A 71,051-nucleotide genomic window follows, 5' to 3' on the forward strand; every position below is an offset into this window, starting at 1 on the left:
AACAGAAATGGACAAAGACTGAAGCAGATGAGAGGTTGCCTCGCAAAACATCTGTCTTGTTTAAAACAATCTGAAGATACGTGCGCTGCCCTGACCTTTCTGCTGGCATCAGCAGCCACTGCCATGGCTCAGTTCGAGTGGTTAAACACTGCAATACATTACTGGCTTTCTGTGGAAATGGGCAAGGCTGTAGCAGTTCCCTAAAGCAGCTGGAGTGACACATGATTAGCCATTTATTCCATTAATGCTGGATTTCTTTTTCTCTGAGAAATTAACTGGGAACAGTTTGTTTTGTATAAATGTGCTCTGTTATTACAAATGTACTTATCATGGGAACATATTTCTATCCACTGATGGCTTTTGAACTATTCACAGTAGTATTTTTCTTCCACTACTCATTATTTATGGTGAATAAAGCCATCACATGTCACCTGGTATTGCTTTGGCTCCATGACTGGGTGGCTGAAGTGTTTACAGATAGGTGGAGGGGATAGCAGGTTATTTTCAAGCTGGCCAGGCAACCACAAGCAGAATAAATGCCAGCACATGTGCACTGCAAAGGAGACACAATAACAGTGCTGCCTTCTAAAGATATTGGGAATACACTGAAAATCTCACAGCACGACAACAAAGATAACATCCTGCCTTCACCTTGGTCAATAAAAACTGCCTTTTTTTTTTTTCTTTTTTGGTTACAGATGATTTTAACATTGGGCTGTGTGGGATTAAAAGGGATCAAAGGCAAACAGAATCACAGAATGGTTTGGGCTGGAAGGGACTTCAAAGCCCATCCAGTCCCACCCTCTGTCATGGGCAGGGACATCTCGCTCTGGATCGGGTGGGTCAAAGCCCACTCCAACCTGGCCTTGAACACCTCCAGGGATGGGGCAGCCACCACTGCTCTGGGCAACCTGGGCCAGGGCCTCCCCACCCTCATTGTGAAGAATTTCTTCCTAATGTCTAATCTAAATCTTCTGGTCTCCAATTAAAGCCATTCCCTCATCCTATCACTCCATGCCCTTGTAAACCGTTCCTCCCCATCCTTCCTGGAGTCATTTTCAGTACTGAAAACTGCTCTAAGGTCTGTCCAGAGCCTTCTCTTCTCCAGAAAACATAAATGGGATTGAAGCTGAATCTCCAGTTTGTGCGACTCAGGTGACTAAACCTGGTTCAGTCCACAGGTGCATCACTAGACTGGTGCTGGCTTACACACCTGGGACTCAGACTTGGGAAGGGATGAGTTCACCTTCTTGCAGGGTTCAGGGAGAGATTCAGCTTCCGAGGACCATCAAATGCTTCTGGATGGAAGAGGATGAACCTCTCTGTAGGCTCTGACAGCAACTTCTGTCCATGCAAAGGGAAAGTGTGAGCTGAAATGGGAATGGGAAGTGAGGTACCAACACCATGGGAGAACGTGCATACCAAATGAGCGGCCTCGGGTTCTGAACTGCACCTCCGCAACAGAGACCCTGGATTGGAAGCTCTCAATCCACCTCTGTAAACCCTGTGGACTTGAACATGCTGTTAAAATATCTTTCATTCAAAGAGGGCTCTTTACTCTTGGCACACCCAGGTGAGAAAGCAATTTTCCACTGTCATGTTGCACAGCACTTTTCACCCACTGGGACCCATCCCTCCCTGTGAGAAAATGGAAGATCCAGCTTCAATCCCGTTTATGCTTTCCTTCGGTGACCCCTTTTAATTCTACACAGGTTAGCGTTAAAATCGTCTGCTGCCTCTGCGAAAAGCCAAGTCCTAACGTTTGGGTAGAGCATGTCTCCCAGAGAAGAAGCCCAGGTGTGAACAGAAGCTTTCAGAAGACAGAGGACATTCACCTTCCCTCAGGACATCGTGACAGTGTTTAATCACTTCCATTGTTAAAACCTTGTGGCATATTTAGTCTGAATTTCTCCAGCTTCAGCTCTCAGCCATTAGTTCTTATTATGCTTTTCTCCATTAAATTAAAGAGCCCTTCAGTACCTGGTATTTTCTCCCCATGAAGGTACTTATGTGCTAATCAAGTCACCTCTCACATTTCCTTTCGACAATCTAAACAGACTGTGCTTTTTAAAATCATTCACTGTAGGTCATTTTCTCCCATCCTCCAATTATTTTTTTGTGGTTCTTTCCTGAACCTTCTCTACTTCCTGTACCCTTTTAAAGAGGTGAATATCAGATAGGCATCTCATAATCCAGCCTTGATGTGAGCGCTTCCATGTGAGGAGAACACATTTTTCCTTACTCTTACTCTAGTGTGCATTAACAAACACCAGACAACCGTGTCCTGGGCTGCATCCAAAGAGTGGGACCAGCAGGGCAGGGAGGGGATTCTGCCCCTCTGCTCTGCTGTGCTGAGACCCCACCTGGAGCCCTGTGGCCAGTTCTGGAGTCCTCAGCACAGGGAGGACATGGAGCTGTTGGAGCGAGTCCAGAGGAGGCCACGGAGATGATCCAAGGGCTGGAGAACCTCCTGAGCACCCGGCTGAGAGAGTTGGGGTTGTTCAGCCCAGGGAAGAGAAGGCTCCAGAGAGACCTCAGAGCAGCTTCCAGTATGGAAAGAGGCTCCAGAAAAGCTGGGGAGGGGCTCTTTATTAGGGAAGGCAGGGATAGGACAAGGGGGAACACTTTCAATCCAAAAGAGGGGAGATTGAGATGAGATCTTAGGAAGAAATGTTTTGCTGTGAGGGTGGGGAGGCCCTGGCCCAGGGTGCCCAGAGCAGTGGTGGCTGCCCCATCCCTGGAGGGGTTCCAGGCCAGGTTGGATGGGGCTTGGAGCCCCTGATCCAGTGGGAGATGTCCCTGCGCATGGCAGGGGGTGGAACTGGGTGCTCTTTAAGGTCCCTTCCGGCCCAAACCATTCCATGATTCTATGATAAGCTCCTCATGCACCAGAAGCTTACATTTGCTCACTTGTCTACAGTGGTCTTTAATCCACTCTTTTGGAGCCATTGCTTTCCAGGAGATCTTTTTTTGCCTTTAGGTGGATAAGCATGCACTTAACTTCACATTAATGCCTGTGAACGGGCCCATGTGAACCAAATCCCTCCATCAGCTGCATTCTCAGGTGCAGACATTGGTTGCACTCAGGCAATAGGCTTCTCTAATCAACATCTAGATCCAGCAAAGGAGGAAATCAGACTTTTTTTGACAGAGTTCTGATTGCTATGAAACCATGTAGACCAATATTTGTTGATCTTCTAGGTGTTCAGTTGGGTGGTGGTACCATTATTTTGTTTAGGAACCATGCCAGGCTCACTTGCTTAGAAATAACTCACGTCAGCCTGCTGCCTCAGTTTGAATATCAACTCATCACTTGCAACAGGAACTAAAAATCAGCATGGGTAAAAGAAATCGCCTCAACCTGCTATTTTAGGATGCTGAAATATAAAGTGAAAGCTACACCGATGTTAAAATGTTCAGATCTAATAGATTATGGAATCATTAAAGTTGGAAAAGACTATTAGCTATCCAGTCCAACCATCAGCCCAACCCCACCGTGCCGACTAAACCATGTCCTTAAGGGCCACGGCCACATGCGTTCTGAACCCCTGCAGGGATGGAGCCTTCCGCACTGCCCTGGGCAGCCTCTGCCAGGGCTTCGCCACTCTTTCAGTAAAGAAATTTTCCCTAATATCCAATCTAAACCTCCCCTGGTGAAACATGAGTTCATTTCCTTTCTTCCTATCATTTGTTACTTGGGAGAAGTTGATTAATATTGCCCTGACATAGTAAGGGACCGAAAAAATACATCTGCCTGCCTTGACGCACATTTGCACCGAGGGATTCAGTGTCCACTCATGCCATCTGAGAACCATTTTGCCTTTCAGATGCACATTTGGTTTTGGTGACTGGGAAGGAAAACAGCCAGCTGGAATCTTCTTTTAAAATCTTGATGTATAAAACAGCTGACGCGACCGAGTGCCTGACAGAGCCAACGTCAGAGAGGCTCATTCAAAGGTAATGGTGGTGGGGCTGATGCTATGAAATGACTTGCAGGTTCTCCTCAAGAACTTCATGCAGTGCTACCAGCTCAGAGTCTCTTCAGGCTTCTCTCTCTCTCTCTTCAAAAAGCAGTGTAAGTATGAAAAGCATTTGTAATTATCATACAATGCAGCACATTAGCTCAGCTACAGCTCCAGTGCTGTCACTTTGTAGTGATAATTGTATATTGTTGGTGTTGTGTTTTTCCTACAATGACAGCACTAAGGGAACGCTAACGCCTGGCAGCCCTGATGCAAAGTTACAGCATTATTTTACTACAAATATGGGAGGAAATACAACACATTTATGGTGTGTACAGTGTACGCTGCTGGATTAGAGCACACACAGTCCTGCCTCCTTATGCTGTGAAGAAGGCTGTGGCAAGAAATGGGGAATATTCCACATATTATAGAGTCATGGAATGGTTTGGGTTGGAAGGGATCTCAAAGCCCATCCAGTTCCAACCCCCTGCCATGGGGCAGGGACACATCCCACTGGATCAGGGGCTCATCCAACCTGACCTGGAACCCCTCCAGGGATGGGGCAGCCACCACTGCTCTGGACAACCTGGGCCAGGGCCTCCCCACCCTCACAGCAAAACATTTCTTCCTAAGATCTCATCTCAATCTCCCCTCTTTCAGCCGAAAACCATTTCCCCTTGTCCTATCAATAACATAAACCTCATAGTAAATAATACAAAATAACAGAGGAACATCAACCTTATGTTTTTACAACAATTTATAGAGACTTATCAGGAGTCTAACTGTATCTGACACAAATTTCCTACAGCACACAGACCCTGAATCTTCAGACTAGCATACAACTTTCTGCCTCCTTCAGCCTATGGTGACACTTTTGGCTGCAAGCAAGGGCGTCAGGACCTGTTTGATGGGCAAGGTGTCACTGTTTTCTCCTGGCACTTGACAGCAGCTGCCATACTATTTTCAGAGGAAACCCCCCTGGGAGCAGAAACAGAGCCCACGAAATAGTTTTCAACTGTGCCCAGCTATGAGGCTTGGAAACAGGAGGTTGGAAAGGCAAGGTGTTGGTGGCCTGATTTAATTCACCGATCATCCTACTTTGTTTGTACTCAATGGAGTAATATCAATATTTTGCTGATTTAAGGCGACACAAAGCCCCAACATGTCTAAAAAGAGCAGAAAGAGCAGAAGAAATGCCAGCGTTGAACATAGTCTTTGATGCCTCTTAAAAAACCCTCACATAAGCATCACTGATGGCTGTTAGCTCTTCACTCAGTTGAATGGACGTTTCCCTTCAGCCTTTCCTGGTGTGCTCCAGCTGCCTGACAACTCCATGGACCATTGGCCACGGCAAAGGAAGGGAGCATGAGAAGCTTTCTAATTCTTTGGCTCTGCCCTTCTGTGCCCTCTGAGCCACGGTCATGTCCCTGCACCTCCTCTGCAAGGTGCACCAATAGGTCCTCTGAATTACTTCTTCACGTGAGTTTTCCTTCCTTAAAAAGCGTGTGAGGATGTCTTTTGAAGGTTGAGGTCAAACCGGGTGGCTTGGCACCCTCACCATCCTGTTGTAAATGTTGCATTTTTCAGTGGAAAATTAATTGATTGATCGAATAATGGCATTTTCCAGCAGCTTTGTCACATGGGGTCACTTCTTTGGTGCTTTTCATGCTAAGCCTTTATCCTGAGACACTGCTGCCAGGAAATTAATTCTTTAACCAGGGAGTTTCAAAGCAGAGGTTCCCTGTGCCATGGCTTCTGATGGGTTTTCCAGCCAGCTGGTGACATTTTCCTCCTGCAGCTCAGCAGAGGAGAGCTGAAAAAGGAAAAAAACTTAGGCAGCTTTCCTGGAATGAGCTCTCTGAACTGCTACAACCTGCTCCAGGGTGCTAGATTCGGGGAGGACTGAAGAAACGGAGGTGCTCCATGCTGGCCTTGCAGCCAGCCATCCTTCAGGCTGACACAGATGAGCACCACAGCTCCTTTGCTGTTTCTCTCAGCTGGAGCCTGGTGACATCTGCATGTATTAAATGTTAAACAACGAAGGCTCAGATGTACCTACTCAGTGGTCTAGAGCCAAATGTGCAGTAGGGAGGAGGGGACATGTCACAATGAACATCATTGCTATTGCCACTAGAAAATGTGTGTGTATACAGACTGTCACATTTGAGGGATGTCCCAGAGACCTTGCCCATCCATGTCACACCTCACTGTCGCAAACTCGGGTCTCTGTTTCAGGCTGCGCCCTCTGACTCATTTTACCAGGTTGTCCATGTGTCATACGTCAATGTGCAGTGCAGGTGCAACCATCACATCCCCAGGGCACGTGGAGGTGGCCAAGTGCCCCTGGGGCATCCTGACCAACAGTCCAGGTGTGTCACAGCAGGCCTTGCAAGGTTTCTGACCCTTATTTGTTTCATATCTCCCACGTTTTCCCCTACACAATGCAGCTGTCGCCAGCACAGCTTCTCATTTCTCCCTACAAAGCCACGGCATCACAGTTTTGGGAGGCCAAGGAGACTCCATCTCAAATTAACATCTGGATCAGCTGTTTGATGCTTCCCACCATGTTTCTTTGTAACATTTCCCTCCAGAAAGATGAGGCAATTGCAGCTGAGCTATTCCAGGTGGATTTCTTTAGCTGTAGACTGATGTTCCAGGGAGGAATTGTCCCATGTTATGTCTAACTGGTTGGTGTCTTTGTGGAAGGGATGGACAATGGAGGTGCACAGCTGTTTGAGGTCCTCACTCCAGGTCTCCCTGTGGGGTTTGGGGAGCCAGAACACTCAAATCCAAGGAGTACATTTCCTCCCACCACAGGAAATGCTCCTGGCTGCTCTATCCTCTTCTCTAAGGGATGTTGGGTGAATGTTCCCTTTGGAGCTTCTCTGTCCTCGGACTTGTGCTCGTTTAGCATAAGGTGTCATTTCAGAGTGGTTCGGTTCAGTCTGAGGAAAGGTGCATGGACTCTCTTTTCCGTATCAGCCAGGTCTCTTTCGGCTTGCCAAAGAGAATGAGGAAGAAGCTTAAGCACATTCGAAAGAGGTCACTGCAACCACACTGAAAATGCTTTTGCCTTGGTTGCATTGATTTAACTGGACCAGTTTAACTCTACATGGTAGCAACAACTTAAATCCTCCTAAGTGAGAATGTTTCTTTCTCCAAATGTTCCAGAGCAGAAATAAATAAAGACAGCCACACATCTTGTTGACCTTCAGGCAGATGGATGTCCTGTAAGTGGTCTGTAATCCAGAAGGCACTGTGCACTGAACCACATAGTGTCACATGTTGTCCTCCTATAATTAAAGTGTTTCCAATGTAAACTCAATTTTTAGAGGTTTGTAACTTTTCTTAAGAGAATGAGCAGCAATGACCTGTTTCTGCATTCTAAGCAGATTTTAAGGTCATTATGTGAATTTTAACGTTCTGTTACAGTATATTGCAATGAAATGAGTCTTTCGGAGTAAAAACATTTCACAGTATAGGCAAAAATGAGGATATTCATCTTAATTTTCACATCTACTTAATTCCAGGAGCTTTTATAAATAAATGTTTGGTTGCGCTGGCAAATAGAGGAAGCAAATCCTTGTCATCATGAAAACTGTCCTTTCCCATCTCTGTGCTCTGCTAGGGAGGAATGAAAATAGCTTCCCATGGAATTTCTCTTTAAAAAGCCAAGTGATGATTTTTCCATGCTGGAGGAGCAGATGGGTGTTATTTTCTCAGCACACTCATAGGCATTGGATGCTGCTCTCCAGATGTTATCCAGAAACCACCTGCTTGAGAAGGTGCACTTTCCGAGGCAATTGCATATTTTCCTGCACTGCTGGATGGAGGTTTGCTGCAGCACCAAGAGTGGCCCAACACCCCCAGGAACTGAAGTTCTGAGGAGCTGTGAGGAGGTGGTGGGTGAGAAGCAGAGTGGTGGTTATAGGGATCAAGCAATGCCCTGCTCCTTACGGGTGCACAGCAGAGCCAGGGCACACAAAGTCTGCGGCTCCCCATGGGTGAAAGGTATGAGCCACTGCACATACCACCCTTCCTACTGGCAGGTGACTGAGTTCTCTAAGGAAAAGAGCTGCCATGGTCATCACAAAATGCATTGAAAAGAGTCTGGTTCACAGTTATTACCTTTTTTCTAGAAGGAGACCATCATACTTTCAAGGCCAGGTTGGGTGGGACTTTGAGCAACGTGATACAGTGGAAAGCAGGCTCCTGTACTCAGAGCTTCTCAGCAGCCAACACCACTGAGTGCTTCTCAGGAGACAACACCGCTGAGTGCTCCTCAGGAGCCAACCCTGCCAAGAGCATTCCAGGAACCAACACCACAGAGTGCTCCTCAGGAGACAACAGCATCCAGTGCAAGTGAGCACCCAACTGTGTCTTCTTCTGCTCTGGACCCACGCAACAGTAGAGTGTAGCCATGGGCCCTCAGCATTCCCCTCTCCCCGCTCCCCCTCTTCCACAGCCCCACACTTAGAATGATAGTGTGTCCTGAGTTGGAAGGAACCCACAAGGATCACCAAGTCCAACCCTGTCCCTGCACGGGACACCCCCAACATTCACACTGTTGGTCTGAGGGTGTTGTCCAATGAACACCTTGATGCCTTCCATGGTGTATGCGTTTCATGACGAAAGGGCAAGGCACCACAGGGAATGCCTTCCAATGCTGCCTCAGCATGTGGGAAGACCAAAGGGAACAATTTCTCAGAGTGCACCATGATTTCATCTCACCCAAGTGCTGCAGCAGCCGACACGCCCCTCCTTTCCCAGTCTGCCACTCCTGAGCACCAGGGCAGGGCTTCCCATGCCCTTTTACCAGCTGCCAGTTCCTGAAGACCTGTGCATTGTCCAGCTGCCGCGAATGCAGGCCCTGCTGACAGGGCACCTCCCGGCATGCTTTGCAACCTGTAATTTCCCAGGAGCCCATCTATTTCCATCTCTCGTTCCATGCTGCTTCCTCCCCCGTCCGGCTGTACCCATCCCCTTTCCCTGCCTTTGGGTCTCCCCTGAGACATCCCAGGATGAGCATCGCACGTTCCCACGAGGCCCTGAACTTCATCCCCCTGGAATGTTTGAGAACACCTAAACACTCCTGCCAGTGCTGGTGTCCTTTTCATCCTGAAAAATGAAGAGGTTTATTGACAGAGGTCAGCTAGAAGCAGGCAGAGAATTGCTGGTTTTCCAATGGGTGAGAAAAAAAGTGTTAGGCTGGGATGAAATCACTGAACAAGTCTTCCTTTTATCTCCAGTTCTACAGCCCTTGTGTTTGTGTGCACAGTGACACCAAGGTCATAGCAAGGTTTTGCAGGACAAGAGTTAGCAAGTAGCTTGTGAGAATTAGGAATTTTTTTCCAAGGAAAGTGAGAGGAAAGCTATTTCTGAGCCCTCCAACTCACTGCCTCCCATGGCCCCATATTCAGAATGATAGAATGTCCTGAGTTGGAAGGAACCCACAAGGATCATCAAGTCCAACTCCTGTCCCCGCGCAGGACACCCCAACATTCACACTCTGGGTCTGAAGGCATTGGCCAAATGCTGCTGGACTATTATCAGGCTTGGTGCTGTGACTGCTGCCCTGGGAGCTGCTCCAGTGCTCCACCACCCTTTGGGGGAAGAATCTTCTCCTAATTTCCAACCTAACCCTCCCCGGAACATCCTCCTGCCACTCCCTTGGGTCCTGTCCTTGGTCACCAGAGGGAAAAGCTCAGTGGCTGCTCCTCCTCCTCCTCCCCTTGTGAAGAAGCTGCAGAGCTGCAGAGCGCGTTAAGTTTTCTCCTTAGTCTCCTCTTCTCCAGGCTGAACAGACCAAGTGACTTCTGCCACTCCTTGTACAACTTCTCCTCTAAACCCTTCACTGACTTCGTGGTCTCCTCTGGAGACTTCTTCCCTTCAGCATCTTTGCTCTGAGCAAAGGGCCAACTGGGTGTTATCACAACCAGATGAGGAATGATCTCACCTCCAGGGAAGGGGTCACCTTGTTCTGTGGGCAAACGGTGAAGCAAAGAACAAAGAAGTTTGTAGCTGAATGCATCAGCCCTGGGTGCACCCGTAGAACCCCGTCTGGGTTTGTAAAAGCTTACACCAAGGCTCTGGGCTCGGACAAGGAGCAGCACAGAGCAGTCTCCTTTCAGACATTTATCAGAGTTCACATGGTTAACTGGAATATTTCTGCTCCTACAGCTTTAATTCAGTGCCGTTCAGAAGCTTCTGATAATAAGGACCTAATTTATAATTAGGCTTTATCAGTAATCAGTTAATTTATAGAACCCTAATTCTCATGAAGGTATTTCAGCGGCTTTGCTTATTATATAGTGGAGCTAATGCCCATAGACAACCAAATCACAATGATAGGATGGAAACAAATTTCAGGGTAATCCTGCTCTGTAACTACTTTAGCTATTTACTTCCAATTTCATGCAATGGGTGTAATTCCACGTATCGTTTCTGCAAGCAGCCAGGGACGAGGGTGCTTCGTTCAAACATGTCAGCAATAGTGTGCCAATCCCAGGAGCTGTTAACTCCTGGCACTTCCAGAGGTCTGATATGTGCTGAGAAGGGAAGGGAAGATGCTGGCAAGGAGGGATGCAGCCTGGGCTGGACAGAGAGAGACATCACCACCCAGGCTGAATTGACAGCCCATGGAGAACCACAAGAAGCTTCTCATTGGCTTCAGGTCTGATGGTTCCAGCACTGCCAGTCTGAGTCAGCTGAAGCTCCCAAAAATTCCCCACTGATGGGATATTTCTGGTGGAGCTGATTCCCTAGCTGGATGGTCACTGCTCTCTTCTGGCTCTTTGGGATGCATTCCCAAGTTGTTCCAGCCCTTCCTGCATCTGTATCAACCTGCAAACCCTTCTTCACCTTCCCAGCAGCTCCCGGCCTGCTCTCAGACCTTTCCACAATGCTGGTTTCTCACTCAGGTAACGCTTTGCTTTCATTGTTCCCTTCAAAGCACCGAGGAAAAACCCAGACAAACCCTCTCTCTTTCCCTCTTCAGCCCCTTTCCAATCGCACTGCTGTCCATTGACGCTTGTTTCTCTTCCAAATGAAGCACAATCCACAAATATTCTGCCTGAATAAGAATAGTAAGAGAATTGATAACTACTGTTAGACCAAGCCCTAATGAGCCCAGGTTGTTGCCTTCCTTGGCTGACTGTCATTTCTCCAGCCCTTAAGCCCTCTGAGAGCTCCCAGCCAACCAGTTTCAATTAAATTTCAATTAACATCTCTGAGCAAAATGTTATATGCCAGGAGGGCTGGATTAAAGTACGAACACGAGCAGCTCCTCCCTGAGGAACTCACTTCTGGGACTCTGTGGCCATATGAAAACCTCACTTGGCTCTAAACCTCGTGGTTGTTCCCAGGCTCGATGGAAGGCTGGCGAGGGCAGTCAGTGGGCACTGAAAGGAGTCACCATCCCACCAGGGACCTCCTGGCCTGCAGAAGTCCTGGGCCAGCACATTGGGTGATGCTGCCCATGTGGCACAGCACGGTTGCTGCAGCACAGCCCAGTCCTGCCCTCAACCCTGGGAGGATGCAGAGCAGGTGGTGAGCTTCAGTCCACAGTTTCCAATCCATCCCTTTAGCTCCTGACTTCCCTTCAGTGTTGTCTCGTGAGGGCCTCACTCCTAATTTCTATTTGTTTTACTGAAACTCCCTTTGTGAAGGGGTATTTTAGTAAGACATCTGGGGTCTCAGCTCCAACAGCTGAGTCACCATGCATTTCACCTCTCTTCCACAGGCACTGCTTTCCCCATTGTCCTCCTGCACCATTGGCACACTGGATTTTTTTATTCTCAGCATGTGTGAAGGCAGTGCAACTCGTGCTGTTTTCCACCTCCTGCCTTATCCCTTTGAGCTCCACCGTTCCTTGCTCAGGTCCCTCCCACTCCCCACTCTACCTCTAGTACAGGTATTGTTCTATCCTTGAACCTATCAGCTTTACCTGATGCCACATTGGCCATTTCTCCTTCCTTGTAATTGTAGGGGAGCTGCAGTCTGTTGTGCTTTAATTAAAGTGTATTAGCAGTGGCATGTTATTGATTCACCATACATTTGCATTAGCCGAGTAGTTTACACTCTTATCTGATGGGCAGAGGATGGATGTGGTGCACTGAGCCTCTCTTGATAGAACACAAACAGACGATGCAGAAGGCCCACCTGGGTAGATCTGCGAAGCACCGGCTGGTTGGCAGTAGCTTCTGTTATTGCCAGCCACAAATCCAGATGATAAGGCATGAAGCTTGAAAAACAGTTTTATTTAGACTGGCAGAACTTTCCAATCACCATCTTTCACATTTCATGCCTCTTCACCTCCTTGCTCACAGCAGAGAAAAACGCTTTGGCTTGTGCCCCCTTGCACAGGCTGGGAAGTGCCTGGCACAGTAAAATGCACAGAGAACTGCAAGCCAGTTCATCCCTTTGGAGCAGCCTCATGGTGTGTGGAAGCTGCATTATCAAGGTTCAGGCATTATGGTCTTGTGACCATGAAGAGACCCTCTATGTCTGCCAGGAAATCTGATTTCGTCCCCATCAAGGTGAAAAGGCAGCTCCAGTGTGTTACTCCACCAGCAGCACAGCTTACCCGGAGCTGTTTTCATACCACACTGTGAAATGGAGCTCACTACTTGCTCTTTCCAACCTAGAGGCTTTGCAGAGACAGGAACACTTCAAGCAGTACCTCTTCTCACTTGGTGAGCACCTCCTCTCTTCTCCATCTCATGCCACACTCAGAAGCCTATTTATATGGCAAAGATAGGAAGGAAATGAGCTCAATGTACCACATTCCACAAAGATGAGATAAGTTGGGGGAGAGAAAGGGTAGAAACAGGTCATTCTGCTGTGATTTCAGTTCTCAGATGGGACAGGGTGTGTTGAACTGAAGATGAGGACCAGGGTACCAGAAGAGTTCATACCTGAGCACTTGGAGCCAGGCAAGTTGCATTTTACAGCTTTTGCTTGTTGTCACAGTCATCTGTAGTATTAAACCATGCAGAAAGTCCTGACCAACATGGGATGCACCTGTGGTGCGGGAAGTGCATGGTGGAAACAGAGCTATTTGCCCATCCCCGAATGTGCCGGCTGCCCCAGAGAGGCAGTGAGGAGCCCTGGCTCTCAGCAGGCTCCACCAGAGTCCGTGGGTTTCCAGGACTCGTTTCCAGGTGTGGCTAATTTTTTTTACCCCGTAAATGTCTGCCCTGGGTTTCCAGCCCACATGCCCTGAACACGTGCAGCAGCAGAGGCAAATCACACCGACCCTGCTCTGGAAAGGTACCGCTGCCCCGTTGAAGGGTTTCCTTGACGGCCTTTAACCCCACGATCTCTGCACAGGCCCTGTCAGCTCCTGGATGCCAGGTTGTCTGACTGGCACTTACACATCACCTGCTTTGGGTCACACCTTTCCCTGAGGTCTCTTCTGCTGGTATCTTGTTGACAGCTTTCGTGTTAATCGAGTGCAGATCTGAGCCAAGCAGCAGTGCATGGTCGTGGTCAGCTCACTGGTCTCACAGCCCAGGGCATCGGCTTCTCTGATTTCCGACTGCTTCACTATTGAGATTGCATATTTTGCAACAGTTACGATCACAAGAGGTGCACTGGCTTCTCTACGACGTCAAACAGACGAGCTCATAGAAAGGTCAAGTCTTAGAATGGTCCTCTCTTCCTGGCTGTTCATGGAATAATACAATGGTTTGGGTTGGAAGAGATCTCAAAGCCCATCCAGTTCCACCCCTGCCATGGGCAGGGATACCTCCCACTGGATCCGGTTGCTCCAAGCCCCATCCAACCTGGCCTTGAACACCTCCAGGGATGGGGCAGCCACCACTGCTCTGGGCAACCTGGGCCAGGGCCTCCCCACCCTCACAGCAAAGCATTTCTTCCTAAGATCTCATCTCAATCTCCCCTCTTTCAGCTCAAAACTGTTCCCCCTCGTCCTATCCCTGCACTCCCTGATCAAAAGCCCCTTCCCAGCTTTCCTGGAGCCCCTTTCAGTCCTGGAAGCTGCTCTAAGGTCTCCCTGCAGCCTTCTCTTCTCCAGGCTGAACAATCCCAACTCTCCCAGCCTGTCCTTATATGGGAGGTGCTCCAGATCATCTCCATGGCCTCCTCTGGACTCTCTTGAACATCTGAGCAACACTGCAAGGATCTTTGCAGTGAAAACACATCTCCCTGCATGCGCAGAGTCTGGAATTTCCCGTGTTCAGGGCAGCAAAGGTGCTTTCCCAGAAAGTACCCTCACCCAGAGCAATGGTTTTTCTTGTTAATGCTCAAACTCATTGTAATTTGTGTCCTACAGAGCAGGTTTACCAAGATCCAAAAGTGTCAGAGATCTATAATTTTCTACAGATACGTGGGGTTTAATTTGTTTAAATAGTCGAAGACAGTCATAAGTAATATTTCCTGTTCAAATTTACCACTAATAATGACCACACAACATTTTTCATGTACTGGCAATGTTCTTTCTTTACTTTTCTTTTTAGAAGTTCCACTCATTTACAGTTTTAGTTTCTCTAAGTTGCAATGCAGCATTCATTCATAAAATAGACCTTACAAAATAGAGCACAGACTAAAGTCTTAAAGTAACAATACTAAAAAATGTGCTACATTTCTTTTTGCCAGATTTTTTTTTTATTTTAACATATAGAAAAGCACCTTGCAGGGGAGATTTACTTTTGTGCCCTGTTATAGTTATTGCATTTCCCTGTACACTTAAGCACTCATGTTTCATCTTAGATGATATGATTCAAATTTAAGAAATTAAATTTGAAGTTCTGCAGCAGAAGAGAGAAAATGCAGTGATTTGCTCTGCACCCAAGTGCTGCTCATAGCTCTCACACGATGCTTGTGAGTCACAGCACCCGTGTCCCTCCCAAGGCCATCCGTGAGGCGTCGTGCTGCACGTATTGATGTGGGAGTACATTTCTGCTCTATGGGTCGAAATGCCAGCATGAGCAATTCCAGTGATGACAACAACTGCTGGGAAATGCAGTCTTTGAGCTTTCCACCAGCCCCAGTTCATCCCCTGGGTTCTGTTTTTTGGGCACTTTGAGGGGCACTGTGACACCCTTGGGGGGCTGTGGCAGACGTAGGTCCTGTGCCCATCACCGCAGCTCCATGCCAGCGTGCCCCCCTGGATCTCAATGCCACTGTTCCAGTGGGTTTGTTTACTGCTTGTTAGGTGGCCAGGGAGAGCACGAGCACCAAACGCAAACCAGAAACCGCTAAGCCTCCCACAGGAAACATCACTTCCAGCAATGACGAATAAAGACTTTCTATCTCACAGGAGGCTTTGCATCTCCCAGCCCCATGTACAGGCCCTGGGGGAGGACCTCGTGGGCTGCGGCTGTGACGCCTCCTGGGATTAGTTTGGAAGAGGAGGCAGACGCTCAACTCATGTATGTCTACATGAGCTCACAGCCCAGGGCTGAATCCCATCTTGGCTGAATGCTGTCTCGCGCTCTGGTTCCGATTGACCCTCCATGAAGCTCCTTTACCCGTAGAGAGCACAATTACGATCAACATGCTCCTCAGAGCAGGCAAATTGACCTCGGACTCAAGGAAGGCTCCCATAAACTGTATGGAAACAACCTCAGCTTGCCTAGATTCGAGACAGAGAGGAATTGTGGCTGGTCTGGAGGTAGATACCTGCTCTCTGGGCAGTACTTTGTGCATGGGTACAGCTCCTCTGCTTCTGGTCAGTGTGGTTTCAACATGCCATTCCCTCCAAGAGAAAGCTGAACATTCAACAGCTTTAAATCTCCAGGGTTTCACATGCTCCTGCTGCCTTGGGGGAACAATTTAGCAGCAGAAGTGAACCCCACCCTACTGGAAAATCCCAACACGCATTGGGAAGTCCCACATTACAGGTTATCTGCAAAGAAACTTGTGGACCTGCCCATGCAACGGCACCATGAAGAGTCTGCTCTGCGCACTCACCCAGCAGGCAACCTGCCCACCACAAGGCAGCCTGCATGTCCACAGATCTTCCATGCTTTGAATCATAGAATGGTTTGGGTTAGAAGGGACCTTAAAGCCCACCCAGTTCTACCCCCCTGCCATGGGCACGGACACCTCCCACTGGGCCTTGCCCATCCAACCTGTTCTCTGTCAATGCCCAGCTGAGCAGGCAAGGAGCCTCAAGCAGTGTCCTGAGCTGCTGCCTGATTCTTGTGGAATGACTGACATCCTGGCTAGCTCTGAGTTCGAGGATGGTGGCCTGCTACTACCATCCCATGAATGATCTCATGGTCTGTCCTGCCACAGGAACTTTGGAGGTAAATTAGCAGCAATCAGGCACCCTCCTGCAACCCACAAAGGTCTTCTGTGGCACTCAGATAGATCTTTAGGGATTCTAACATCTCCTGCTTGCCTGCTAGAGCTTCCTCACAGCTCAGGCACCTCATCTCAGTGGTCCCCTCTTGTTGTTGCAGCCCATGGCACTCCCCACTCCTTGTCACATTTCTGTCAACATGGAGTAAAACTGTCTAGTTTGCAGCAATATCAATTAAGTGACTGTATTCAAATAGCCCAGAAAGCCAACCGTGTCCTGGGCTGCATCCAAAGCAGTGGGACCAGCCGGGCCAGGGAGGGGATTCTGCCCCTCTACTCTGCTCTGATGAGACCCCACCTGGAGCCCTGCGTCCAGTTCTAGAACCTCAGCACAGGGAGGACATGGAGCTGTTGGAGCAAGTCCAGAGGAAGCCACAAAGATGATCCAAGGGCTGGAGAACCTCCTGCATGAGGAGAGGCTGAGAGAGTTGAGGTTGTTCAGCCCGGAGAAGAGAAGGCTGTGGGAAGACCTTAGAGCAGCTTCCAGTACTGAAAGGGGCTTCAGGAAAGCTGAGGAGGGGCTCTGGATCAGGGAGTGCAGGGACAGCATGAGGGGGAATGGTTTTGAGCTGGAAGAGGGGAGATTGAGATGAGGTCTTAGGAAGAAATGTTTTGCTGGGAGGGTGGGGAGGCCCTGGCCCAGGTTGCCAAGGGCTGTGGTGGCTGCCCCATCCCTGGAGGTGTTCAAGGCCAGGTTGGATGGGGCTTTGAGCAACTGGATCCAGTGGGAGGTGTCCCTGTCCATGGCAGGAAGGTCGGAACTGGATGGGCTTTAAGGTCTCTTCCAACCCAAATTATTCCATGATTCAATGAAAAACAGGCTTGGAAAAGCATCAGCTAGAAACTCTGCAGGGAGACTCACTTTCTCTTACACTTCCAGCCCACACCTGTTCCTCTGCTTGTCACTGCACTGCTGAGATCTCCACCTCGTGCTGCGTTATAAGATGTTGATCTGCTTATTCCTCTGATTTGGTCACCATCCTCTTTCTTCTGTGATCCCATTCAGAGACATTCCCTACCCTAACTTTAATCCCCACTTTTCACAATGTATCACAAATGTTTGAGCTAAAATAAAATATTTCAGCCTCCATGAGAACACTCTGTCTTCACAAACTTGTACCTTTTCCCAAAATTCTCCACTTGGAATGAATCCATTTTATGGAAAGTTGGAGGGAAATCAATTTGGCCACATTTGCACTAGCAGAGAAGGGGAAAAGCATAGTATTTTCCTACCTTGGAAAAAAAAATCTACATTTTTCATACAATGCAAATGGCTCTAAATTCCTCAAAGTCCCCATTCTGCCCAACCTTCCACAGCTGGGGGTGCCAACACAGGAGGACAGTAAAGGTGCAGAGATGTAGAGGAGGAGGAAGAAGAATAATGTTGAGTTGAGTGTTCTGATGTCATTTGTCAGCCACCAATAGGATAAATCAGGAAAATAAAAGAAGAAACTGCTGAACAGATAAAGAAACTCTGTCAGGCTCAAGTGGAGCAGTTTCTTTCCAGTTCCATAGTTTCTATAGCTACGTCATCATGGACACGCATACCTACTCACCTCTATAAATTCCATGTTTTAAAAGGCTAACCAGTTCTACCTGGATGCAAGTGAACATACTCCTAGCAAACCAGATAACAGTACAATAATCCAGTCCCTGCCCAAACATCAAGGGAAGAAGGCAGGGAGGGATTCAGACAAGCTTCCAATGGTGAATGACCATCTGAAGGTATACCAGTAGAAGTAGTCTTGTACAACACCTGGTTTGACCACCACACTAAGACAGAGAGGAGCCAAGAGGCCTTCGGGCAGATCTTCCTCACTTCATTGCTCTTTATGTGCTTTTCCCACTTGTTTTCACACAATAGCAGTCTCATATTCCAGGTATCCCACAAACCCCAGGGCTTCTTCTTGTGGCTTACTGCAGCAGGGACTGTCAAGCCACCATCTAGCTTTCAAGAATGTGCATCTCCACATAGAAGTTTTATTCTATGTTCATAATCTGTGTTAAAGTCATGGTTGAACACCTTGAACCCCTCCAGGGATAGGGCAACCACCACTGCTCTGGGCAACCTGGGCCAGGGCCTCCCCACCCTCACAGCAAAACATTTCTTCTTAAGGTCTCATCTCAGTCTCCCCCACTTCAGCTTAAAACCTTTCACCCTCAGAAGGGGGAAGATTTAGCTTAGACTTTAGGAAGAGATTCTTCATGATGAGGATAGGGAGGCCCTGGCCCCGGTTGCCCAAGAAGTCATGGCTGCCTCATCCAGGTATTCAAGGCCAGGTTGGACGGGTCTTGGAGAAACCAGATCCAGTGGAAGGCATCCCTGCCCGTGGCAGGGGCTGGAACTGGATGGGCTTTGAGATCCTTTCCAACCCAAACCATTCCATGATTCTATGATTGTATGGAATGAGGCTGTGCTCAGCATTGGAATCAAAACTAGAAAGGAGTTTCTGTCTTACCTCCTGTACATACCAGTTTCATGCTCCTTCTGTGGGCTGGGAGTGGTGAGCTGTTGGGCTAACATCTCCAGAAATGTCCTGAGCAAAAAAGACCAAGAAAGAGAGAGCTCGATCACTTTTTAAACTGATTTATTATTTCTTAACCAATTCCAATGATTAACTGCCTTCATTGCTAAAATTTGTTCTAGTTTCCAATGCAAATCTAACTGACTTCAGATGTGGGTGATGGTTCTTTTCATGCACTTCTCCATTAAATTAAAAATCCCTTTAGTACCTGGTATTTCCCACAGGCACACACCAATACAGAAGGTCTGGATACACTTTAAGTGAGTCAGCTCAATTTTCTTTTAGATATATCCTAAATTGCTGCAACCAAAGTCAAATCCACGGTTCACCTTGCAGAGGGGACTCAGGGTACACAAGTGTTGTCCCGTCAATTGAAATTAAACCAGAAAATGTTCCCCAGCAACACTTGGTGCTCTCTAACGACTAATGTGCCACGGAACCACGCTAGACATAGTCCAAAATAACCCCACCAGAACACACAGAGTTTGGATGCTGACTGCTCTGTGCCAGCTGTGTCACTGCACATATGGAGCTGCACAACTTGTTGGTGTAGACAACTCCTCAGACAGAGAGAAAACAGCTCCAGTTTGTCTGGGCAGGGTCTCTTACAAAACAGGTTGAAATGTTGGCAAACACACAGTGTCCCACAGGGAGAGAGAAAACATTAAAAGCCTTTAAATATGACTTCCTGGCTGGTGGGCAAGCAGCTGAAGATAGCAGTGTTTCCAAGTGTCGCTACCTGGGTTTGGACACAGCCTAAATCTCCAAGAGTCTGGTGGTGTTTAAAGGTTTACCTTCTGGAGAGGGCCAAGGTCCTGTCTGCATGGCCATGATACGATCGTAGGACTTTAGGAAAAGCAGTATTCCTGTGGTGTCTTCCCTCTTCATATGTTTTGTCCCTATGGACATCATAGAACCATAGAATTGTTAAGGTTGGAAAAGATTTCTAAACTCATCCAGTCCAACTGTGAGCACAACCCCACCGTGAACTAAACCATGTTCCAAAGTGCCATGGATGCACAGTTTTTGAACCCCGCCAGGGATGGAGACCCCACCACTGCCCTGGGCAGCCTCTGCCAGGGCTTCACCACTCTTTCTGTAGAGACATTTTTCCTAATATCCAATCTAAACCTCCCCTGGCGCAACTTGAGGCCATTTCCTCTCATCCTATTGGTTGTTACTTGGGAGAAGAGACCAGCACCCACCACACCACAATCTCCTTTCTTCTTCATTGGAGGTTTATTGGCCACTTCATCAGTGGCTACAGAAGAGGTTGTTACACAAGGTATTGAGAGATGGTGCTGGCCTACAGGTGAACAATTATGGGGTCTCCTGACAAACAAGCACAGGCAGGTGATGATGGAAAGGATGCTGTGATGTGTGGAGGTTGATTCAGAGGAACCACGAAGGGGACAAAGCTTCAGCTGTCCCCAGTCATGACGTGGGTGACTTGGGATGGAAACTAACCTTAGTATGCCTACACAACAGAGTCCATCTGGTTCTTTGTGTCTGTGACAGAAAGGTATAATTTTGCTTTAACTTAGACCAGTTTCTAATTCGCTAAAACTAAACAAAGGAAACTTGGTTCTTTATTTAATGAAAGGACCTATAGGCAGATTGGCATCTTTTAAAGATGTCATTTTTAAGCCAATCATGGTCTGTATGACCAGGTTTCACCAGCTTGACACAGTTAAAAACCTTTTGTATGTGCTCTTTCGAAAAAAAAAATGGTTCACAAAATGAGGTGCTCCAGCCGAGATATAAGTAAACACAGACCTGCCCAATTAGTGCAGCTTAATGAGTTACCACTCATCAGCTGAGCTGCTGGAACTGGCCCTGTGTGTACCCTCTTTGAAGTGCAAGGTACTCACGTAAGCCACCCTAAGAGGCTTTAGGTAGGGATTCTTGTTTAAGCAAAGCTTCACAATGGCTGGTGCTGGGATTGTCAAGAATTACGGGGTTGCTTTGCTAATATTTTCCTCCCGTTCTTGCCTCCAGTTGAGTCTCTACTTCATAGACTCGCTCTAAAGAACATCCCTGAGCTTTTATCTGCAGGTGACAAACAGAGGCATACAAACTGGATTGGCAGGAACACAAAGGCGGCTTTCATCTCATCATTGCACGAGGCACTTACAGTAACTTCTCAAGGAAAAAAGAGATTATGCATCAACATTGTGAGCATAAAGACAATTTAAAAGGGATGTTAAGAAACTTCATGTCAGGAAAATATAGAACATCTGCAAACAGATGAGTATTCACTAATAAGCTACGTCAACAATCTTGGAGGAAAGAGGCTGTTCTTGTAGTGACAGGCCCAGAGAATATCCCGAAGGGGATTTTAACAGGCTGAAGTGCTCCTTGTGGTCAGAAAAATTAGCTGGCTGCATGCCACAGTTAGGGTTCTTTGACTGGGTTGGTTTCACCTGCTGGAAGCTCTTTGCTGCCTGTCCCTGCCATGTCTCCCCTCTGGGTTCACCCTCTGTGCAGGGTGGTGTAGGTCGCGGCCCAGGTTGCCCAAGACGTGGTGGCCGCCCCATCCCTGGAGGTGTTCAAGACCAGGCTGGATGGGGCTTGGAGCCCCCTGATCCAGCAGGAGGTGTCCCCGCCTGTGGCAGTGGGGTGAACTGGATGGGGTTTGAGGTCCCTTCCAACCCAAATCATTCCATGATTCTAGAAGAGCTGCCCAAGGCTGTGTCAGGTACTGTCCTAGAAGATTTCTGGGCTTGACATACAAGCTACCATTTGGTTTTGTTGTTGTTATAATAATCCAGAATGACAGGGAAGACTCAACCACTATATAACAAGCTGGCTTAACTGGTTATTAGTCTACTAATTAACGGATAACTAATGGTAATGCATGTTTATTCCCAGTTGTCGGTAAACACTAGTCACACTTCTGCAGCTGGTGCTTTAGAAGTGCTAGGATATCCAGCCGGAAAGCCCTGAGCTGAATTCCTGTGCTAGGACAAACACTGCCAAACCTGCCAGGGTGACACGGTGCCTGAGATTCCCCGGCTGTCTTCACCTCTTCAGGCCTCTGTTCTCTTCCCTCTCTGCCAGCTGGATACAGCCTGTGTGCCAGCTGGTGGGATTCCTAACTTCTCTGCAATGTGACTATATCTGAACACATTGCTTTCTGCTGTCTTAACAGTCAATGGGGAGCTGGCTCAGAGGTTCCCTGTGGTCCAGGTGTCATCACCGGGCTCACCTGCAACATCCCGAGGTGAGCCATGCCCCACTGCATGCAGCACGTCGCTTACCTCTGCGCTGATGACCACGGGCGAGTCAAAAGTGTGCTTCTTGTGTTGGCCAAACGGCTGTTGGGTTTGCAGTACCGTCCATTTGTGATATGCTTTTCAAATAGCTCCTTGCTACTGCACTGGGCCAGGATGCCAGGACAGGCTGTCCTGCACGTTCTCCAGCTGCCTTTTAACTCAGGGAGGTGCAAATGTCCTGGCAAGTGAGAACCTGGGGAAGCTGGTGGATTTTGACCTGTGCTACATACAGTGTTTTACCTCTAGAGCTTGAGGCCAGCAGGTGGGTACTGTCACGGGTGTTGGAAAACTGTTCACAGAATCACAGAATCACAGAATCACAAGGTTGGAAAGGACCCATTGGATCATCAAGTCCAACCATAATCTGGAGCTGTTCTCCTACACAGCTCCAGATAAGCCAACAGCAGCTAGGCACACTGCTCCTCCGGTTTTATGATGAAGCCACGTGTGATCTGAATCCCAGTAGAGTCTAGAGCCTGTCCCACTGAGGTGTCTGTCTGCAGTCCTGCGGGAGGCAGGTAAGTCCAAGGCATATCCTGCTCTTTGAGATTCCCATTGAAGGAGGCAGTCTAGTGCTCAGGCACAGCCCCAGAGCTCTGCAGTATGGGCATCTCCCATAGCATTGCAAAACCCACTCTGAAGTCTGGATGCTAAATTTCAAGCGCTGGTTGTTTCATCAGACCTCTTGAGCAGCGCATGCCCTCTTCCTCCAGAAGAAACTGAGCTCCTCCAAGTGAAGATCCTGTCACCTCCGGCCACTTATTGCTCCCCGTTTGTCCCTTCCACTGCCACTCTGATAGCAGAAAGAACAGCGTCAACTCTCTTTGTCTGCATGGATTTGGGAGCACTCCCCCGTCCCTGTTTGTAGCAGGACTGGGCAAAGGGCAGGAAAAAGCAGCTGGGGAAGCGGCCACATTTTTCACCACTCCAACCAGCTGAAAGTCAGCTCATCCTAGAAGATTCTTGAGGCCTACAAGAAAGCTGGAGAGGGACTATTCATAAAGGCTTGTGGTGATAGGATGGGGGGGGGAAACGGGTATAAACTGGAGAGGGGCAGATTTAGGCTTGATATAAGAAGAATTTCTTCACCATGAGGGTGGTGAAGCACTGGCCCAGGTTGCCCAGGGAAGTTGTGGCTGCCCCATCCCTGGAGGTGTTCAAGGCCAGGTTGGATGGACCTTGGGCAGCCTGATCCAGTGGGAGGTGTCCCTGCCCATGGCAGGGGGGTTGGAACTGGATGAACTTTAAGGTCCTCTCCAACCCAAACTATATTATGATTTTATGATTCTATGATCCCTAGTGAGTAGGACCAGGAGAGATGGAGGAGCATGGGGGGGAGGGTTGGATTACCCAAACCATCTGAGCACAAGCTGCTTCCTGCATGAGTTGGCTCAGCAGAAAGGAATATTTCGACTGAAACTGCAGTGGGCATGAAGGGTGTGAATTCTCTGACTCGCAGCAGATGCCTGGTGCTGTTTTAAGCACCTAGATGTTTGGCAGCGATCTCTCTTGACTACCCCAAACACCAGCAAGATGTTGTTTCTGTGAGTGATTGCATTTAGCACACTTGGCGCAGAAGGATGTCGATGCCGTCTGCTCACTGCGCGCAGCCCAGGGTGAGACTTGCTGAGCTTCCTCTCCTCGAGGTGTCTCCCAGTCCCTGCTGATTTTCCATCCGCCTGCTGCTATTTGTCAAAACAGCCATTTCTCTCCAGATCACTTTTCTAATTTAAGGGTTGCCTTTCTACGAGCTCAGGAAGGCAGGAGCTGTACTCCTGCTCTCCAAGGGTTGAGTGGGTGACACCAGCCGAATGTCCCCACCGAGACCCAGTGGTGGCACAGAGGTGGGCTGCAGGAGGGAGGGGTGCTCAGCGCACAGCAATGGCAGAGCTGCATAGGATCATAGAATCCTAGAATCACAGTCATTCGGTTGGAAAAGACCTTAGAGATCTTCAACTCTAACCGTACCTGTCTACTACTAAATCATGTCCCCAAGCACCTCATCTACCCGCTTTTTAAACACCTCCAGGGATCAACCACCTCTCTTGGCAGCCTGTTCCAGTGCCTGATAACCCTTTCCATGGAGAAATTTTTCCTGAAGTCCAATGCAAATGGTTTGGGTTGTAAGGGACCTTAAAACATATCCAGTTCCAACCCCTGCCATGGGCAGGGACACCTTCCACCAGACTAGGCTGCTCAAGGCTCCATCCAGCCTGGCCTTGAACACTTCCAGGGAGGGGGCATCTTTGCTTTCGGCATGGTCTGATCCTGAGGTCTCCCTCCTGCCATGGCACAGTTTTTTTTTTTTATGGGTGAGCCTGGGAGACAGGGAGACCCATCAAAGGGCTTCTGGCAGAAAGGAGTTACACAAATGTGATGGAGGAGTGTGTGCAGAAGAGTATGCAGGAGTTTGCATGTTCTTGTGTCTGTGAAGGGCTTTCTGAACTCTTAACCACCTCTTAAGATTTTTTGACTTTCAAACGGCTGCTGATGTCCCCATGAAGTGGACTATTTGGTCTGCATGGCAAACTAGCAAGCTGAAAAACCATTTCTGGACCAGCTGGTCAACGCATCTGGACCACAGTCAAGCACCTAGTTTGGAAAAGTCATCTCTCTTTACCGGAGAAATTCCACCCAAGATAGTTCCATGCACTGAGACACGGATGTAGAAACCTCTTCCTCTGTGTTAATTGTTTGGAGCTCTTCCTTTCTAGACTGCAATGACACAGATGAAGATCTTAAGTACATGGTCCTTCCTGCCATCAACTGCCTTTCCCAAGTTTTGACTGAATTTCTACTTAATGAATCCAGCTTTGTCATTTAGGGGATGTTCCGGCAATAAGATATGACAAAGTGTGAATTATAGCACAATAATTCATGCCTGGAGCACTGTCAGGCACAAGGCTGAGAGCCGAGAGCCGTCCATGCAACTCAGCGTGAATTATTGCACCATAATTCATGCCCTGAGGAAACAATAAGGGACCAGCCAGAGACCATCAATATGGAAAAAAGGGGGGTAAATCTATTAATTTTATTTAGGTTGCTGGATTAATAAGAAAAAATATGCTCTTTGCAACATTCTCTTCTGTCTGTCTCCATGTTTTCTTTGCAGAGAAGTCAAATTAAAATAAAACCAACCCAGATTAATGTGAAACGGGAGAGAGGATGGTCTGGGCTCCCTGAGGGGAGAGCTGCAGCCAGAGGAGCCGGCAGCTGGCAGCTACCTGCTCATTCTTCCCCCTTCCCTGCTTTAAATATTCAATACCTGTCACTGGATCCTAAAAAGCACTTTGCAAACCTAGCACAGAGTATGAACACGGATTGCTTCTCCTGCCAGGGCAACGCGGCAGAGCTCAGAGGAGGATGAAGATGGGAGCCTGTTACAGGTGGTGGGACCTGAAGGAGAGGGTGTGTTATGAGTTGTGTCTGCTGTGGAACCTGAAAACAACTTTCCCCTTCAAATTCTTCACAATGAGGGTGAGGAGGCCCTGGCCCAGGTTGCCCAGGAAAGTGGTGGCTGCCCCATCCCTGGAGGTGTTCAAGGCCAGGTTGGATGAGGCTTGGAGAAACCTGATGCAGTCAGAGGTGTCCCTGCTCATGGCAGAAGGTTAGAACTGGATGGACTTTAAAGTCCCTTCCAACGCAAACCATTCCATAATCCTGTCATTCTGTGATGCACCCAGATGACAAAAACTGAGTGATGGCAGAAAGTGAGCGAAGAATTCGCAGCAGCGAAAGGGACGTCTCAACACTGCCTGTGTCTTGGGTCAACTGTTGGGCTGCTTCCATTTTTTACTGCTTTTGGTGCCCAGTAGGGTATGGAGCAGAGACTTTAGAAAAGCCTTTGCTTGTCATTTTATAGCCTTTCATGTAGTCAGTCCACAGAAGATTACACTTGTGAAATCTTTTTTTTATTGCTACTATTTAATCTGAGAATGCAGCCCTTGGTTTTATTCAGCCTTTCCTAGAAACACACTGGAGTCCAAAAATAAACTGGCCAATTTTCCAGGGCTCTGTGAGAGCTGATCGGCCTCCAAGAGCCCCTAAAAACAACTCTCTTTTGCAGTAGACATGATCCAGCTTGACCTTGATTAGGTTCTACAAATCCGAAAACCCTAAAATTTCCTTCCAGGATTTTTTCTGTCGAGCAAGGAAGCAAGTCCTCACCCTGCAAGATGTGCTTCTCTCCATAAGCCTCTTCATTTCTTTGTCGGGCTGTCTCCAGTCCCTCCACTGCACTGACAGATCAGGGGCAGCCCTGAACATGAGGAAGCCCTTTTCCTCATAGAGTTGGTCACCTCTGAAGCCTCTGTGAGTCTGGGCTGGCTGCTGACTGTTGGACATAGGGTGAAGGGCAATTTAAGGTTATCCAGAGCAAATTTTAACTCATCATTTGGACCTCAGTTGCCCAGTCAATACGGATCTCATTTTGAAATATGTCCAGGTTAATTGATTGCTGCTTCAGACAGTTATTGATTTTCAAATAATTATTCTAATTATTTTTCATCTAGCTATCTCCCTATCCCTCTGCTCAGGCCATCTGACACAGTCTTGAAAATATTTCCTTGCACAATCCCACACAAGAGGCTAATTTTTGGATTTGACAGTGGGACATTAAGACAGAGCAGCACTGAGGGCAGAGACCCATCTGGAAGGAACACAGGACACATCACAATGTCTACCAGCAATGGAACAAGGGACAACACCACAAGCCCTGACACAGGGCCACTAAGGCACGATGCAATACTTGTCATGAGTGGAAGTGGCTGATGTGTTCATGCCATGCCAGCTCTTCGGACATCCACGACAGATGCACTGCATCTCATTTTCCACCGGCATTGGGAAACATTCCACCTTCTGGAAGCTGCAGAACCCATATGGGTTCAGCTGCTCCTCATCTTCCATGATTACGTGTGTCCTTGTCTACATTAGGATAGAAAGATTTAGCAGATTCACCTTAGCCCTCAAGACTGCAGGAGATTCCAGCCATATTCCACAGAATCATAGAATAGTTTGAGTCAGAAGTGACCTTAAAGCCCATCCAGTCCCACCCCCTGCCATGGGCAGGGACACCTTCCACTGGATCAGGTTGCTCCAAACCCCATTGAACCTGGCCTTGAACACCTCCAGGGATGGGGCAGCCACCACTGCTCTGGGCAACCTGAGCCAGGACCTCCCCACCCTCACAGCAAAACATTTCTTCCTAATATTCAATCTAAATGTCCCCTCTTTCACCCTAAAATCATTACCGAGCCCTGACTCTGCCGGTAACAAAGGACTCCCTGTGAAATGGAGTATTACTGTTACAGATTTATGTACCTTTTCACTTGCAACACCACTTAAATCTTCCAAACAGGAACGGGACTTCTTTCCCAGGATCCACACAGATACAAGATGCAACCTTAGCTCCCAAGACAGTCTTTTTTCAGCCTAAAATCAACCAAAAAGAACCAATAACGGACAGAAATACAATGACAATGTTGATTTAAAAGCCAGTTGTATTCCGTACAGCTAAGATTTAAGTTACTAGTTTTCATAACATTTCTCAAATTTTTTAATCACCCCAACTGATCAAAGTATTTCAAACCATCTTCATAACTTAACACATTACAGGTGGGCTGGATGGAATTCCCTCCATTGTTCTGTTGGAGACACACTTTTGAAGTTCTTCCATTCCTGCCCACAGATGTGTGCTAGCCTGGCACTGAACAACGAAGAGGATGGATGAGTTGGAGAGTCCTGTGAAGGGTTGGAGGATCTTCTGTTAGATGGAGTCCAGAGGAGGCCACAGAGGTGATCTGATGGCCGGAGCACCTCCCATACAAGGACAGGCTAAGAGAGCTGGGGTTGTTCAGCCTGGAGAAGAGAAGGCTCTGAGAAGACCTTACAGCAGCTTCAAGTTCTGAAAGCAGCTCCAGGAAAGCTGGGGAGGGGCTCTTGATCAGGGAGTGCAGGGACAGGATGAAGGGGAATGGTTTTCAGCTGAAAGAGGGGAGATTGAGATGAGACGTTAGGAAGAAATGTTTTGCTGTGAGGGTGGGGAGGCCCTGGCCCAGGTTGCCAAGAGAAATGATGGCTGCCCCATCCCTGGAGGTGTTCAGGACCAGGCTGGATGGGGCTCGGAGCAACCGGATCCAGTAGGAGGTGTCCCTGCCTATGGCAGGGGGTGGAATTGGATGGGCTTTGAGGTCCCTTCCAAGCCAACCCATTCCATGATTCTATGGTTCTCCATAAGAAATTCAGGGAGTCATAAGCATATGGCTGCACAATAAGAAGAAATATAAAGAGAAAAAATAATTGTGGTTTCTTATCCCATCAAAAATGAGAAGAAGTGGCAATTCTCGGTATTTTGCTAAGCAGTGACTCGCTCATGGCGCGATGCGTTAACTGCCGCTGTGGGGAAAGGCTGTTTGCGGGTGGGTCCATGCCATCACACCCCATGCTGGGAGCACGGGGCTGTAGGGAATCAAAAAGAAGAGTTGCCCTTTTCCGCAGGACATTATTGTGAGAGGCAAATGCCGGAGACCTCCCGCAGGCAGCAATAAAACATCAGTGGCATCTCTAAAAATTATATATGATAATTTTCAAACACAAAAGGGATGGCACCTAACGTGAGGTCTAATTTTATTTTAGATCTTATTATGATGGATAAAGATAAATTGATCACTGAACTAGAAATCGGTGGTTGCCTAGAGACCGGTGATCATGACCTGATTACATTAATTATGGGATAATAAAAGACAGTCCCAACCAGCAATATATACCTGGTGCTTTTTCCTGGATCTGTGAAGCTGAATAAAGGGATGAGTGAAACTTACTGGGAAGAAAAATAAACACAGAAGGAAATGAGAGGAAAATGAAAAGTTCCCCCTAAGAGTTCACAGTCTGGCTGGAAAGTTTTATTTTCACTATAATTTTAAAAGAATGATGTTTAATTTTGAGGTCTTTCGAGACGGAAATGAAAGAAGCAATTAGATAAAGAAATGGCATATAGAGAATGGTGGGGGGGAGGGAAAAACTAGTAATCAAAACAATTTAACATTTCTGAGCGGTAGAAAACCGATACGAAAGCCAATTGCATTAAAGAAAAATCCAGCTGATGAGTACTAGATAATGGGAGCTGTTATTGTCAACAAAAAAAAAAAACCAAACAACTAATTGTGGTACACACTGATTGCTTGAAAAAGGTGATAAAAATGATAAAGTTACCATCAAATTAATAATGGTGACACCGAGAACATCCAAAAATGTCAGAATGTTATTATCTTGGTCAAGCAGCTCAGAAGCTCCTCAGGGCATTGGAGGAAGCTTAAATTTAGAGTCTACAAAAGACTTGTTCCTAGGAGGGCTTAGGGCAACGTTGCTGATGGTTTATCGCACATTGCCTGGGCTCTGGAACACGGCATCTCCCACCTGGTGATCCCGGCTGTGAACTAAGACACAGATTCCCCCTTTTTCTAAGCTTGTCATCTACTTAGAGTAGTGAGAATCCATGTCTTAAAAATCCTGGCAAATTGCCGTCTCTGACTCTGTATAGATTCTCTCTAGGGCCAGCTGCTGGCTCACAGCCTGCTCTTGCAGAGCACTGTATAAAAAGCAGACAATATCATGATTATTTTTAATCTAAAACCAAGATTATTTGTATAACCCCCACTATTAAAACAGAAGAACTCCTTGCAGTCTCTGACATATTTATCCTTGCAAGAAGCAACAAAGTAGAATCATAGAATCATATAACGGTGTGGGTTGGAAGGGACCTGAAAGCCCATCCAGTTCCACCTCCTGCCACGGGCAGGGACACCTCCCACCGGATCCGGTTGCTCCAAGCCCCATCCAGCCTGCCCTTGAACACCTCCAGGAATGAGGCAGCCACAACTTCCCTGGGCAACCTGGGCCAGTGTCTCACCACTCATCATGAAGAAATTCCTCCTTACGTCCAGTCTAAATCTGCCCCTCTCCAGTTCATACCCATTGCCCCTCGTCCTATCCCCACCAGCCTTTGGAAACAGCCCCTCCCCAGCTTTCTTGTAGCCCCTTCAAATACTGGAAGGTCGCTATAAAGTCTCCTTGGAGCCATCTCTTCTCCAGGCTGAACAAGCCCAACTCTCTCAGCTCCAGCCCTCTGATCATCCTTGTAGCCCTCCCCTGGATCTGTTCCAGTGAAGGTGGATCCTGTGCCCACAGACAGGTAGAAAATTCTATTTGATCAAAAATTTTACGGCTGTCTTATTCATTGTTTGCATTTCTTCAGGATCAGGAGATCCCACTTGGGAACAGGCCTTTGCACAAACATCAAATAGGATGGTTGCTGTCTCAAAGAGTCTCCAGTCTTTCCAGCAAATGGAGAAGAAAGAAAGACAACTGCTTCAGTTGTATTTTGTCAAATTTAAAGTTGCTGATTTTTGCCAAGCTGCTCAGCTCTCTGGATAATCCAAACGAATCCAACGCACTTCAGAGCAGGTTTCAGCTCCACTCGCTGCAGGTGGGAGCTGGGAGCAGTGCTGCTCACAGAGCTGTGGGATCGGTCTTCTGGGCCTGATGGACCTTCCTGCTTGGTTGGAGGGTTTCAAATCAGCAGCTTTAGGTCCCTTGATGTTTTGGTGCCTCCCCAAAGACATTGACAATTCAATGCAACATGGGCCTGCTTTTTAGCAAATACTGAGACACACTGGTCCCCACTTGAGCAAATCAACCTGATGCTCATGTCCTGGTGGTGCGCATTTCTCATAAAATCATGGAATCGTAGAATTGTTTAGGTTGGACAAGATCTTTAGGATCATCGAGTCCAACTGTAAACCAGACACCACAAACCACCAAACTAAACCATGTCCCTAAGGACCACATCTCCATGTCTTTTAAACACCCTCGGCAGAGCTGCCCAGTGCAAACATGGGGGCGGAGATGCCAAGGCTGAAGCTTCCTGGAGATCCCTGCAAACACACCGCACGTCATCCTCCTTAGGCTCACTAACACACAAAGCTTTATAAATGCTCATTACCATTTCAGAACAAATCATTTGGAGCATTGCAGAGGCAGGAGAGCCCCAGGGTAACTCCGACCCAGAGCCAAGGGGTGCAAACCTCAGCATCCAAAGGTGAGGGACCAGCTCTGGATCAGAGGCTGCTGCTCATTTCTGACCTCGTCCTGCAGCACAGCCCACGGGAGGTTGGGGTGGGGGGCCCTGGTCTTGGCACTGGGAGGGTTTGCCTTGCTCTGGAATGTAAAATCAGGTTTCCAGAATGCCAAAAAGGTAATTTAAATGTTAAAACATTTGTGATTGCATAAATTGCATGTATTATTCCAATTGAATTGTAGTGGGATTAATCTGACCTTAATAGAATACTACTAATAATTTATATTATTATCTTTAATAATATTAATTCTACTTAATTTTTTCCATTTACTTTGTTCATTTAAGGGCAGCTCCACTGAGCTCTGGAGCATTTAGCTCTTGGTGTGCGGCAGTCACTTATCATTTGCACAAGAGGGGATTCCACTCGGCAATTTCCAGAGAAATAAAGATCATCTTTCAGTGAAAGGAACTTTAAAAAAATTATAGTATTAAATGAGTAGATATTAACGTGTCATATTTAGAATATAAAACAACCCATAATCTGTTCTGAAGTCTCTTCCACCTAAACATATACTTTTTTCCTTCTAGAGGGATCTTTTATTCTACTGTTTAACTTATCAGGCGCTACCATTCTACTGTTAAAATAAAATTGTTAAGATCATAACGTCAGAGAAATAAAACCCTTAGCAGTACGACAGCGGCATCGGAGCAGAGCATCACAGTTTGTTGGTGATGAATTGGAACGGCGTATTTCATTAGAATTTATATCGCAAGCCAAGAGATGAAGCATTATTGCATTAAGTATCTTGAAATTTCACCAACCTAATGAAGCTGTCAAGATTCTATTAATAAAGCACCGGGAATATTTATTTGTTTGTTTGTTAGCGTGCGTTTGCCATTATTTAATGTTGGATTTGCAATTTTTTAATTTACAAGCACAGCCTCAGTGGCACAGCAGGACGAGCACCGAGAGGGGCTGGAGGTGAGGGACTCCCAGCTCAGCAGAGGAACTGGAGGGTCTGGGACAGCCAGTGAGCTGTTCTGTCCCACGGCAGACTGGGGCTGCTGAGCCCTGCTTCATGGGGGGCATGAAAATCCTTGACTCCTACGTACTGCCGGAGCATGGGTGCTCAGAAACAGAATGGGACTCTTCCTATCAAAGCCGATGTTCACAGAATCATGGAATGATAGAATGGTTTGGGTTGAAAGAGACTTTAAAGATGACCCATTCCAACTCCCTGCCATGGGCAGGGACACATCCCATGGGATCAGGTTGTTCCAAGCCCCATCCAACATGGCCTTGAACACCTCCAGGGATGGGGCAGCCACAGCTTCCCTGGGCAACCTGTGCCAGTGTTTCCCCACCCTCACAGCAAAACATTTCTTTCTAAGATCTCAACTCAATCTCCCCTCTTCCAGGTGAAAATTGTTCCCCCTAGACCTATCCCTGTGCTCCCTGATCCAAAGCCCGTCCCCAGCTTTCCTTGAGCCCCTTTCAGCACTGGAAGCTGCTCTCAGGACTCCGCGCAGCCTTCTCTTCGCCAGGCTAAATAATTCCAACTCTCTCAGCCTGGCCTCATACAGGAGGTGCTCCATCTCTTGGATCATCTCTGTGGCCTCCTCTGGACTCGCTCCAACAGCTCCATCTCCTTCCTGTTCTGAGGACTCCAGAGTAGGACGCAGGGCTTCAAGTAGGGTCTCACCAGAGCAGAGCAGAGAGGGAGAATCCCCTCCCTTGATCTGCTGGTCGCCCTGCTTTGGATGCAGCCCAGGACATGGTTGGTGCAGCTCAGTTCGGTCAAGGAGAGCAACATGTGCTGCATCATTTTTAAGATGAATTTTTAAAATGTGTCCTTTTCTGACTGACTCAGTTTTACCATTTCTTTCTCAGTTCATCGCTGAGCAGTGTTAGTTACCACTAAAGGAACCCCAGGTTTTACTGGGTGCCATTCAGTGAGGACCCACAATATTCTTCCAGTTGTGCAACTGGGTTGGGCGCAGCCTGGACTAACCCGGGGTGGGTGAGCAGCCGCAGCAGGATTATACAGGATGTTTGGTTTGGGTTAGACTCTTTGTCTTGAGTGAGCCCAAGGAAGTTTATGGGCTGTTTTCAGGGGCAACGCTGTCTGTGGCGGCATGGTACAAAGGGTTTTACTGGCGTGCGCCTGGGCTGGACACATTACTCATACATCGTGAAGCTGTAAGTGGATGGTTTGGAGTACCCTAGATGAGTGCTAATAAAATGAATTATACCAGTTCAGTCACGTATGCAGTCTATTCTATTTGTGATGGTTAAATATACTTAGTTCTTTCCAACCTCCCCTCCTCTGGGCCACATGTGATGCACTAAAGGTGATATAATGACTTTAAAAGTCAACTTATGCTCATTACAGGATGACAGAGTTGGAGTTGTTCAGCCTGGAGAAGGCTCCAAGGAGGCCTTATAGTGACCTTCTAGTACCTGAAGTGGCTACAGGAAAGCTGAGGAGGGACTTTTTACAAGATCATGGAGTGATAGGACAAGGGGGAATAGCTTCGAATTGGAAGGGGGAAGATTTAGACTAGACAAAAGGAGGAATTTCTACACAATGAGGGTGGTGAGGCCCTGGCTCAGGTTGCCCAGGGAAGTTGTGGCTGAGCCATCCCTGGAGGTGTTCAAGGTCAGGTTGGATGGGGCTGTGAGCAACTGGATCCAGTGGGAGATGTCCCTGCTCATGGCAGGGGGTGAAACTGGACAGGCTTTGATGTCCCTCCCAACCCAAACTATTCTACAATTCTATGACTATTTGAACTGATGCTTACGGCCCAAGCCTCCTACATGTCTGGCTGCTTTGTGCAGCTCCAGAGCTGCCACAAAGCTCCAGAGCTTACTGCTCCACGCAGCTTTGCTCTCGCAGAGCATCACAGATGCCCCAGCAGACACATGCTTGTGACTGCTGTTAAGGGAGCCGGGTGGAAGTCAAATCCCTACCGGAAACTGAAGGAGAACCTTGCGAACCAGCCTCACTTAATAAACTTTCAGTTTGTAGAATCACAGAATCATTCAGGTTGGAAAAGACCTCTGAGCTCATCCAGTCCAACTGTCAGCCCAAACTCACCATGCCCAGTAAACCTCACCCTGAAGTGCCATGTCCATGCACTTCCTGAATCCCTCCAGGGATGGAGACTCCTCTGCTGCAGGACTTCACCACTCTTTCCACAAAGGAATTTTTCCTAATATCCAGTCTAAACCCCCTGTGGTGCAACTTGAGGTCATTTCCTCTTGTCCTATCACTCGTTACTTTGGAGTTATGAAGTATAATCTTGTAAGAGTCCATTCATTGTAAAATACATTTTCCCAGTTAAATTTATGTATAAGATTTCAGTGAGCATTAATTACAGGGGAAGGTTGCAGGGTCTGCATTATTCTGTTAATAGGATCGTCAGGAAAAAAAAAAAGACAGCTCTGACACAACACATTAGATTTGTTAAAGGACCAATTTTTAATTAGTTTTAACTGATAAGTTAATTAATGAATTTGCAAATACATACCCAGGACAACTATTCGATATTCAAAAAGTAGACACTGGGCTTGTGCAGGGAATGCTCTTTAACAAAGAGATCGAGAGCCCGCCTGAAGTGCAAAACTCAACAGAGCCGTAACTACGGTTCCCTAAATAGCGATTTCCATAATTACATAATTAAAGCAGAAAGACTCAATTTAAGGCATGCAAATATTCTTAATTCTGCTCTGCCCTGACACTGTAAAGAAGAGGCAGATGAAGCTGATTATGGGCCCAGAATGCTACAACTCCCCTCTTACGCTCAGCTCATGGTTGCGTGTTACAGCAGAGCGGAGTTGGGATTTCCTCGGTGAGCTGCGTGCACTGCTTTTAAGCACAACTTTAACTTCCAATTTCTTCCGTTTATACTCCTTAGCATGGGGATAACTGCAAATCACTTTAATCTAATTTACCCCCAAATAGTGATGATACATCTCCCAGTATAAACTCCCTCTTAACATAACATCTCTCCAGGAATATCAATACCACATACGATTTTTCAATTAAAGCAGAAACTCAACCTTTTCTGTCTGAGAAACGCTTTGTTATCTTTTTCTAAGCTTACAGCACCTGATGTGTGGATAAAAACCCCGTCTTCTGGGGATTTTCAGCTAAATCTATTATTTAAATCCCATTTATTAAGGTTCTTTGCTTCAATGTCTGAATTTTCTTGGACACCTTCTTCCTGCCAAATACAATTCTCAGCATAATGCACATCCCAAGCTGTACCCCGAGCATGCAGCCCTGCTGCCGTGCAGCTGATGTGCACGCGCCAAACCTGAACATCCCCTGGGGTTATCAACTAGGCTCACTGCACCCAGGGGCTTCATCTGCACCATGTGATGCTCTCCTTCTGTCCAGCATGTATTTCCAGGATGAGGCAGAGCTCCCAAAGCTCTGCTTACAGCCCTGGCACCCAAACATTGTCTCCAGTGGAGCTCCCAGGAGGGTGGATGGGCTCCAGGCATTCTTCTCCTACAAAGGCCAGTGGGTCTGCACCTCAAGATAAAGGCAGGGTAGATTCCTGCCCTTGGGAGATGTGTGGTGGAACACTGGTACAGGCTGCTCATAGAGGTGGTGGATGCCCCATCCCAGGAAACATTCAAGGTTAGGTTGGACGGGGCTCTGAGCAACCTGATTGAGTTGAAGATGTCCCTGCTCGCGGAAGGGGGGTTGAGCTTGATGACCTTCACGGTCTCTTTGAACCCAAACCATTCTATGATTCTATGAGGTGGCTGTTGTCGGAGGCAGAAGGAAGCTCTTTGTTGTAGCAATAAACCTCTCTCCATCAGCAGAAGTGTGTTGTGTGGTCACAAAGAGCGGGTAAGAGGTGCCCACAGCTTGGGGTTTTACTGCTTTGTGGTTCGCTCTGGAGAGTGTTGTGTTTACACAATCTTAGTGCTTTTAAAACCAAAGGTTTCTTTTTTTATATATAGGGAAAAGACGCACTCACATGCTTATAAACGCTGGCATTTGTCCTGAAATTCAACCGTGACCTGAGACTTGCACAGCTCCGTCTTCTTCACAAATCCCCTCAGAACAGGGAGAGCAAAGCACCGCCTCTGTCCAAAATCATCCACCAGTTCCACTGTCTGAGACTTTCACTGGAATCTCCCCAGGACGGGGGTTATCATCATCACCCAAACAGAGCTGATCCTGATGACCCAGCTGCTGCCATTTCTGAAGAGGCTGTGAAGTGAATGAAGAACTTGTTAATCATCCTGCAGGGAAAAAATATTGGACCTAAAGCCATCTGGTTTGGGGCTCCTGTTCCACACAGGTGGTTATTTCAGCCTTCCAGTACTGAAAGGGACTCCAGGAAAGCTGGGGAGGGGCTCTTTATATTTATAAAATATAAATCTTATTTATTTATGAGGAACAGGATGCAGGGGAATGGTTTTCAGCTGAAAGAGGGGAGATTTAGACTGGATAAAAGGAAGAAATTCTTCACCTTGAGAGTGGTAAGGCACCAGCACAGGTTGCCCAGAGAAGTAGTGGAGGCCCCATTCCTGGAAACATTCAAAGTCACATTGGATGGGGCTCTGAGCAGCCTGATCGAATTAAGGTGTCCCTCCTCCTGCAGGGTGGTTGGACTGCCTGACTTGGAAAGGTCCCTTCCAACCCAAAGTATTCCATGATTCCATTTGGTGCATTCTTGGTATCAACCCACTGCAGAAAACATCCCTCTGTGTTGGACACAAGACCATTGCAGACTCTTTGAAGGGACCTATAGGCACCGACAGCACACCACAGCACACGTGGTCCTGGCAAAGGAAGGGATGAAGCGGATCAGAGCTAGAAAACCAAGGAGCGATTCAGTGCTGACAAGGACAAATACAAGCCAACGTTTCCTTTTATATAACCATTAGCAAACACTTCTGACGAGCTTTAATGCCCCTGAGTCAAGCAAATAGACGGCGCTGGGGTCAGGAAGAGTGAAATGGGGATTTTTTTTCTTTTTTGCTGGTCTCACAAATATCTTTGTAGATAGCAGTGATTATAAATAGTGCTTTTGCCATTTCCTGATTGTGGTTTGCCGACTCTGCCTTATTTATATCAGCGCACAAGAAACGCTCAGCATTTCACCCCAGCCTGGGACTCGACGTCGGCAGTTCAGACACAGAGTTCAAACTTTGGAGAGGGCACAGTAATAGAGGAATCCTCTGCATACCATCAGGATAAACTTTGGTGCAGATGTGCAGGTGCTGTGGTGGAATTAAGGGGATTGTGAGCTCTAGATTTACTTGGAACAGACTGCTATCAATAATTTCCTCCTCCAGTTTATTGAGCGTGTGCCCTGTGAAAAAGCTCCTCACTAGAAAGAGAGCATGAGTGCCTTATGCAGAACGCTCACCACTTTGCTGGGTTTTGCCTCTGGTGTGTCATGCTTTATCCTGCAACAGATAGGTGTGCACAGTAACACAGTTTCTAGGGGTGAGGTGGCATCTCCCCCCGAGTTGTTCACCCAACATCCTCCTCCTGTTACCAACATCCGTAATAAAACAGCTCAAGCAGATGTCTGTGCCATGAAATATCAAGTCCCAGGGCGTTCCATTGCCTCATGGTAGATGCTGGGTGGGCGTGACACTTGTACAGAATAGAAGCTGTTTGTGCTGTCTGGTTTAAAACCATGCTGGGGTAATACATGTAGATACAGCACATCAAAAGATTGTCAAGCTTGCAGAACCAGCCCTGGGATGCATCTATTATGACGATCTTTCATCATATTATCATGTTCGTTTATTGTATCTGAGTCCCTGCCTCCTCCAGCACACGGGAGGTGGGTTCCTATCGGGAACCTACTCCTGGTTCTGACCAGGAACCTACTCCTGGTTCTTACCAGGATGTCATTCCCAGTTTGCAATGGTTACAGAGCTTCCCCAGCCCTCCCTTCCCATTTTACAGGCAGGAAAGCAGAGAGGAGCCACTGAGTCACCTGTGACAAGCCTGGTGCAGCACAGACATTGAGGTCCCGGGAGGAATTCCAAGGCTTCCAGGCTGAGAATCCTGCAGAGGTGTGAGCACCACTCCACCCACAGCCACCGGAAACTGGAATAAGAAGAGAAAAGAGATTGTTTATTGGAAAGTCCACTTCGAAATGTTCTGGGGAGACTTCCTGGCTGGAATGGGCCCATCGGTAGTTGTCACACAGTGAAGGTCTGAGGCCCCTAAAAAAAGAACGCTGTGGGCATTCAGGCTCTGGTCACTGCTCATGGGTAAGTCTTGAGAGATAAAGCAAAAACTTGGTACCAGTCAAGATAGAAATGCCCATCGAATACTACCACCCTGGCACAGCTGAACGGTCTGGCCCTAAGATGCAGAAGAAGAAGCCACCTCATCATGAGAGGCGAACGGGCTGTCCTTCAGGCAGAGGGGATCACCGCCTGATGATATTTGTTATGCGCAAAAAGCAGGACATTCACACTCAACAGTACAAATGTACTGGGTTTGTAGAGCTGGTTTCACAAATCCAAGACCAACCAGCAGCCAAATCCCTTGGGAGGAAGGTCTTCAGACTCTGAGATCTGACCAAGAGCTGCCAACTTTCTTCCATGGAGCCCCAATCACATGGTCCAGTGTGATGGCCACGTCAGTTGGGCAGACAAAGCAGACTGCAAGGCCATTGGAAAATAAATATGAAAAAGACCTGGCCAGCATCTCTGGCAGATTCCTGGTTACTGCTCGATTCCCACATCCATTCCGTGTCCACAGTCAGAAGAAATAGGAGAAGGTTTGGGCTGAGGAGGCTTGGAGAGCTCAAAAAATGTCCTTCCAGAGGGAAGAAAGACCTCAAGAGAAGGCAAAGGCACGATTTCCCTCCGTGGCTCATGGACATGGGATGGCTGGAGGCCCCTCCACATTATAAACTGAGTAGGAGCCAAGCAGGGCTAGGCTAGAAGTGAGTCCTGGTTTTCCTTTTCAGTAGTGGAGGTGAGGAATGGTTGGTCAGGTCACCATGAGTGGTGATGGATCCTCCACAGGTGGAGACACTTAAAAGCACGCAGTGACTGCTCTAAACAGGCCTCTAGAGATCATGGTACACAGAGTGGAGAACTTTTCTCTCCAGGCTTTGACTTCAGGATGGAGGGCAGTGAGAAGGTTTCCTGAAGGTTGTGATGACATGTCTATGTGCCTTCTCATACTGCAGACTCCCAATCAGAATGGGATTTTTTCATGCTATATTATTTTATGCTGTATTATTTTTTCATGCTATATTATTCAAGCTGTATTATTTTATTACATATCCTTCCAGTACAGAAAGGGGCTCCAGGAAAGCTGGTGAGGAGCTCTGGATCAGGAAGGGAAGAGATAGGACGAGGAGGAATGGTTTTAAGCTGAAAGATGAAAGATTCAGATGAGCTCTTGGGAAGAAATGTGTTGCTGTGAGGGTGGGGAGGCCCTGGCCCAGGTTGCCCAGAGCAGTGGTGGCTGCCCCAACCCTGGAGGTGTTCAAGGCCAGGTTGGATGGGCTTGGAGCAACCTGATCCAATGGGAGGTGTCCCTGCCCATGGCAGGGGATGGAACTGGATGGGCTTTGAAGTCCCTTCCGCCCCAAAACCATTCAATGGTTCTGTGACTCTATTTGTTAAACACCTGATTTTGCTCTCTTGTGGCCCAAGGGGATTCCTTCTCGCTCCTTTTCATGCGAACACTGGGGGTGAAAGAACCTCAGGAGCGGTTTTTGCCTCTTCCCACATCCCTTCTAAGCTCATTCGGAAAACATCTTCCCTTGCTCAACGTCTCCACCAGTTCCACTGCCCCTTTGTTTTTATTTAGCTCTGTAATTACATTATCTGGCTGTACAGCCTTTTGGAATGACATCTGCATGAAAGATATTAAGAGAAATAAATTTGTGTTTTGCAATATCTTTGAAGCTATCTTTAGTCTGGGCAACAAGAACAAAATTAGCGCTCAACTCTCCACAAATTTCTAGCTTTGTGGAGCTCTTGGGAAAGAAGGATTCATGGGCAGGGCAGAGAAATCCAGGAGTTCGGGTTATTTTATTAATACTATTAATAACTATTTTCTGGCAGAGCTTCAGAAGAGAGAAAAACACCAGGTACGCACGAGATGTAATTATGTTTGTAGTTAATGCTGCGCGTTTTCCAGGAGAAGAAAAGCACTGTGGCTTTTTTCTATTTTTGGAGGAAAAAGCAAAGTGTGCTGGGTGGCACTGAGCATCACGAGCACGTGCTGAGGAAAATCTCTTTGTGGTGGGAGATGGTAGTGGGATGAGGATGGGGAAAGACCGTTTAGGGTTGTGGTGAAACAGGTCTTTGCATTTGTGGAGGGGCAACACTCGGGAGCTTCGGGGCTGAGTGGATGGAGGGGTTTTGAGAAAAGGGAGTGCAGGCAGGGGTGATGCTGCCCAGAGCCTGCTGCCATTCCTCTCCTTGCACCCCAATTCCGTTTGGATCCTGCCCTTCTCCTTCAACACTATGAGCCCTCTCGGAAGGCTGGGGGTGCCGTGTCAGACTCTTTGCTCCCCACCTCCATCACAGCTCTCAGGGACAGCTGAGGGGTGCCGGAGGACCCCCGCTCCCACCCTGGCCACAGCTCTTGGGGCTATCCATGGGGAGCAGAACCCCTGCTCCAACCTGGACATGGCCCTCGGAACTGGAAATGCTGCTCCAGACCCCCTGCTCCCACAGACCTAGTGCCTGGGAAGGACTCGGGGGTCCAGACCCTCTGCTCCCACCCCAGTGATGGCCCTTGCTTTGCCCAGGGTGGCTCAGAGGGGCCAGGAGACCTCCTGCCCCCAGCCCACCTTCAGCCTCCAGGGCCAGGAGCAACGTCCCAGCCCTCTGCTCCCACCCTTGGGAGTGCCACCCTGACCCTTTAAACCCACCCTTGGGGATGCCATTCTGCCCCCCTGCTCCCATCCTTGGGGGTGCCATCCTGACCCCCCGCTCCTACCCTTGGGGATGCCATCCTGACCCGCTGCTCCCACCCTTGGGGGTGCCATCCTGACCCTCTGCTCCCACCTCAGCCCCTGCCCAAGGGTCCAGGGGTGGCTCAGGGGCCATGTCCATGTCCTGGACCCCCTGCTCCCAGCCCAGCTTCAGCCTCGCTTTGTCCAGGCTCCTGTGAGTCGGGCTGAAGGCTAAAGCCACCCTTGGTCCAGGGTCTGCACCACCATAACATCCCTCATCCCGCCCCACAGTGCAGGCAGCTCCCATAGTGGGGAGCAGCCCCATAGCTCAGAGTAGCCCCATAGCACAGAGCAGTGAGGAGGAGCCCCACAGCGCAGAGTGGCCCCACAGAGTGAAGCAGCCCTCATAGCATGGAGCAGGCAGCCCCATATAATGGAGCAGCCCTATATCTAGGAGCAGCCCTGTATCTCAGAGGAGCCCTATAGCGTGGAGTAGCCCCATACCTCAGAGCAGCATGGAGCAGAACTAAGTGCTGAGCAGTCCCATAGCTCAGAGTGGTGCTGAGCAGCGCAGAGCAGCCCCATAGCTCAGAGCGCCGTGGGGCAGCCCCATAGTATGGATCAAGCACACAGCACAGAGCAGCCCCATAGCTCAGAGCAGCATGGAGCAGTCCCATAGCTTGGAGCAGCCTCATAGCTCAGAGCAGTTCTATAGCCCAGATCGACCCTACAGCTCAGAGCAGCCCCATAATGCAGTATAGCCCCATAGCTGCCCCACAGGGCAGAGCAGCGCGGAGTAGTCCCACAGCCTGGATCAAACCCCTAGCTCTGAGCAGCCCCATAGCAGAGCAACCCAGAGCAGGCCCCTACCTTGTAGCGGCCCCATAGCACGGAGCAGCCCAGAGCAGCCCCATAGTTCAGAACAGCCTCATAGCACAGAGCAGTCCAGAACAACCCCATAGCTCAGAGCAGCCTCATAAGCACAGAGCAGCCCCATAGCTCAGAGCAGCCTCATAGCAAAGAGCAGCCCCATAGCTCAGAGCAGCCTCATAGCACGGAGCAGTCCAGAGCAGCCCCATAGCTTGAATCAGCCCCATTGCTTGGAGCACCTTCACAGCGCAGAGTGGCTCCATAGCCTGGAGCAGCCCCATAGCTCGGAGCAGCCTGCATCAGCCCCACAGTACAGAGCAGCCCGGATCAGCCCCCTAGCTCGGAGCAGCCCCATAACGCAGAGCAGCCCCATAGCAACCCCCTAGCTTGGATCAGCCCCATAGCTGGGAGCAGCCCGGGGCAGCCCCACAGCTCAGAACAGCCCCATAGCTTGGAGGAGCCCAGAGCAGCCCCCTAGCTCGAAGCAGCCCCATAACAGAGAGCAGCCTGGGCCGGCTCGCAGCTGCCCCATAGCGCGGAGCAGCCCCGAGCAGCCCCACAGCTTGGCTGAGCCCCACAGCGCAGAGTAGCGCGGAGCAGCCGCACGGCTCGGAGCAGCTCGGCCGAGCCCCACAGCCCCCCGTCCCGGCTCCCCCCCTCGCAGCCCGGGGGGCGGCTCACCCCGTCCCCGCTCCGTCCGCGCTGCCCCGAGATGGCGGCGCCGGCGCGGAGCGGGCGGTGGAGGCGGCGGGAGGCGCCCGCCCCGCGCCGCTAGCGGCAGCGCCCCGCGCCCGCGGCCCATGCCCCCGGGGGGAAGGGGGGCTGCAGCAGCCCGGCGAGCCGCCCACCCGCGCGGCGGGGGCACCGCCGCTCCTGGGAGGGCGGAAAGGAGGCAGAGGAGGAGGCGGCGGCGGCGGCATTGTGCGCGCGGCCGATCGCAAGGCCGCGGCGGCGCGGGGCTCGCCTGCCTCCCTCCCGCCTCAGCCCCATGAACCGGCCGGACGGCTCCGCGCCCGCGGCGGCGGCGGCAGCGCAGGTACCGCGGAGCTGAGGCACAGCGCGTGTGTGTCTAAGGCGGGGGCGGGGGGGGCAGCGCGCGCGCGGAGCTGGGGGGGGGGTTGTGCGGAACAGCCCGGGGGGGGGGGGGTACAGCGCAGGTAATGAGGGGGTGGAGGGGGCAACGCGGAGGGGGGGGGGGAACAGCCTGCCGGGGGGGGGGGGGGCGCGGGTGGCCGGAACAGCGCGGGGGGTGCGGAGCCGCGCGGAGCTGTGAGGGGGTCGCGGAGCTCCGCGGGTGGCGCAGAGCTCGGGGGGCTTCGCCGTCAGCCCCGCACACAAAGCGGCGGCCATGGCGGGGCCGGTCGCCCCCAGCGCTTCCCCCCCCTTTTCGCCTCCCCCCCCCCCTTCTTTTTATTCCTTATTTCTCTTTTTTTTAAATTTTTTTTATTTTTCCCTTAATTTTCGTCCCCATCGCAGGGGATGGGGTGTTTCTTTTTTTTTTTTTAAATGTTTTTTTTCCATTACACGTCGCCCCCTAGAGGAGAATATTCCGTAAATTAAAAAAAAAATTAAAATTGGGAAAAAAAAAAACCCCAAACAACAAAAAAAAAGGAGAATATTTTCGCTGTTTTGCTATTTTAACCGAAATTTCGTCCCCGTGGGACAAGCTGGGACCCCCCCCTCCCCATCCTCTTTTATCTCATCCCTGCGCTGCAAAAGCGCAGGAATCTGGAAATGAAAATTCAAGTGGAATTTGAATGAATTCAGGTTTTTCTCTTCCCCCTCCTCCCCAACCCCCTTTTTTTTCCTGGAGGAGAAAAGACCCGGGAGCAGCTGGGGAGGGAAAAGTGATGGAAGTTTGTGCTGGGGGGGGGGTTGGACCGGGCTGACTTTGGGAAAGTGGGGCGAAAAAAAATCCCTCTTTGGGAGCAATTAAGAATTGAGAGTTAATTGTAATTTTCAACTTGCACTCTCCATCCAGCCCGGGGGGGGTTTACTGCAGTGCTTAAAGTTATTTGTTCCAAACGAGGAGTTTTTTTCGCAGGAAAATCCAAGCAGGGAGGAAAATTCGCTGTGGACACACCCAAATTTTTTTTTTTTTTTTTTTCCCTATTTTATGTGTTTTCTTTTTTTTTTTTTGGGTGATTTTGGATTTCATGGAAAACTGCTCCCAAACAATGAGGGGCCAGGGAAACACGAGGGCAAGGAGAATTAAAGAGTGGAATGGCAGTTTTCTTCTTGAATTTCTTGGCTTTTCCTGCTGGTTCCTCTTGGCATCATTAAACCAGAGTTTCCAGCATTTAATTTCCGACTTCTTTTGTACAGAAAAAAAATTTCCATAGGAGGGATTTTAGCTTTTTTTTTTTTTTTTAACACAGAGTAACAACTCCAGAGCCAGAAATCTGGTATTTACCCAGGTTTATTAGCTCCGCCATGATATTATGAATATGCATAATTAACCAGATTGGGAAAAAATAATTGCAGATTTAATAATTTTGATTTTTTTTCAACTAAAGTGTGTTTACAGACCACAGCATTGATTTTTTTTTTCTTTAATTTCAAAACCTTTTTTTTTTTTTCCTCCCTTTTTTTTTTTTTTTTTTTCCTCCTTGAAACCTTCCTGGAGTTTAATTTGAAAATCTTTTATTTTCATAATTTTTTTTTTTTTTTAGGTTTTGTTTTTTTTTTTTTTCCTATTAAAGCTGTTGGGTTCGAAATCTGTGAGTCCTATGCAGAGCCTGTTTTATTTATTATTGTAGGGTTGCCCTTGAATCCTGGGGGCTTGGTATTGATCTTTTTCAAAATAAATAACAAAAGAGCACAGAAACAGGCATTGTTTGGAGAAAAAAAGCAATATAGAGAGATCCATGGCTTTTCCACCCAAAAGCGGGGGAGGGAGAGGAAGGGAAGGATTAGGTCAACATTGAGTTTTACCAACCTTGACACAGTCTCCTCTCTAAAATGGGGACAAAATAGCAAGATGGCTGGCTCCACAGCTGCAGCACTTGGAGTTTTTTTTTAGTTGGGAAAAAAAAAAAAGGCATTTTGAAATTTTCAACTCAGCCTGGAGTCGCTGGAGCTGCAAACGCCCAAATCCAGGCGCTTCCAACCAAAATTCAGTTTCAATCGGGAATGAATTTTCAAATCTGAATCTCAAACCCTAAAAAGTTTTTTTTTTTTTTTCTATTTTGATTTTTTTTTTTTCCCTGTTATAATTTTTTTTTTTTTTTTCCCCCCCCTCGGAATGTGAGATTTGCTGGGAATGGAGCAGGAGGGGGAATTCCAGATTCAGGGGCTTTTTTTCAGTCTTCCTCTTTTATTTCTTTCAAGTTTTAGGTTGCTGGAAAGGAGGGGGGGGGGGCGATGGCAAAAAATTTGCCAAGGAGGAAAACTCTTGGCTGGAGGAGAAAATCCTCTAAAATGTCAACTTCTTTTCTTTAATTTTGTATTTATTGCCCCTCTTTTACCCCGAGAAGGACCCAACCCTCTTCTTAAGCTGATTTTACGGCAAATAACGGAGTGAGCCCTGCTAGGGTGGCACGTCGGGGCTAAATATTACCCACAACGTTCTCCATCAGATTAAACAATCCTGGAAAATATTTGATTCATGGTTTCATCCAGGAATTAATTTTCCATACTCTTATCCTCCAGGAATTCCCTTCGCTCCAGTTGCACCCCATAACTTTTGTTCGCTGTGGGATTATACCCCAAGAAACTGAGTAGTTGGAAATTTTTTGCGGTTTGTTTTTTAAGATTTTATCCTTTTTTTTTTTTTTTCCGAGGGGAGAGCTGGAATTTTGATAACAAGGGATTGCGATGCTGCTTTTCCCTGGGATGTGGGGGGCAGCTGCTTTGGGACTGAGGGGGGCTCAGGAGCAGGCGCTGCGTTTTGGTGACAAGTAATGACATTTAGGGTCACGCCGATAACATTTGATGCTCGTCTCTTCCCAAGTTTATCCTAAAATAGAGGAATTGAAAGCGGGAAGGCCCTGGTTGGGCTCGGGGTTAACCCGTTCTCTGCTGGCGTGGGAAGAAGTGCGTTGGTGGCGTGCGGTGGGTTGCGCCGCACGTCTCCTCTGCAGAGGTGGGAACGTAGCGCTCGCCTGCGACTTGGGATGCTGTCACGCCGTCGGGGCGCACGCTGCAGCCTTCGCTGCCTTTCACTCGCTCGCTCTCCGTTGCTTTTCAACAACGGCTTCCATTATACCTTCCGCTGGTGGTGAAAATGCTGCACTTGAGGTCATCCTGGGGTTCAGAATCCAACCTTCCCATGCGCAGTGCCCTTCCAGGAGGAACCTCCTCCTGCCGGAAAATTTCTTCATAATTTTTCATCCCTGCCTGGATTTCTTTTTTTCTTTCTTTTTTTTTTTTTTTTTCTTTTTTTCCTGGAAAGTTGATCAATATTTATCATTTTAAACATCACTGCTTGGCAGCCTGGCAGGGGGAGGGGAGGACGGGAGCCCGCACAGTGATGCCGACAGATTTCTTTTGACAGAACTGAAATGGATTTATTTTAAAAAAGGAAAATTTCAAGTACCTCATCCTCGGCGAGGATGAAAATAGACATATTTTTATCCCTGGATGAAAATAGATATAATATTATTAAAGTAGTAGATAATATTGACGCGAACGCTTTATAAAACCTCACGATGCTATTCGCATAACTCCAGAATAATTTAAATATCCATCACTGCCATAATGGAACGCCGCGATCACTTTGATTCCCAGGCGCAGTCACAGGCAAGTTTTCGATAACGCAAGTGCCGTAGCGTTTGGAAAATTAGATTAATTTAAATGTTTAAATTTTAAATTTTTTGGTTGGGGGTGTTGAAAGCTGCAATAAAGCCCAGACTGATGTGAGTTGAGGATATATATTCCTGCGTCTTCGGGTGCTGTGCCTCTGGAAGGGTTCAGATCTTCCCACCATGGGGTGTGGAGGGTGTTGGTTGCTGGGCTGTTCCCCGTGGTCCGGCTTGGAATCCTGGAATTGGGGAATCATAGAATTGTTTAAGTTGGAAAAACCTTTAAGGTCATCGAGTCCAACTGTAAATGCAGCACTGCCAACTCCACCACTAAGGATTATTGAGGTTGGAGAAGACCTCTAAGCTCATCCAGTCCAACCGTCAGCCCAACCCCACTGTACCTGCTAAACCGTGTCCCCAAGTGCGGCGGCCACGTGCCTTTGAACTCCTCCAGGGATGGAGACTTCACCGCTTCCCTGGGCAGCATCTGCCAGGCTTGACAACCTTTTCCATGAAGGACTATTTCCTAATATCCAATCTAAACCTGCCCTGGTGCAACTTGAGGTTGTTTGCTTTCCTGGTGTCACTCTATGGCCCAGGATCATGCTGGCGGGTGAGCAGTGTTGGGATTTGCACCTTTCATGGTCCTTGGCATTGCAAGTGGAGCTGCCGGCACTGTCAGCTCACGCGTCTTGGGCATTGCTTGGATTTTGGGAATGGCGAATGGAAGCATCATCCTTGTAGGGGACTGCGTGGTCGCCCAGCCCGGGTGGTTGCTGTGGGACGTGGTGGGTGCATGAAGTGTTGAACGTGGCAGATAGGAGTGATTGGACTCGATGATCCAAGAGGTCTTTTCCAACCTGGTGATTATGATTCTATGATTGCTGGATCCCACCTGGACCTGCTGGTGCGACGTGGGGTGCTGAGCTGGCTCCAGCTCACTCTCTGGTCCTGATGGTGTGGGGGCTGTAGGGTGGGCAGGGCTTGTCCCATAGTTGTGGGGAGCTGCCCGCCAGCACGGCTCCTGTCGGTGGTGCCGTGTGCAGGATGAGGCCATACAGGGTGGGGACCGAGGGCGAGGGGAAGAGGCGCTGATATTGACTGTGAGCATGGCTGGAGGCTGTGGTAGCCTTTTGGTATGGAGCATGGAAGTAAACGGCACTGGGACACACTTATTTCTTGTAACTTCTGCATTTCTGAGTGTTTGGCTTTCTGAATATTTAGAATTTCGCATTTACAGATTGAGTTTGGCCACACCGTATTTTCTGGGGAGGAAGTTTCTAATTTTTAAAGGTCTTTTATGGATTAATTGCTAGTCATCTCCTTCCTTTTGGCTTTTGTTTGGTTCCCTGAATGTGTCTTGATTATTTTGTTCTGTGTGATGCCAATTTAGTGGTTAACTAGTATGCAAACTACATCTGGACGTGTTGACTTTGCATTAACAATCGTTGATTTGTCTGAAGCAAGGGAATAGAAATGAATGATGCTGTTTACCACGGATAGTGTATGAAAAATAACCATTTGCGATGTGTCTCTCATCAGTGGCACACAGCTCTGGTGCCACTTGTCACAGTGGCTCTGCCTCGATGGCAGATGTGTCAGGGCTGGATTTTTAAGCCGTGGCACCAGGAGTGGGAAGTGGGACATGGGAAGGCAGTGGTGAAAGAGCTGGCTATGAGCCTGGCATGGGAAAGGCACGGCACGTGGCTCCTGGTTCCTTTGGTTAGCTCTGGTGACAGTGGGAGCCGGCACAGCTGTAGCAGAAAGGGAGTGGAAGAAATTAATATATATATAATCTAGAATATAATATAATACAATATAATACATATTGTAATATATATAACAATATAATATATAACACAATATGATGTGTAATGTATAATATGTAACATACAATATAATTCAAACCAAATGATGTGTAATGTGATACCTAACATATAATACATAACGTAGAGTACAGAGAGGGCTTTTCCCTTGGGGACATAGTTATAGAGTCATAGAATCATGGAATGGTGTGAGTTGAAAAGGACCTCAAAGCCCATCCAGTCCCAGCCCCCTGCCATGGGCAGGGACACCTCCAACTAAATCCGGTTGCTTCAAGCCTCATCCAACCTGACCTTGAACCCCTCCAGGGATGGGGCAGCCACCACTGCTCTGGGCAACCTGGGCCAGGGCCTCCCCACCCTCACAGCAAAACATTTCTTCCTAAGGTCTCATCTCCATCTCCCCTCTTTCAGCTGAAAACCGCTCCCCTTTGTCCTCTCCCTGCACTCCCTGATCAAGAGCCCCTCCCCAGCTTTTCGTGGAGCCCCTTTCAGTCCTGGAAGCTGCTCTAAGGTCTCCCTGGAACCTTCTCTTCTCCAGGCTCAACAACCTCAACTCCCTCAGCCTGTGTGAAAAGTAATAATCAGAAATAATAAGGAGTGGATTGGGTGGATGGGTGGATGGGATTGGCTGTGGTGGGAGATGGTTCTCCGCAAAAACAGTGGTGGCAGTGGTGCAGTTGGCTCTGGCTGGGGTGGAGTTGGTGCCTCATCCCGGGGAAGCTAAGATGCAGCTGTAGCTGTTGCACGTTCAGGTGAGTTGTGAGATATAGGCAGCATTGCTGTGCAGTTGTGTTGTCTCCAGAAGGATGGAGGGACTGGAAGACACGCGCTTTGGAGCCGATCCCTCTCCAAGACGCGCGCCTGCTGGAGGCATCAAAGCTGCCATGCCCACTCCTTGAATGGGGTGTTTGTAAAGGCAAGATTGCTTTTCTTTGGTGGATGTTGGATATTTAGGCCTTGATGCTGGCCTCCCATGATCCCGAGCTGTATGTGCTGTCTACCATTGAGCATTCTCGTTGCCGTTGGTGGGACTGCGGTAGTGTGTGAAGTTGAGCGCGAGCGTTGCTTTTCCTTTTGGGCTGGGATCAGCAGTCTGGGCTCTCCCCATGCGGAAACTACTTCACTAGCCTCCCCTCCGAAGTGCGTGTGTGCCAGTCGGACACCGAAGTGAGGGGCACAGGGCATCTCCATGATGTGAGCTTCATGCACTGATCGTGTTGAGGGTGTAAATACTCGTGGAGATGCTGGGCAAGCTGTGTGATGGCTTTTCTGAGTTAATTGGTTTTTTTTTCATTTGAGTGTGTCTGTTGCCCCCGAAGGGAGCAGGGTAAAGACGTGGCAAATAAAAAAGTTGAGTAGAGAGAATCCTCCTCTGTGCTCTGTTGGAAGGATGCAGCACTGAGGGTATGGGTTGTGTAGAAATGGTGTCAGTGGATGAGACTCTACCCATGCTCACACCACCTCTGTACTTGTATGGAAGAGTTTGTCTGCTCTGCGTTTTTTAGGGTTTTTGGTAATTGAACGGCAGTTTGCTCAGGTTCATTAACTGCTATGATTCCTCTTCTTGGGCCTCTTTTCTCCTCTGTCTTTGTTTCTGTCACCTGTACTGCCCTGGCATTCCTCAGTGGGTGCTTGGAAAGGTTCAGCTGGTGTCCTGTACCTGCAAAACTTGAATTAGATGGTCCCAGTCTTCCTTGCTTGTGATTTCATAGAAGCATCATAGAATCATGGAATGGGTTGGGTTGGAAGGGACCTCAAAGCCCATCCAGTTCTACCCCCTGCCATAGGCAGGGACATCTCCCACTGGATCCAGGTGCTCAAAGTCCAATGCAGCCTGGCCTGGAACATCTCCAGGGATGGGGCAGCCACCACTGCTCTGGGCAACCTGAGCCATTGCCTGTTTCCAGCACTTCCATTTGTTCCGTATCTCTGTTTGGCTGCCGTACTGTGAAAAATGATGCTAGAGGTACAAAACGGGCGGCTGAAGGTTTTGCCTGTGCTGATAACGGGCTGACAAAGGAAAACACCAGCCTCAGCCTTGGGAGCAGAAGCTATCAAGGAGTCGTCATGTATGTGAGGGATCAATGTGTGTGTGTACATGTTTATGCACATGGACACGTCTGAGACTCGATGGAGTGTGCGGATCTCTGGTGAGTCGTGGATGCTGTGTGGGTTTTTGGGTCTGTTCTGGTGAGTGGCTCACCGGTGCTCAGGTCAGACCTCCAACCCGTCAGTTGAATGGCTGCGAAAGTCGTTCAATCCACCTCCCCAGTGAATTTTCCCCATTCAGCACTGGTACTCAGGAGTCAGTTGGTTCTCTAGGTAGACTTTGCGGTGTTTCCTTGGGAAAGAACGTAGTTGGTGATGTTGAGTCATCACACAAGCAACTGGCAGAAGTGAGAAGAGGGGTGTTTGTCAGCCCTTTCGACCGTTGGGGAGCTGAGCAAGCATTCTCACTCGTCTGCTGTGATGGACTAGATGTGGTCACAGCCCTGTTCTGGTGCCCTGATGGCACCGCCGTGTTTCCAGCTCCTTCTGGTTTTAATACTTGCTGTGATTTCATTTTACTAGATACGCTCAAGCTGCAAGTAACTTTGAGAGCTGTGTGTTTTACTCTGTGTGGGTGTAGGTATCCTCTCTTGCCTGAAAATAGCAACCGGAGTGAGTTTTTAGAAGAAGCTGGGTGTGCGTGCATTGGAGGCCCGTCATTTAGGTTCTGCTTCCAGTATGTTGAGCACAATTTTAGCACAAGTATTTAATTGCTTTAGACCTATTTTTAGAAGTATTAAACCTCAGTTTTCAAAGCTCAGCAACCGAAGCCAACAGCTCTGCTGGTGTGGGAGAGCATGGAGGAGAACCTGAAGCGACATGGGTTGTCCCCGTTGGGAGCAGAGCGTGGTGGTGGCCCTGGGGCAAGGCTCGGGGCGCTGTGGAGCCTTTGAGATGCATGCTTGAGATCGAATTGTCCGTATTTCGGTGAGGGTTTTTTTTTATTACTGTTTTAATTACTTGGCTACTCAAGGGGAGAATGAATGATATCCCATTTCAGCAGATTTGTGTGAATTTATATGGAGTCTGCAGACTGTTGGGGTAATTTGGAAGCTGAGCTGAGCAGAGCCTGGGGAACAGCCTGTGGATGGCCCTGGAGGGTCCCTGGCTAGAAACCCAAGAACAGCTACGGCTTTCCAGGTGTAAATCTGTCACTTGAGCTTGGATGCACTTTAGTCCATGGGCTGCAAAGCCTGAGCTTTACTGGCATTTGGGATATTTGTAATTTTGAGAGTGGGATCTGAGAGTTGTAAGGATACAGCATCATTATTTGCTGGAAACAAAATACCTTTTTGAATTTCTCTATGCATTTTTTGAAACCCGTATAGGGAGGCACAGCTGGATTTGGATTGAGCTGGAAAAGGGGAATTGAAAACCCACTTGGGAATCAGCAGGATTTCTCTGTGCCTCAGATGCTGCTGCTGATGAGAGCCCACGTCTGTCTCTTGAGATGTCCAAGTGCGTCCTTGGGACGAGATCTCCAAGTGCATTCTTGCCACCATGACAATAGTGGCAGCAACACTGGGGACTGGATGGGACCTGCCAGCGAGTGGCCCTTGGGCTGCTTATTAGGGTCGGTGCAAGACGATGAAACTAGTGCAGGCTGGCAGGGCTGGAGATGAACTTTGCAAGCAAAGGAATTAATAACTGAACACCAGGAAGACTGTCCTGGGTGTATTTTGGCTCTACCATGTTTAGGTAGCTTTGAGGCACATGGCTTTGGCTGTCTGGCAATGGTGAACACCACCGAGGCATATGATGTGTTCACTCCGAGGGAGGGATATTTTTGCCTTCTTACTTGCCTTTATATTCAAGGCATGTAAATTTTGCTGGATGGTGATATCTGCAGTTAGAATTAGCATTTCTCCTTAATTGGGTTTCTTAGGACACTGCTAGAGACAGCCTTGGAGGGGACCCGCTCTGCTGCGAGCTGGGGAGGATGCTGGATGAGAAACAAAACATGCAAATATATCCAAATGAGCTGCGTTTGGTGGAAGCCGAATGCTTCCAGAGCAAGTCAGCAAAGTCCAAGTTGTATCATGCACAGTCCGAGAGCAGTGACGCAATTCCCATTCCTGGAAGTGGCTCACAGATGCTGCAGGAATGGAGTCCACTGGAGCATCCTCAGTGGAAGCAATGGTGCGGTTTGTAGATGAGGAAGAACACCTCAAAATCAGCAGAGACCCTTCTCCTGAAACTTTGTATTTTTTTTCCTTTTTTTTTAATGGATTTTATGGTTTAGTTGTTAAAAACTAGATTAGCTGAGAAAGCTTCGTTTGCTGTTGGTTCCTGGTGGCACAGAGCGGATTGTGGTCTTACGTTGGGGTTGTGTGTTTGTCTGCTGCATCGATGTTTGTGCTTTCCTTTTCCAGAGAGCTCCTTGGCCATCTTCTCCAGCATCAACACAATTTGTGATTGCTGTTCATTATGAGATATTTAAAATGTATAAAATGAAATGTTCCTGTCTGCTTGAAGCAGACACACATCTACATTTTACAAATTAACCTAATTAAATATATATGTTGAAATTTATGATACTCAGCTCCTAGCACAAGATCCGCAATTAGCATCCGTGGAGCCAGAAAGGAATTTTCCATTTGTATCTTAACTTTTCCTCATAGAATGTGTGGTTTAGGTTTTTTTTTTTTTAATCTTCAGTGCTTTAATTTTTGTTCTTCTCAGGAATTCACTTAGGGATTCATCCAGCAGGGATTTAGGCTTGTGGTTAAATTTCCCCCCAAGTGACTTTGAAGTCAATGAAATGGTACCTAATTCCTCTACTTCAGCCTGTCCCGTTGGCTTCGCAGGACAGAAGGATTTCTTTCTCTTAACAGACAATTATCATGAGCAAAATATCAGTCTGGAGGAAAAATAGCATTAGAATATTTACATTTTTCAAGCCTCTTCCTTCCTCCCACCCAAAAATAGCAAAAAAAATTATCTGTCTCCTCTGGATTGATGTGATTTTCAAGTGTTGGGACGGGGTTGTTTCCGAAATGCTCTGCCCCTCTACCTTACCTCCCTGTGGCAGGAGATTTCTTGCGCAATGAGTACAAGGAATATATTTAATTAATCCACACTTTCATTTAGACATACTCTGGCACCAGGAGTTATAGTTTCTTTTTTTTGCTAAAGTGTTTTTTTTTTCCCCGAATATTTTAAGTTTGATTGCGTTATAATAGTTTGTTACATAAATAATCATTTGCTCTATTTTGCATATCAATAGTTGAATCCATTTAATTCACAAAAAGCCTTTTTTTCCGCTCATAAACATCCCCACTGTTCCATCCCAGAAGGTACTCTTTATTAGCAAAACCAGTGCAGTCCGTGACGTTCCCAGCTCAGCTATTTTAATGATCCCACAAACCCAAAAAGGCAGTAGGAAATTTTTCAAAAGCAAACTGCAGAAACAGTTTTTTTGGGACATTGCGACTTCAAAACTTTTTTTCCCCAGTTATTTTTGTTAGATTTTTCCGAGCAGACATCGTGGCGAGCTGTAAACTCGAAGAATTTGGGACTGTTCTTTCTTTCTGGAGGCTGTTGAGGGGTTTCGAGCTGACTCGAAGAGCATCCCCCAGCGGAGCTGAGGACCCAGTGAACGTACCGGCTCCGGCACAGATTTCCATGCAAGATATGTTAATAATTCTGCGTGAGGAAGGTTCAATGTTGGATCACAACCTTTTTCCCCCTCTTGGATACCTTGGTGAATCCATCCTCCAGTATTTGCCTTCGACTTTCCGCATTGCCACGGTGCCCACTCTCTCTATTTCAAGGCAGAGGGAATTGTGCTCCAAGCTGTGGCTCCAGACCTGTCCCTTTACGGGAGCTTGTACTGTCCCTGCCGGAGGTTATGGAGTCATAGTATAGTTTGGGTTGGAAGGGACCTTTACAGGTCATCCAGTTTAACAATCCGCATGTAGGAACAGGGACACCTTCCACTGGATTAGGTTGCTTAAAGCGCCATCCAACCTAAGCTTGAATGTTTCCAGGGGTGATGCCTCCACTACTTCCCTGGCCAACCTGGGCCCAGCCCTCCCCGTCCTCACAGTAAAACATTGCTTCCCAAGATCTCGTCTCAATCTCTACTCCCTTAGGTTTAAAACCGTTCCCCCTCATCCTGTCTCTGCACTCCCTGATCAAGAGCCCCTCCCCAGCTTTCCTGGAGCCCCTTTTAGTAGTGGAAGCTGCTCTAAGGTCTCTCTGCAGCCTTCTCTTCTCCAGACTGAACAGCCCAAACTCTCTCAGCCTGTCCTTGTATGGCAGGTGCTCCAGCCCTCAAATCATCTTCCTGGTCCTTGGGTCCCCTCTCTCGATGTTTTGGTGCCCTCTCCCTTATGGGGATGCCTTTTTATATGAGGTGCTGAAGCCCTCAGCAGCCCTGGTTTCTGTTTCTCCATCACCAGATGCTTAGTGGTAACTGACAGTGGAAATGAGAAGGAGAAAACAGCGTTGAAGGCTGTTCTGGGTTTTCCTGGGAGCCTGCAGCCTCCTCAGCAAGCTTTGCAGGGCAGAAACTGTCTTTCACCCGTCCCCTGTTTAACTCCAGGTACTGAACACGATTTACTTATGGCAGCTCTCTTTTCCACCCTGGCAGGTGGAGCATCCCACTGTTTCATTCCCACATCTGCATCAGAGTGCTGTGCCCTCTGTTTGGAGGCTTCTGATATATTGTATCCTCGTGTCTCACTAGAGGATGTTTAGATAGGATATCAGGGAAACTTTCTTTGCTGGAAGAGTGGTGAAGCCCTGGCAGAGGCTGCCCAGGGCGGTGGTGAGGTCTCCATCCCTGGAGGGGTTCAAAAACCCTGTGGCTGTGGCACTCAGGGACATGGTTTGGTGGACATGGTGGGGTTGGGCTGACGGTTGGACTGGATGAGCTTAGAGGTCTTTTCCAACCTTTATGATTCTGTGATTCTATTCTTGTCTCCAGGATGCACTGCACCCCCTCGTTCTGTGGATTTTCAGTAGCCTGGCGTTTCCGAGGCGATGATTTGGGTAATTGCAGTGTCTGCAATTTATTTAGGCAAATAGGACCGTGAAAAATATTTGCTTTCTCTTGCTGGTGGGGTTTGGCTTTGTGCTGCGGAAGCAACAACCAGCTGTTCTGCGTGCCCCTCTCCCCGCCTGTTCTTGGTTGCTGCTGCTTGGGGCTGTTCCTGCGCGCCCTGTCCACACTGTGGGAGTTTTTCCAGCTGGGTCACCCTCGTTGCCCTCCTTTGCTTTCTTTCTGCCTGTTTTATGTCTGCAGCGGCTGTTGAGGTGGGATCACCAGAGCCATACATGACGCTATGGATATGGCTCTGTTTTCTGCTTCTTTACTCATCGCCGGTTGTTCCCTCACTGGCTCCCATCAAACGCATGCTGGAGAAGCGTCCTCAGTTCTCCATGTGAGTTGTGGTGTGCAGTTGGGATACCCTAATTCTGAATATGCTGTCATCTTTCCCCTGATGCCTTCCTTTCTCCAGCTCTCCCTTGGCACACAGAGTAGATGTCTGCAGGACCCCACTGTAATAACAAACTACTTCTGCCCTCTATTTTCCATCTTTTAATCAGTTGCTACTCAATGAGATAACTTCTTACTTCATCCTGTGCATATGGGAGTGTTAGAAGCGTGCTTGGGGTGAGAGGAAACACCTGTAAGGCTTTTCTGGAGACCCAGGGATGCAATTGATGGGCAAAACCAGACAGGGGGGGTTATAACTCATTTTTGGGTTATAGGGTTTGGTTCTGCAAAACACTACACGGCTCACTCACCCCTCTCCACTTGCACGTTGACCTTTGCCAAGAGCTGAGCCGGTGATGACCAGCCATGGAAGCTACACGTGTTGACTCCTGGCAATTCCTTTTTATCTCTGTCAACAGTGATTCTTGTTTATATATTTTTTTTTAATTACTGTTTATACTGATTTTTCTGCTACAAACATAGAATCCCAGAACCGCTAAGGTGGGAAAAGAACTCTTAGATCATCCAAGCCCAGTTTGTAGCTCCTTGGATCTCTTCTGTGGCTCTTCTGAACTGGTGGAATTGCACCCTTGTTTAGGTACTGAGGCTGCTGCCAGGGATTCTATAGTAGGCAAGTAATTTAAATAGCTTAATACCCTTCAGACATTTGGATGGATATTGTCTGGGCTTGCAGATTTTTTTTGCTGTTAATTTTGTTGGGCAGGTCTCCATCTTCTTCTGGTGACCTTGGGGTAGAAGCTCAGCTTATCCCGAGGAAGGGAGTATCCAGGAGGGGAATTGCCGAGCCCTCTCACAGTGAACACTGGTGCAAAGAAGTTGAGTTTTTGTACTCTATTTTGTCTTTCTTCTGTGCTTGTTTTATACCAGAATCTGGCAGACTTTGGTGCTTGTGTGTTTGGTTTTCTTTAAACTAGGTTTTATTGACCTGTCTGTCAGGATCCTTCTCTAGGTTGGCTTTGCAGGCTGTCACTGTGGCTTCCTTGAGTTTACATTCTTGTAATTTTGATGTCTTTCCAAGGGTGTCTTTTTGTTTCTAAAGGCCTTTTTAATGCTGCTGTAGTCTGCTGTCCGTGTAACCAGCCCCATTTGGGAGGTGCTAACCGTCTCTTCCAATTTCACCACCTCACCTGCAAGCCCTTTGGCTGCTCCATGAACACTGTTTTCAGTTTGAGCACCCTTTTCCTTAGTTAAGCGTTAGCAGAATGAGCTTTTTGGGTGGATTTGTGTTCTGAAGACTTTAGGGTCTAGCTGCAGGCTGGGCTGGGTTTGGTGGCCATCTCCTGTGTCCCCTCTGTGTGACCAACCCCGGATGGACAGGAGCTGAATGTGGGTTGGGGAGCTGAATGTGGGTTGAGGAGCTGAAACCATGGGCCGAGGGCTGCATGGACACCCTACCTCCATCCCTGGCAGTGGCTGCTTCCCTCCTGCTTGTGCTGAGGCTCCTTATCCTCCACAGCAGAGCAGGGCTCTGGGAGAGCTGCGTTCCCCAGTATGCGGGGACCTTCAGCATCACATCTGCGTCGAGCCTGCTTCCACACAGGCAAATCTCCGTGGGATCAGCTGAGTTCTCCTGTGATTGAAATCATGGTTTCTGCCCTGGCAGGCTTTCTGGTATTACTTGGCATTTTGAGCATCCTTCTCCACTCACTGAATCTCTAGCTGTTCTCTGTTGGGCTTCTAGTCCAGAAAGGTTCTCTGCTCCATGTTGACGTAAAGATCAGATTTATTGGGCTGTGCTTTGCTTCTCTGCCAGCACAACCCCATCTTTCCTACGTAGTTTGGATATGGTCTGTAATGCCTTGAGTCTTTGTTTCCTGCTGGAATTTTTATTACGTTTTTCAGAGATAAAGTACATTTATGACCTTATCAATAGAAGGTGCTTCACCTGAACTGGATGTTCTCCTTCCTGTGTTTGATTTTCCCAGGCTTTAAATTACATAGGCCTTTGTATGCTGGCATCTGTTTTCATTTTGGTTTTGATGGCATCTGGCTTTCCTGTAGGGGTTCAATTTCCTATGGCATAAACCCTCCTCAGACCACACCTTGCGTCCCTCAACCTGCCTGGCTGTGCAAGTGGGACCTCAATTTCATGGAAAGGCACCGTGTGGTTTTACTTCTTCAGAATCGGTTGTCCGCTACGTCATAGAATCATAAAATCATTTGGTTGGAAAAGACCTTTGAGATCATCAAGCCCAACCCTACCTGTCTGCTACCAAATCCCTGAGCACCTCATCTGCCCGTCTTTTAAACATGCCCAGGGATGGGGACTCCACTACCTCCCTGGGCAGCCTCTGCCAGTGCTGAGAACCCTTTTGGTGAAAAAATTTTTCCTGGTGTCTTGTCTGAACCTGTGCTGGTGCAACTTGAGGCCGTTTCCTCTTATCCTATTGCCTGACACTTAGGAGGAGAGACCAACATCCACCTTACCACAACCTCCTTTCCTGGAGCTGCAGAGAGCAATGAGGTCTCCCCTCAGCCTCCTCTTCTCCAGACTGAACAGCCCCAGGACTCTCAGCTGCCTCTCGTAAGCAGGTGCTTTTTAGCAAAGGATCCTCGCTGCCACACAGTGAGAAGCACAGTTTGAGCTTAAGGTTGCTCCAGAACATGGATGTAGCTTGTGTTGCGCAGGACCCTGTGCTCCCCGCTCCTTGCTCCATGCTGCTGGCTGCTGTCCTGCAGGCACGGGCTGAGCTGCGGCGCGAGCCTGGCGGTGCTGCACTGGTAGGAATTAAAAAAAGAGAAAAAAGGGCAATAATAAAAGGTAGAGCTGACAGTTATCCTTGAGGTAGAAGTTATCAAGTGCAGAAAATTGATAAAGGAAGTTAAAAGTACCAGGGGAAAAAAAAATCAGTGACTGTCAGTGCAAGAGCAGTGTTTGTGTTCGGAACAAAAGAAATTCTAATAATGGTTTGTGTAGACTGATCACACTGAGGAGGGGAAATGCATAATAAAGCAGAAAAACTAGACATGTTTAATAAATATTACCGTTCCCTGTTTGTAAGGAAGAGGTGTGATACGCTGAGAGCCTGTGAGCGGGAGAGCTGCCAGGTCCAGCGCAAACCAGGGTGGGTTCTGAACAGAGGCTGCGAGGTGGGAGCGTTCTCTGGGTGATGTTCACTGGGGTCTCCTATGGGATCTGTCTTTTTTTTCACCTCCTGTGCCATTTTGGAATAGTGAGAACAATCCAGAAAAACAGGTGAATGCTGCTGTTGTACCATCTTAGCCTGACATGCACCTGGGGCTGAGGATGGACAAAGGGTAGGTGAGGGGGTTAGGGAAATACCAAGTTGCAGTTGTTCTTCAGCAGACGTGATGGAGAATGTGTTGTTTGCCCAGCTGGTGAAATGTGTTGGTGTCACCAGAACCCGCTCTGGCAGCATCACGCTGATGTGCAGCTCGTTGTTAATAGGGTCTGGGATGGCCAGCAGTGTTGGTGCTCACCACATGCATGTGGGACCAAGCCCACAGTGCTGGGGGCTGGTGGTTGTGTTTGCAGATGCCCGAGGGGTTGGTGGAAATGTGGTACTGAGGGAGTGTTGCTGTTCAGAGGGAGCTGAACATATGAGGATGGGCTGAGAAAGTTGGCGTTGTTCAGCCTGGAGAAGAATAGGCACTGGGGGGACCTTAGAGCAGCTTCCAGCGCTGAAAGGAGCTCCAGGAAGGCTGGGAAGGGGCTCTTGATAAGGGAGTGCAGGGAGAGGATGAGGGGAATGTTTTTGAGCTGAAGTAGCGGAGACTGAGATGAGCTCTTAGGAAGAAATGTTTTGCTGTGAGGGTGGGGAGGCCCTGGCCCAGGCTGCCCAGAGCAGTGGTAGCTGCCCCATCCCTGGAGGCGTTCAAGGCCAGGTTGGATGGGGCTTGGAGCAACCTGTTCCTGTGGGAGGTGTCCCTGCCCATGGCAGGGGGGTGGAACCGGATGAGATTTAAGGTCCATTCTAACCCAAACCGTTCTGTGATTCTACGATTCCCATAGTTGGTTAGTCTCCGTCAGATGAACTTTGATACAGTGAATGGTAGGATCTGTGCATCCAGAGGTGAGAGCGGGAGGGGAGTGCTTTTGAGATGGGGAGACCAGAGAAGGCACGGAGATGCCAAACCTTTGTGGTGGGAAAGGGACGACTGCTGTGGCGTAAGCAATGGCATTGAGTCTGTGGGAATGGGGCGATGCCATCCATGGGTGTGCAGCGTGAGAGAGCTGGATGGAAGCAGCCATTCTAGCTTCTTGGGTTGTATGTCCTTCAATACAAGATCTCTAGTTTCAGTTCTCTCATTCCTTCAAGAGATGTTGAAAAGTTGGAGAAGACCCAGACCATATGAGCAACATGAAGCAATCAAGGAGTCAGAGGAAACCCTCATTGGTATTTGTTCCTAAATGTCTGGGGCTGTGCTTGGGATTTTGGGGAACTCTTCCTGGCAATAAGGGTCTGAACCCCCCTCACTTGATGATTTTTATCTGTGTGGAGCCAGTTCTCTGTACGATTAAAATAAAAGCAGGCACCAGAGCCCTTAGTTTTAGCAAACTGCCTAGCAAGAAACAATACCTGGAAGCTGAATCCAAACATTCTGATGACAAAATGAAGACGCAAAAATATTTGTAAGAGTAGGAGGTGGAAATTTCGAACAGCAGGGGAGATTGGCCATTAGAACAACTGTGAGGGAGGCTGTGGATGCTGTGGATCTCTCCACTGCTGCTTCTTCCCTGTATCTGTGGAATCTGTGTTTGGGAGTTTGTTGGCAGAGTGTAGCATTTAGATGGGGGAATCGCTATTGGGGGGGTAAAGAACAGCTCTTCTGTGGCTTAGACAAAAGATTGTGCTTTCAGTCTCTCTTTGGTACCCTGTTCCCAGTGTCCAGCAACAGATGGTTGGAGAAGGATTATAAGAAACAGAGAAAATATTGAGCAAGGTTCCCTTTAATATACTCTCACGCCTGCTGAATGGACCTGAAATTACTCTCACGTGCTCCTGCACCTGGGAACACATAACCCTGGTGTGCAGCTCAGACTGGGTTCCACCTGGCTGGAGAGCTGCTCTGTGGAGAAGGACCTGGGGTCTTGGTGGACAACAGACTCAGCATGAGTGAGCAGCATGCTGCAGCAGCAAATAACGCCAACAGAACGCTGGGGTGCGTCAAAGAGGGCATCACCAGGAGAGATAAAGAAGTCATTATCTTGTTCAGCGCTTTTTGAGCCACACCTGGACACACATGTGTCCAGTTTTGGTCCCTGCTGTGTAAAAAAGATGCAGCCGGGCTGGGGAGGGCCTGAAGAAGGGCCACTGAAATGATCAGAAAATTGTGAAACCTTCCACATGAAGTAAGACTTGAAAGGGCTGGATTTGTTCAGCCTTGGGAGAAGGCTTAGGGGAGACCTCATTACCATGTACTAGTAGATAAAAGGTGTCTACCAAGAGGATGGAGACATCTGTTTTATAAGGAGTCACTTGGAAAAGACAAGGGATTGTGGGGGTAAGTTGCACCTGGGGAGATTCCGATTGGCTTCCAGAAGAAAATTTTCCACTATGAGAACAGTGAAACACTGGGATAATCATAAAATCACGGAATAGTTTGGGTTGGAAGGGTCCTTAAATCCCCTCCAGTTCCATCCCACTGCCACAGGCAGGAACACCTCCCACTGGATCAGGGGCTCCAAGCCCCATCCAACCTGGCCTTGAACCCCTCCAGGGATGGGGCAGCCACCACTGCTCTGGGCAACCTGGGCCAGGGCCTCCCCACCCTCATCGTGAAGCATTTTTTCGTAGTGTCTAATCTAGATCTTCCCCTTCCCAATTTAAAGCCATTCCGTCTTGTCCTGTCACTACATGATCTCCCCAGGGAAGTGGTGGATTCCTCTACGCTGGATGCTTTCAAGGCTCAGCTTGACAGGGCTCTGGGCCATCTCGTTTAAACTACGTATCACCTAAGAAGGTTGGACCAAGTGATCCTTGAGGTCTCTTCCAACCTGGAATTCTGTGATTCTGTGAAGACCTCCTCTGCCGGACGACTGCATGTGCACGCACACCCCTTCTGTGAAGCCAAAGTACCTGCCACCGTTTTGTCCTCCCTGCCACCGTGTTTTCTCTCTAGTAGAAATACAACTGATGAAATCCATGGGTGATCTCCTGTAACACGGAGCACAAAGGCTATTTGTTTACTTTTTCAGGCAGGAAATGATAATGAATAACGTAGTTAGGGAACACATGGGACGCAGTCATTAATAATCTACTTAATATTCTTAATGCAAAAGCCATAGGGAAGGCAGCCGAGAGAAGAGCGCCGAGAGCAATATTGGAGAGTATGGATTTTTCTCTGTGCTTTGTGGTCTAGAGGAGACTTCGTTCCCTTGCCCAGATACAAGGGAAACGCATTGGAGAAAAAAATAGCAGGTATTTACAAACCACTGTAGAGATCAGAGAGGAAATTTCCCCCGGTTAACTCTGAAATCAGGCAAAAAGCAGCAGCGGAGCTGAGGTGGCAGAGTGCAGATGTAAACAGTGTGCGGAGCGGGGAGCAGCCGGCTTTTTAGGAGTATAAACAGTCTGGGAAGGAGGAGGATAGGAAGATCTGTTAAAATAAGCAGAAGGCAGTTAAAAGGATAATTAGTAAGGCAAAAAGAAATAGAGAAGATCTAATTGCTGAGAGTATTTGGACTTCAAAGGGTTCTTTAGATAGAGTCAAAGCAAGCAGGAGCTGGCAGAGGGAAGTTGTCCACTGGAGATGATGATAGCAACTGGAGATGGAAGGTATGGGATAACGTGTTTGTAAATGAGCTGTTCAGTGCCTCTGGTGGGTGTTCAATGCCTCTGGTTGGAGTTTAATGCCTCTGGTGGATGTTTTATACCTCTGGTAGGTGTTCAATGCTTCTGATGTGTGTTCTGTGCCTCTGGTGGGTGTTTCAGTCTCAGGTAGGTGCTGGGCATCCCTGTGTCCAGCTGTGTCACGTGCTGGGAACTCCAGGATCCACAAATGGAGTTGTAAAACGCTTGGACACATTCATTTTGGGCAGATATAGTTTTTAAACTAAGAGGTAGTTGAAGTTATCTTCTCGCCAAGAACCTTGAAGTCTTCTCATTGTATGACAGATGCCATGTTGTGCCCTCGCCCGCTGAGTGCAGAGCTGACCTCCTGCCACAGACAGGCTTGGGGGATTGCCTTTATCTTATCACCTTCCTGACTGTCTGATAAATATGTATAGATGTGTGTGTGTGTGTGTGTATGTGCATATATTTGTATATATCATGTGAGTGTGTATATATAAATATTCTGCACAAACCCACAAAGTTTGTCACCTAGAGGTGGACATGCCTGGTAAAAATAACCGTTTTGTTGCACACTTCACCTGCAAAATCCTCCTTCTTTAAGCTCCAAGGTGCATAAATCAGGAAAAAAAAAAAAAGGTAATGCAACAAACAAAATGCATTCTGGCCTGAAGTTCATGAGTCTTGTGCATAAAAACCTGGGGACAATTTATGCGTTTACGTGGTTAGCACGCTGGATTTTCTCTTTTATGGTCTGCAGAAGGGGCCTGGGAGCTTTGATCAAAGTTGCGTTTCTCAGCAAGCTGCCCTTGCAGTAGAGCTGGGGTGTTATGGACTCCTTTGTACGTGTAATTAAAAGCTGTCTTCTGTCTCGATATCACACTGTGGTTAGTGCTTCATTTAGAAAATGGGTTGATTTGATCAGGCTTGGACTCCTGGAGATTCTCTTGGTGGCTGGGGCAGGGGCGGGCGGCTCTGCAGGCTCCTCATTGCTGCTTACCCTGGTTTGGAGAGCAGGATTATCATAACGTCATAGAATATCCTGAATTGGAGGGGACCCACAAGGGTCATCGAGTCCAACTCCTGTCCCCAACATTCACCCCATGTGTCTGAGCGCTTTGTCGAAATGCTTCTGGAATATTGTCAGGCTTGGCACCGTGACTGCTTCCCTGGGAGCTGTTCCAGTGCTTCACCACCCTCTGGACGAAGAACCGTTTCCTAATGTCCAACGTAATCCTCCCTTGGTGCATCTTCCTGCCATACCCTCTGGTCCTATCATTGGTAGCCAGAGAGAAGAGCTCAGCACCTGCTCCTCCTCTGCTTGTGAGGAAGCTTTAGGGCGCGATGAGGTCTCCCCTCAGTCTCATCTTCTCCAGAGTGAACAGACCAAATGGTTTCAGCCGCTCCTCATATGGCTGTCCTTCTTTTCCAACTACATGCCTTCTTCTGGGTGCCCTCCAGTAGCTTTAGATCCTTTTTATCCCCTGGTACCCAAAACTGCATCTAGTGCTCAGGGTGGGGCCACGCCAGTGTGGAGTGGAGGGAGACAGTCCTCTCCCTTGACTGGATGGGGATGCCGTGCTTGATTCACCCCAGGACACAGTTGAATGAACTGATCTTGATTGATTTTTTGTGTTTTTGAGGATAGATTCCCCGTGTTAGTGAGCTGGATAAGCTGTCAGAGCCTGCAGCAGCGAGGCTGCCCCGGCAAGGGACACCTCTTGTGGGGTCCATGCCCTGCCGCTGGCTGCTCAAAGGCATTTCTAGAGCCCAGGGCCTGAGTTCCTGCTTTTTCACCCAGCTGCCACCATAAGCTGCATTTCAACAACTCTGGGAGGCAATCAGCAGCGTTGCTGGTGGCTGCAGCGTGCGGCGCTCGGGTTGCGCTCCCGGGGTGCTGTGGTTGCACGGGCAGTGCCTCACCACCAGACTGGGTTTCCATGTCAGCTCACCCTGGGCGGCTGCCGTCACATCTTGACTGGAGAGTGGAATTCGCCTTGTCGGGAATGTGACCAGATCTATTGTTTGTAGATTAAGGCTCATCTCTTAAAACATTACAGCATTGACAGCGAGAGTTTCAGCCTCGCAGCCCTGCCTGTGTTTGGCTTAGGTTTGCCAATTTGATCTGCTGGAACGAGGTGCCCAGCTGTGTGTGGTGGTGATGCTGCTCTCCATACAACCCGTGCTGCCTGTCCTCGTCCCAGATTGGCCTTTGGGCCTTCTGGTTGCTGTTCCCTTGCACACAACCCTTCCTCTCTTTGCAGGCAGGGAAATAGCAAGGTCCTTCTTTGGCATAGATGAGCTGTGAGGTGGGAGAGTCCTGCATTTGCGCCTTGGGGCTGGGATGTAACCAGATAAGCAGTTCTGTGATGGCAGCAGGATGGTATTCTTGAAGCTGTTCCATTTCTAATGGAGTGGATAAATGTCCTAAGTGTTGAATGGTTAAGTTTTTAAATGGGGTTTGAGAGGTTTCATATCAGATGTTATTAGTCCAGATAAGAAGTTATAGTCTTCAGAGTGAAAGAGCTCCTCATGTAGAGAAAGAGCTTAGCACTGATACTGGGCAAGTTCCAACAGGTCCGAGTGGCTGTGTTCCATGTGCCCACACTGTTTTAATATTAAACCTCTTTATTTTCACCTGCATTAAGTGTTAATGAGAGCAGGGTGTCTTTTAGGCTGTACGGGCAATAAAGCAAGACAAGAGTGTGCCACATCTGTCATTGTGCTCTGCTTTCTGCTTTTTTCTCCAGTCTGATATCCTTCAACTTTATATTTCATTCGACCAAATTATGATGAGGGGAAAGTGGTAATTCGACTCAAGGGGAGAAAAGTTAAATTAAAGTAAAAAGCCAGTATGTGTGAGATATTTGTGCAAAAGTAATGTAGATCTTGAGGAAAAGCCTTTGTAAGTCAGCAGATGTGATCGGCGGCAAAGGAGGTTGTGTTGTACTGGAAAAGAAAGGGAGGGCTACGGAGTCCTGGAGCCATCAGGCCAGAGAAAGAAGAGACAAAAGTAGGAGATCCTGATGGAGGGAATGGTTTGCTGATGACATGTGAATACTGCACCAAGGCTGGAGCTGACGCTGCTGCTGTTGAGGATTGCAGCCTGCTTTGGAGAGGAAAGTGAACATATTCCTTGTGAGAGTGCCTGCAGCAGAGAACCTACTCTCCTGCCAGCTCCTCTGAGTGAGTTCATGTGGTGCACACTCGAGATCGGTAACTTGCTTGGATGGAAGATGAGAAGACTTTGCATCTGGTGTTTGGATGTGAGAGAATGTTGAAATACCCAGCCTCAAGTTCTTGTGTCCAAAGTGTCGCCTAAGATGCCCTGCACGAACTGTTCTGTCTCTCCTCCGTTCTCTTGGAGACAGATTTTCCAACAGCCCTATCCTTCAGGGACATTTACTTTGAGGCCTTGCTGGTTTTGATCCATCCCCATTACTGGATTTGCAGTGAAATGTTATTCCTCAAAATAAGAATTTCTGTTCTTTCCATTTCCAGAGATTAATCCTTTTTCTTCACCAGTTCTTCCTAGAAAGGATTGTTGGGAGCTTTTAAGGGCTGGATAAAATTCTCCCTCCACTAACCTGTTTGCGTTAACTCTACACCATCAGGCAGAAGCCTGACTACACCCACAGTCCCATGCACTACTTGGCGTGACGTTCACTGCATCATTCCAGCCATCAGCCCTGCGCTGTGCTGCATGAGTGATTCCTGACCTCCAGCAAGCAGCTGATGTGTCCTCTGGAGATCTCTCTGCCATGCTTCTGGCTACGCTCGTGTGTCTTTTGGCATCTGTCGGCAGGACCGCGGCTTTGGCTGGCGCTCCAGTCTCGTTCCCTGCTTGGCTGCTGCTGCTCGAGCGGCAAAACGCCGTGGTGTCAGCCTTCCAGATTCAACCCATTGACTCGTTGGCTTGATGTACCTGCTGTGTTCACATTGAGAGCGTCCAGGATTTCCTTTAAAAACAGCTATGTGCTTTTTACAAGGAGTAGTTTCCAAGTTCAGTCTGAAGGCAGACCGGCACGTTACAGGCTCCTTAGTTTGCCAGCAGCGTTACCCAATGACTCGAGGAGGTGTGAGCTCCCTCAGCCCACATTTGTTGGATGTTAACGACACTGCGAGTCATCTCGAAGAAGGGAGGAGTGAGTGGCAAGTGGAGCCTGCAAGATGGAATTGGGAGCCTGGCCAAGAGCATGCTGTTCCCAAAAGACGGAGGTGCTGGTCCTGTGCCTTCTGTCCATGCTCTTCTGCTGCTGATCCTGTGGGCTGGTGTTCGCTGGAGCCTTCTGTGAGTTGATTGATGTCCCAAACCCAGGAAAAGCACGTGAAAAAAAAGCTCTGGAGGGGAGGGAAGGGCAGGGCTTTCTGCCAGGCTGGTGGGAAATTGGCTTCTGGAGGGGTGCGAGGAGTAGGGACTGACACTGGGAGAGTAGCAGGATGTGAAGGAAGAGGAAGGCACCATATTCAGTACCTCTAGACCACTTCAATGACACAAAGGGTCATCACCCATGTGGTCTAAGGGGCTGAGGATTGTGGTGTTAAAAGAGAGGATTGAAGTTCAGCAACAGTGCAGATGCGAAGGGAGAAGTTTCCTTCCATGTGGTCAGCAGCTCGCGTGGATGTGGTTGAACCTGCTGTAACTCAGCGTATGGGGTTGCTGCGATCTCGGAGGGGATGTGGCTGCAGTGTCGTTCAGCGAAGGGCAGGACCGTATGTCTTATTTACCTGCTTCTCAGGCAGGCTCTGTGTCCTTGGGCTTGCTGGCATCTGGGGATGGGAGCCCTGCCGGCAGCCTGTCCCAGTCACTGTGGCCACAGACCAGAGCGAAGGGCTTTAAGACATGGTGTGGTTCTGGCTCGGCACTGAATCTGGAGTTGTAATCCCTCTGCGGTCATGTTGGGTGTGTGACGCTGTTGTCTGGCGCGGCTTGGTAACAGTGGCTCGTCAGCTTGTGTTCAGTCAGCTCCTCAGGGTGCTGGCTGGGGTTGGGTCTCATGGAGCTGAGCACCGTAGAGTCACGGAGTTTCTAGTCTGGTTGAAGAGTAAACCCTTCCTGGGGGTGCCAGAACCATGGGCACGAGCAGGACCTTGGTTTATGAGCCCTGGAGCAGTCCCTGGGTCATGGTGCCATCCCGCCATACCCCACCTCCACTGGACTTGGACCCTGGGTGGGTTCCCGTCACGCCATAGAGTCCTGGGACAAAAACATCTCCAAGCCACTCGGTCACCCTTCCTGCTGCTGCTTGGCCTCCACTGGATTTTTACTGTGTTTCTTCAATTTGGTGCCTGTAGTTTTCACCGCAGAGCTTGGAGGGCTGCTGCAGTTAGTCCTTGTTTTCCAAGGAGCCGGTGGATCTTACTCTTAATATGAAGTTAAATGAACAACTTAGTTTTAGCAGGTGCTAGATAAAAGTATCTGTGTCGCAATATCGTCGTGCTCCCTGCAGTCATTGATGTGCCAGGTCTTGACCCAAGCTCCTTTGCTGCTCCAGGGTGGAATCACAGAATCAGTCAGGTTGGAAAAGACCTTTAAGATCACAGAGTCAAACTGTAAACCCAGCACTGCCGGCTTCACCACTAAGCCATGTCCCTAAGCACCACATTCACACGGCTTTTAAACACCTCCAGGGTTTGTGACTCCACCACTGCCCTGGGCAGCCTGGTCCAATGCCAGACAATCCTTTTGGTGGAGTAATATTTCCTAATATCCAGTCTGAACCTCCCCTGGCACAGCTTGAGGCCATTTCCTCTCATTCTATTATCGGTTGTTACCTGGGGGAAGAGACCAGCACTCACCTCACTCCAACCTCCTTACAGAAGACTTTGAGAAGGCACATAGAACCCCTCAGGCTCATTTCTGTTGCCCTTTCCAGCCCTCTGTCTCCTCCAGAAGTCTTGCAGCCCTGCTGCACCCTTTGGACATTGTCTTTGGGTGATTGCACTTGCTTACAGACGTGGTTCCTGAGCAGGTCCCTTCAGATTGCACCATCCAGTTCAATTCCCACAGAGCAGAGCTGTTGGGTATGGGGATAAGAGCAGTGGCTCGTGCTGAGCTCCTGAGCTGTCACCCACTAATTTGGAATCTGTGGGATGACGGGGACCTTCATGTCCCATGGTTTGATCTGTTCTCCAAGGGACTAGGAAACAAGGTGTGCTCTGGGCAGCCCTGGTGTTTCTCTCTCTTTCTCCCCAAATTTGCAGTAGCTTCCCAAGCAACAGCTTGCCAGGATGTATAAAAGGTTGGATAGAAGAAATGAGGTGAAATCAGCCTTCTGTTCCTGACTTTGGAGGAGGCCGGTGCGCTGGAGTGTGCTTTCGGTCAGCACCGAACCTCAGGAAACAGGATAAAATCCCAGAAGCGAGGAAATCGGCAGTTTTCCCAAGTTGCTGTGCTTCTTTATATGAAACCTCTTTATCAGGAGACCATCAATGGAGGGCAGCATCTAATTCCACCAGGGATCAAACTCATTTCTGAGCAAACTCAGCTCTGTTTGCTAGGGATCCCACAGGGAACGAACCAGCTAGGTTTTCTGTTAGAGTGAGAATTCGTTACGGTCGTTTGCTCAGCCTGCCTTGCAGTGTCAGTACCTCCCTAACCCTCTTCCCCATAATCCTGGCTGTACCATGGGGATGGAGACTGCTGATCCCCAAGAGCTGCAGATGGGTGTAAAGAGCCTTTTGCTTCCTCAATTTTGAAATAAGGCACTCTCTACTTTTATTCTTTAGGGTTTTTTTACCTATAAGATGCTGGTGGCCAGAGCTACGCCTGGCTCCCTTGCTGTGAGGGACCTGAAGGATTGTGTGTGGTGGTTTTCCAAGACATTGCACTGCTGAAATACACACTAAGATTTCACCCCGGTACTGGGATCTTTTGAGCTAAACTGAAATTGTAGAATCGTGGAATGGTTTGAGTTGGAAGAGGCCTCAAAGCCCATGCAGTTCCACCCCCTGCCACAGGCAGGGACACCTCCCATGGGATCAGGTCGCTCCAAGCCCCATCCAACCTGGCCTTGAACCCCTCCAGAGATGCGGCAGCCACCACTGCTCTGGGCAACCTGGGCCAGGGCCTCCCCACCCTCACAGCAAAACATTTCTTCATGAGATCTAGGAATAGATGCTTCCATCCATAAGTTGCAGGCCCCAACAACAGCCGTGTGGGAAGGGAACATCGCACACCTTTTGGTAGGATAATTAGGAATGCCGTCAGGGCATCAAAGAATGTGTCATGAGCATGGTCTCCATTTGAAGTTGTGGTGGCATGGGAGATGCTTGGTGCCTGCTGGGCACCCATGTTGCCACCAGCCAAAAAAGGAGCACTTGTGCACGTGCTGGGAGCTGCTGGAGGCCCTGCCACTGGCTTAGGGTTGGGGCTGAGGGAAGATCTGTGCGGGGTGTTGGAGCCCATGCCCTCATTGAGCTCTTGGTGGCTTCTGGGCTGGATGAGAGCAGATTTTGTAGATTCCTGACAGGTAGCATGTGTAGCCACACACACTGGCAGCTTCTTCATTGGCTAATAAGATTTCTGGGGACAAGATAGAACCTTCCTGCAGTCCCAGGAGACTGGAGAAGCCCCTATTGACATGGTTTTTTATGCTTATCCCTGCTTCGGTCAACAAGCTCTGTTTGCAGCCTTCAAAGCTGGTTGCTCTGCAGTAACTTTTTGAGTTTGCTCTGTTTGGAAACTTAAGTCATGGATGATCCCATCATCTTGTGCGCATCCCTGTTGAGGTTTACTGTGGACAAACAGACCATCAGCTTTACAAGAACAGTGCAGGGTCTGGAGATCTTATTTAGATTCTGTTTAGATGACGTGTTTCTCTTTGAGGAAGCAAGAGGCAATGTTGGTGTCCCACTACCGGAGGACCTGTTGGGCAGGAATTCAGCCCTGCAGGTGTTGCCTGTTTGACTTTTCCCACCTTCGGTACCTCTTGGGTAGGGTTTGAGGCAGCATCTCCCATAGGGCAGGGGATAGAAGCCAGTGCTGTTGATGGACACCTTCCTGGAAGCAGCAGTGCTGATGGAAGAGAGCTTACTTCACATCATTTGAGCAAAGTCACCTGGGTTTCAGCATTTATGTTGGGTTTCTGGTCTGCGCGGTTGCGCTTTGTTTCCCTGCAGCAGTCGTGCGTGCTGCTGTGACCGTGCCTGGGTTTCAGCCCCAGGATGCAGTTGTGTGACCATGATGGCTCTCTCCGTGTGTCCATGGTCTGCTGACCCCGTCATCCTCTTCCCTGGGCCCTGCTGCTGGGCAGGGAGCCTTGGAGG

The 71,051-nt window shown here is 48.5% G+C and overlaps 1 protein-coding gene and 1 long non-coding RNA gene across 21 annotated transcripts in view; one reads left to right on the top strand and one right to left on the bottom strand.

Annotated features, from left to right (window-relative positions):
- Positions 1-12,187: 12,187 nt before the first annotated feature.
- Positions 12,188-36,359, bottom strand: LOC128854130 (uncharacterized). Of its 4 annotated transcripts, none has more exons than XR_008453046.1 (6): positions 36,158-36,359; positions 27,409-27,519; positions 19,609-19,713; positions 18,749-18,826; positions 13,337-13,627; positions 12,188-12,983 (listed from the first exon to the last, which is right to left on the bottom strand). It is a non-coding gene; the product is annotated as an uncharacterized LOC128854130 (long non-coding RNA). The 4 variants fall into 4 exon arrangements; XR_008453045.1 differs by having other exon boundaries at positions 12,188-12,699; positions 12,878-13,627; XR_008453044.1 differs by adding an exon at positions 22,075-22,882 and having other exon boundaries at positions 12,188-13,627.
- Positions 36,360-42,691: 6,332 nt separating this feature from the next.
- Positions 42,692-71,051, top strand: part of ZNF618 (zinc finger protein 618) — a 162,972-nt gene continuing 134,612 nt past the window's right edge. For 16 of the 17 annotated variants that reach the window (XM_054084586.1, XM_054084591.1, XM_054084587.1 and 13 more), the window contains exon 1: positions 66,742-67,074. In XM_054084586.1, the coding sequence (XP_053940561.1) occupies positions 66,757-67,074 (318 nt within the window). In that variant the 5' untranslated portion in view covers positions 66,742-66,756. Of the gene's footprint in view, positions 42,984-66,741; positions 67,075-71,051 lie in introns of those variants that run through there. The other variant, XM_054084602.1, reaches the window with a different exon arrangement.

The sequence above is a fragment of the Cuculus canorus genome, chromosome 19 (genome assembly GCF_017976375.1).
Source record: "Cuculus canorus isolate bCucCan1 chromosome 19, bCucCan1.pri, whole genome shotgun sequence".
NCBI classification, from domain to species: domain Eukaryota; kingdom Metazoa; phylum Chordata; class Aves; order Cuculiformes; family Cuculidae; genus Cuculus; species Cuculus canorus.